Source organism: Cetorhinus maximus, chromosome 21 (assembly GCF_964194155.1).
Source record: "Cetorhinus maximus chromosome 21, sCetMax3.hap1.1, whole genome shotgun sequence".
Lineage (NCBI taxonomy): Eukaryota > Metazoa > Chordata > Chondrichthyes > Lamniformes > Cetorhinidae > Cetorhinus > Cetorhinus maximus.
In genome coordinates, this window is record NC_135899.1 from 20,410,252 (window position 1) to 20,482,083 (window position 71,832).

Sequence of the window (71,832 nt, forward strand, 5' to 3'; positions counted from 1 at the left end):
CTGTGGGAAGTGCATCAGGAATTGCAGAGAGAAAGCTCAGTCGGCTGCGTGTGAGGTGAGTAATGGACTTCTCCTACTCACTGCCTACGAGGGTGGGGGAAGCAGAGGTGATCAGTGAAAAGGAAATTGGGTGGGTGTTTGAGGGAAATAAACTTGCAGGGCTACAGGGGTAGAGTGTGGGTATGAGACTGACTGGATATCTCTACATGAACTCATTGGGCTAATGGCCTTCTCCTGTGCCTTCATGACTTACGATGATTCACTCTGGTTGTTTACTCTTAGAGCTCATCTGGAAGTTCTCTAGTATAACCCGTGTATTCTCTAGTTTCTATGAGGTGCAAACCCAGTGGCTGCACCGGGTAAGGTGGATTGCTACTGAGAATATGAAGAGGATATTTCAGATGCCCTCTTCAAATGGACACCCTCAAGAGGCTGTGGGCCATGATGGTCTCACCTAGACTGTACCATCTCAGCATCAGCGAGTAAAGGAAGGTATTGTTCAAAGTGCTATCAAGTGGGACCTACTCACCAATAACCTGCTCACCAGTGCTCAGGTTTGATTCTGCCAGGACTTGAACAGAGGCTCGAACAATCCCCATCCACCACCACTCTCCTCTGTCTGGCTGAACTTGTTCTCTCAGTGAACAATTTCTCCTTAAAATTGTCTTACTTCATCCAAATAAAAGGTGTGGCTATGGGTACCCGCATGGGCCCCAGTTATGCCTGTCTCTTTATGGGGTACATGGAACATTCCATGTTCCAGTCCTACTCAGGACCCCTCCCGCAACTCTTTCTCCGGTAGATTGATGATTGCTTCGGTGCTGCTTCATGCTCTCGTCTGGACCTGGAAAAATTTATTAATTTTACTTCCAATTTCCACCCCTCCATCATTTTCACATGGTCCATCACTGACACTTCCCTTCCTTGACCTCTCTGTCTTAATTTCTGGTGATAGACTGTCCACCAATATTCATTACAAGCCTACCAACTCCCACAGTGACCTCGACTACAGCTCCTCACACCCCGCTTCCTGTAAGGACTCCATCCCACTCTCTCAGTTCCTTCGCCTCCGTCGCATTTGTTCTGATGATGCCACTTTCCAAAACAGTGCTTCTGACATGTCTTCCTTCTTCATTAACCGAGATTTCCCACCCAGGGCGGTTGACAGGGCCCTCAAACGTGTCCGGCCTATCTCCCGCGTCTCTGCCCTCGCACCTTCCACTCCCTCCCAGAATCATGATAGGGTTCCCCCCTTGTCCTCACTTTTCACCCCATCAGCCTCCGCATTCAAAGGATCATCCTCCGCCATTTCTGCCAACTCCAGCATGATGCCACCACCAAACAGATCCTCCCTTCACCACCCTGTCAGCATTCGGTAGGGACCATTCCCTCCAGGACACCCTCGTCCACTTCTCCGTCACCCCCAACACCTCAACACCCTCCCACGGCACCTTCCCATGCAATCATAGATGGTGCAACACCTGCCCCTTTACTTGCCCCCTCATCACTGTCCAAGGGCCCAAACACTCCTTTCAAGTGAAGCAGCGTTTCACTTGCACCTCCCTCAATTTAGTCTACTGCATTCGCTGCTCCCAATGCGGTTTCCTCTACACTGGAGAGACTAAACGCAGACTGGGTGACCACTTTGCGGAAGAACTTCGGTCTGTCCACAAGCATGACCCAGACCTCCCTTTTGGTTGCCATTTCAACACTCCACCCTGCTCTCATGCCCACATGTCTGTCCTTGGCCTGCTGCATTGTTCCAGTGAAGCTCAACGCAAACTGGAGGAACAGCACCTCATCTTCCGATTAGGCACTTTACAGTCTTCCGGAATTAACATTGAGTTCAACAACTTCAGACCATGAACTCTCTCCTCCATCTTTATCCTTTTTGATCCCCCTTTCTTCTATATTCATTTTTAGTTTTTTCATTTTATTCTTTATATATATATTTTTCCACTTATTTTCATTATTATTTTAAAAATTTATTTCCATTTTTATTCATTGTTTTATCCCCAGCTTCAGCCTATTTCCCACCACTGTTCCCTCCCCCCACCCCACCCCCACTGGGGCCATCTGTCACTTTCCAGAGTGCTTACCCCCGCACGGCAATTATCACATGCTGCTTCCCACTCTTAATGTCACCATTAGCACCTCCTTTAGCCAGTGCCACCACTATTAATAACCCTTTGACCTTTTGTTTATGACACCTTTTGCAATCTCTCTTTTGCCTCCACCTATCACTGGCCTTCTATCCAGCTTCACTTGTTCCACCCCCTTTAAACAGTATATATTTCACTATATTTCTACTTCCCTTTAGTTCTGAAGGAGTCATACGGACTCGAAACGTTAACTCTGTCCTTCTCTCCACAGATGCTGTCAAACCTGCTGAGATTTTCCAGCATTTTCTATTTTTGTTTCAGACTTCCAGCATTCGCAGTATTTTGCCTTTATCTTAGTTACGCGTGCTGCCAGTTTCTGAGCAGGTCCCTGTGACAGTGATCCAATGCACTCTTCCTCACGCTGTTGCTGCTCTTTCTCAGCAGTGGCGAGGCCATTGCTCATCTTGCACTTGTTCTGAGAGGGAGCGAGATGGATATTTCTCCAGAGAGCCTGCAATGATGATGGCAATCCATGCGGCCCCTTTAGGAAGATGTGGCGTTTGGGAATGAGATTAGCTTTGAGGGGTTAGGGACTAGGAATGGGTGTGTAACTGTAACGAAGCTGGAATGGTCATGTACCTCTAGGCAATATGGTCCCTGCTCTGCTTCTCCTACCCCCTGTCCCAATAATGGCCAGCACTGCCTCCTCAAGGAGTGGGATGTTTCCTCAAGCTGGTCAGGTCCTGCTGCCGCCTGCTCTTATTGTGTATATTTTTTTTTGTATTCCTGTGTTATTTTGTCTTTAAAGAGAAAGAGTAGTGATTGTGAGTATTGACAAGTGGACTTGTAAACGTGTGTGTGCGTGTACGAGTTGCAGTTATTTTCCATAATGATACTCAATAACAAGTGTTTCTGTTCTGAAGGACAACTAGAGAACCGTTTAAGATAAATAGAAAAGCAGCTTGGGTACATATTAACCACACACAAGCAGATTTCCTGTCCTCCACATAACAGTGACCAACACAGTCCCCGATGCAGTGACCAAAGTAACTGGGTCAAAAATACAGAAGAGACAGTTAATCACAGACTAAACTGAAAAGTCAGAAACACTCACTACTTTTTGCATGAATCAAGTAACTAGTCCTTCGACATATAAACATACACATCTGAAGTTTCCATCTGGACTGAAGATGGGTGGTGGAATGAGAAGAGAAGTTACAGTGGCAGATTGGGAGAATTGTACCAAAACTATCCCCCACAGTGGATAAAATTGGATTTTAGTAAAGGAATGGGAAATAAGTAATCTAAGATAATTTACCATCTGTGTATAGTCTAGTGAAGGATTTTGACTTGAAACATTCTTTAGAAGTTATTCAGCCTTAACAGGCCAAATGGAATGACTGGGAAGGCCATTATTTAAAAGCTGAGATAATTCATTAGTGGAGCATTTAAAATATGAAAACCTGTGTAAGACAGCTTCTAATGGAGAACTTCAGTGGGGTCCTTCTAATCCTAGGGGCCTGGGGTCAGCTGTAGCTTTGAACTGCTGCGACTTTGCTGAGATCAGCTAATCCAGCAAAGACAGAAATAAACCGAAGACCACCCCATCCTGCATGGCTCAGGGTCACGCTGAGCTCTGACTGTCCGGGAATGGTTGTACTTTTAACCATTGGGTAGTCCTTTTACCACATGGGTGGTGCCTTGATATAGTTGGTGTTGCCTTTATGCCAATGAGCAGTTCCTTTTCCCCATTAAGCACTCAGGTGGTAATTTCTCTGATTGGGCAGTGCCTTTGCCCCTACTGGATGGCCAAGGAAGGCGTGTTCATGGTGTGGCCAAAAAGGTTGATTAGCAGCTTTGAAATCTCTCCACACACATCAACAGCAGGCAGCACAAGTGGGAGAGATTCCTGGTCAGCCATGTGATGGGAAGAAATTGGAACCTCTCCCATCACTATCCATAGGTCCAGGCTACAACATGTATGTAAAAGTCTATGTTGGGGGGGGCGGGGTTTGCTTTGTGTTCTGGGCTGGGGTGGATTCAGGATCTGCCTCCTTGGCCTGCCTGTGGTGGACATTGTGACACTGTGGGTCAGATCTGCTTTTGGGCAGATAACTCAAGGAGTACCCTAATAGTTCTGGTCTGGTTTTGGAATTTCTTTATGCACTTTTTCCAGTGCTTCTATATTTTCTTGTCAATATGGAGATCAGAACTGTGCACAGCACTCTAAACATGGAACAGGCATGGTTCCGCAAAGGTTTAACATAGCTTGTTTCGCTTTTGATTCTAGTGCTTGAGAAATGAACTTCAGTGTTTTATTTGCACATTTGATGGCTCTGTTAACCTGCATTGCCACTTTTAATGATCTGCATCTCAAAATCTCTTTGCTCCTCTACCCCATTTAGAATCCTACTTCCAAAGGAATACGTGTGATTTCTTTATTTCTGCTATGAAAATACAACATCTCAATTTATGTACACTGGAATTAATTTGCCATTTGACAGCCCATTCTGTAAGTTTCCTGATGACCTATAGTTGGCCACAGACTTTCCCCTGCATTAACTCTACTCCCAATTTGGCATCATCTGCACATTTGATATTGTACGTTAGTTTTCTGAGCCCAACTCATTTATGTAAATTGGGATCAGCAGCGGTCCCAGCACCAGTCACTGCAGAACGCAATGAGATTGCTTTTTTTGGTCAGGGTTTTAAGAGATACGAAATCAGGGACTGGTAAAGAGAGTTGAGATACAGGGCAGGCATGATCTAACTAAGTGATTGAACAGGCTCGATGTGTTGAATGACCTATTCATGCTCCTTTGTTCAAATGTTCTTATGTGTCGTCAGAGGTTACAGCTGAAGATCCGGAGACCTCAATGGCAATTCTACCCTCTGATACCAAGACCACAGTTTGAAAGTCAATTGCTAAAGGTGGCCATTAAGCTTTAAGGGCACCTGACAGTAAACAGGAAATGCTAGTCGATTTGGTGTAAGGTTGACCCACATATTAAAGCAAGGCTGATTTCTAAGTCAACGGCTTCATTTCAACTTTTGCCCTCGAACCTCATCAACTTCTCTGACAAAAGCTTTGAATCGAATTTACTGCTGATGTTTCCACACTGACAGTGGCTGAACAATCCTGCCAAGCAAACTCAACTGTCAACGGACAAAAAGTATCTGTAACCAAATGCCACTTAAAAGAAATGGGATTTCCAGGGTGTATGATTTTTGCTTTTAATCCCTTTGCTCTGATTGGTAAGTGTTGCTATAGTTAACATGTAAAATGTGTGTTTTAACATCTGTTTGGGTTGTAATAAAGCTGGAAGGATTATCTGAGAGAACACATCAGCATCAAATGTTCAGTGGAACCAATGTTTATGAAAATATAGCTACATGTTCAACAGTTGCAGTTCTGGCCAAATTAGAATTGTACTTATTTGATTTTTAACAGTTGTTGAGTTTGAGGAAAGGAAAACATAAACATAGGTCAGGAGGACAATTCTGATATTTATTTTAAAGAGGCTCATCTGGCTGAATAATCTCCTTCTGTTCTGTGTGACTCCAAAAGCAATCACCATTTGTAGAATCAACATTGGTCAGAATAATTTGTGTCTGCAGGATAGCCACTGGGTTCTACCATTATGTATTTGACCCTATTCCACATTCTCCCAATATCATGACTGTTTTCAGCAGTTGGTGTATAACTGTGATGAAAAGGTTTATAAATGTTGTGTGAGTTAGCCCTTCCACAAATCGTGAAATGTTACCGTGAAATGCTACTGGTGTGGGGAGTAGACCCCAGTGACAGTGAAGCTATGGGAGCAGAATGTTCCCAGCATTGTGCGTAATGGATCCAGGACCATCATGACGTGGTCATGCTAGGCACTGCGAATGTCCGTTTCAATTATATACAGTTATCTACCTCAGTTTTAACAAATTTTGTACTGATCGTTCAGGTGTTGTCACTTTTATATTCAAACAATTATTATCTTCACCTTTAAGCCGCTGTAACACTAGGAGTGACCCTGAATGGAACCGTTCATCAGTCTGTGCTCCTACCCGCCTCTTACACAATCTCAGACCCAAGCGGTTACCTTCGGATCAGATGGATGAAAGCTGGGACGAAAGCTGGGAGTAGAATTGTGGACTATAGATGCACATCGGAGAGAGGCAACACCCTCACTGAGCGCTGCCACTACCTACCTGTTCCTGACGACTACAAACGCAGGAGTGTCCTTTTCCCACAAAATGCTTCATTATTGCTGGAGGATTTACAGCTCAACGACAGCGGGACTTATGAATTGTCCATTAGTCACCCAAGGGGAACAGAGATGGCCAGGTTCATGTTAACAGTCCAGCCCGACACAGCCCGGGATGGAACGGGTAGGTACTTTTAAAAAAAAAAGAACATTTCCAGCAATAATGTAAAAGCAAAAAACTGCGGATGCTGGAAATCCAAAACAAAAATAAAAATACCTGGAAGAACTCAGCAGGTCTGGCAGCATCTGCGGAGAGGAACACAGTTAACGTTGAACTGTTGAAGAGTCATACGGACTCGAAACGTTAACTCTTTTCCTCTCCGCAGATGCTGCCAGACCTGCTGAGTTTTTCGAAGTATTTTTATTTTTGTTCCAGCAATAATTTGTTCACCAATGTTCACTTGACCTGGTGCCAGCTTCAGAAGTCTAGGGATGTTATTTGTTTTTAAACACAGCAGCGCTAAGATTGCTTCCTCTGACACAAAATGTTTCCATTGTTGAATTTTCTGTTCCAGCATTTGAAATGATCAACAACACCAGCTCACATTTATACAGCGCTTCAACACTGAAAGATGTCCCTAGAGGTTTTTAACAGAAGGAATTATCAGGCAGGATTTGACAGCGATTACCGAAGGTGATATTAGGACAGGTGACCAAAAGCTTGGTCAAAGAGAGAGGTTTTTGGGGGACTTGGAGGGGGACAGAGAGAGATATAGGGAGGTGAGAGGTTTAGGGAGGGGATTCTTAGACTTAGGGTCCAGCCAACTGAATGCGCCACTGTCAATGATGATGGAGAATCATTTCATTCTAACCCGCTGAGCTGGCTCGGCAACCCTCTTAAATCAAAATTATAGACCCATTTCTGCTCAGACCACTGGAATGAATTTACAATATTAACCTATTCCTCTGACCGGCCAGGACTTGAATCTCGTTTTTGACCGATTCATTTTAAAGTTAGAACTGAACTGGGAAGAGGTCGGTTCAAATCGGCAGTCAGGAAATGTTCATTTACGCAAAAACTGGGCTGGAATTTTCCTAAAGTCGGAGTCACGGAGGAAAATCTCTTAACATTTACCCCAGGGCAGGTCGAGTCTCCAGTGTGAGCAGTGGACGGATAAACTCGACACATCCATCTCACCTTCAAAATACAGGGACCGTGGGGATGCAACAAGCATTAGGCTACTCACATCGCCCAGTAGTTACTTAAATCTCGGCTTTGGCCTCAAAATGAATCACTAATTTGTCCATTTTGTAGAATTAAAACCATCTCTTATACTAATTACCACAGGACCTTTCAATCCTCAATGGGCGACAACTGACTGGATCTCCGCCACATTGTCCACTTAACCTCTTCTGCTTTTGAAGCCAGGGTCTGATGGAGTTCAGGCCGCATAAGGGATGACAAGTTCTATTTAGGTTCACGACATGAGACTTTAGATTCAGGATTATGATGCGTTGCCACTTCTCTTTATCAGGTTATAATTGTCCGGTGCCTTCAGAACTAAGGTTCAATCAAAATGATAGAATCCTCCAGCACACACAGAGGCCATTTCGACCCAAAGTGGCTTGGCCGGACCTTTGAAGTTTTATCCAATTAGTCCCACCTTTTCTTGGTAGCCCCACAATCTCTTCCTTTTCAGGTGTGTATCCAATTCCCTTTCGAAAGTTATTACTGGATATGTATTAGCCGCCCTGTCAAGCAGTACGTTCCAGATTAAAACGGGATTTGGGCTTTGCTGGGGGGGCCAGCATTAATGGACCGTCCCTAGTTGCCTTAAAATGTATTCTCCTAATTTCTCATCTGCTTCTTTAGCCAATTTCTAAACCTGTCTCCCTTGGTTAATGACCTTCCTACTCTACTTATTTATACTATCAAAACCCTCACTATTTTAGAACCCCTCGATTAAATCTCCTTCTAACCTTTCCTGCTCTGGGAATAATTCCAGCTTCTCTACTCTCCCCATATAACTGAAATCTCTAATCCTTGGTATAATTCTGGCAATTCTCCCCTGCACACTTTCCAAAGTCTTCATGCCCTTTCCACAGTGTGTCCAGAACTGGGTACAATATTGCAGCTGAAGCCTACACCCGTGATTTATAAAGTGTGAGCAATATTTCATTGTTTAAGGGACTGGCTCACCAATCAATGCTCTATCTCTCCATTTGAAGTAAAATATTGAAATGTGGAGCTTTGCTCTCCCAGCAGGGATGGCATGGCCAAGTATGAGATGCAGCTAAAACAATAAACAGAAGGCAGGTTGGAGCAATGGACAGGGATAAATTAACTAATGGGCTACAAGCCATTCAGGATTTTCCATGTAGTAATAGGGTAAGATTACTTCACTACTCACAGTAATAATAATTCGGTTGAGGAAGGAGAACATGCTTTAGGTTGTGGAAATATGAAATATAGAATCATAGAAAATCATAGAGAGGTGAAGGGTGCCATTTAGCCAGTAGTTGTCTTTCTGAATGAGCAATTCACCTCAGGCTATTCCTCCACCTTCTCCCCTTAGCCCTGCACATTCTCCTCTTTCAGGTAAGAATCCAATTCTCTCCTGAATGCCTCGTTTGAACCTGCCTCCACCACACCCTCAGGCAGTGAGTTCCGATCCCAACCACTCACTGCCTGAAATCGTTTTCTTTCCCCTCATGTCTTCATTACTTCTTTTGCCAATTACTTTAAATCTGTACCCTCTGGGTCTCAATACTTCCTGTCCTCAACAGGAAGTTTCTCCCTATTCTACTCTGTCCAGCACCCTCATGATTTTGAATACCTCCATCAAATCTCCTTTCAACCTTATTCTTCTCCAAGGAGAACAGTCCCAACATCTTCAATCTATCTGCAAGTCTGACATTCCTCATCCCTGGAATTTTTGCCAATCACTTGAATGTTTTCAGCACTCTCTCTAATGCCTTCACATTGTTCCTAAAGTGTGGTGCCCAGAACTGGACACAATACTCCAATACACATAGTTATCTTGCTTTTGTACTCTACGCTGCTATTGATAAAGCTGAGGATTCTGTACTCGTTATTAACAGCTCTAGCTGTCTGTCCTGCCATATTCAATGGTCTATGCATATATACGCCAAGGTCCCTCTGCTCCTGCACCCTCCCCCGGCCCGACTTAGAATTGTGATGAATTATATGACTGAATAAGTGCTAAGCATATATGTAATGGTTTCCATGACCAAATATGAATGTAGAGTTTATGTAGTATGTACAATGAAGAGAATGTATAAGTGAGAATTAAGCAATGCATTGTGTACATATAAGGTACTTTGATGGAGTCTAACTTCAGAATCACAGATTGTTACAGCACAGAAGGAGGCCATTTGGCCCAATGTGTCTGCACTGGCTCACTGAATGAGCAAACATCTTGTCACGCAATGGAGGGGAAACTTTTACTTCCTGGACATTGGACTTGTCTTGGGTGGAGACATTAAAGATCGTGATCAAGAGCTAGTAAAGGAATCAATTTTGTCCACCTTATATTTAGTTGTCGAAGTTAAAAGCCTGTGGAAGTCTGCAGTTTCCACACAGTCAGAAGTAGCCTACTTGCAGGGCAAGGTATAAAGCTATAGTAATTGGAAAATATGGAGATTTATATCTTTATTAACAATTGTAAATAATTAACTGGAAACCTTTAACTCGAGTCATAACAATGGATTAGGATGTATGAATCAACTCTAATAATAAGGAGCTGAAGTTCCAAATTTCACCAGATGAGAGCATCTTCACTTCCCAAATGAATGTACTGGAATAACAATTAATAGTGATGTTTGTTCCTACTATTTCCATGAAATGAATAAACCCATATTTGCTGCTTAGATACAGTCAAGAAATGAACATCAGCCAAAGTCTGAAATGACGGCCTTTTATTTTTATCTTCCTGTGCTTTTCTGTGAAAACTCAGTTTTCTCTTTCCTAGAGAATAGAGCCCCAGCCTGTTCAGACTTTCTTAATAGTTGCAGCCTGTTGGCTCTGATATCAACTTGGAGATCTTTCCGGCATTTCCACCAGAGCTTCTATATTTCTGCAATGTGGAGACCGAGACCACACTCCACAATACTCTAAATGTGAGCTAACCAATTGACACAGCATGCCTCAATTTGAATTCTATTCCACTAGAAATAAACCCACTGTGCCCTCCTCCCCCCACTTCCATTTTATGGCTTTGTTAACCTGCATTGCTACTTTTAATGATTAGTGAATCTTCCCTCCTCAATCCCTTTGCTCCTCTACCCATTTAGACTCTATGGAGTCTGTGACCTCCTTATTCCTCCACCCAAAATACAACACCTCACGCCTACGTTGGAATTATTTTGCCATTTACACTTCCATTCTGCAATTTTTTAATGTCTCCTAATATTTTGGCACGGTATTAAATCTGCCCCCTAATTTGGTGCATTCCACAAATTTTGATATTATACTTCAGGCTCCCAAGTCCAAATCAGTTAGATATAAATGGTGAATGGCAGTGGCCCCAGCATCGATTCCTGACAGACACGACTAGATTTTTGTGGAGAGAAAAACTCCAAAGTATTTCGCTTTTACCTCACGGCTAGACTTTTGTTCGGCCAGGATATTATTAAAGGATTTGGAACCCAGGCGAGTAAGTGGAGTCGAGATACTGACCAGTCATGATCTAATTAAATGGCAGGAGAGGTTCGAGGTGCTGAATGGCCTATTCATTATCCAATGTTCAGAAGTAGTTTTGCTTCATCTGAATTAACGGGGGACCCCGGAGGCAATTCTACCGCCTGATACAGAGACCACTGTTTGGAAAGCTATGGCCTAAGGCGACAATTAACTTTTAAAACCACTTTTTAGCAAGCAGGAAACAATATCATGATAAAAGCAAAAAACTTCGTATGCTGGAAATCCAAAACAAAAACAAAAATACCTGGAAAAACTTAGCAGGTCTGATTCCGGAGACGAACACAGTTAACGTTTCGAGTCCGTATGAATCTTCAACAGAACAATATCACGATGCTGTCTATTTGGCTCTGAGGTTGACCACAGATTAAAGCACGGTCGATTTGTAAATTAAGGGCTGGATTCTGGTGCTTTGCAATTGGACCACATCAGTTGTGCACACAGCAGATTTGAACAGTATCATTGTTAATTTTTCCATGTTGGCAGTGACTAAATAGTCCTTCTGATAAAACTCAACTGGAAACAGTTAAACAGAATCTGTAACAAGATGTCACTTAAAGGAAATGGGTCTTCAAGCATGGATAGTGTCCATCTTTACACTTTTAATCTCTTTGCTTTGATCAGTAAGTTTTGCCACAATTACGATTTAAAATCGACCTTCTAACATTCACCGGGATTGTGAAACAGTTCCCGTTGGAGCAATACATATTACAAATGTAGTACATTTGCTGATATCAGTTCGGTGGAATGATCGTTTCATAAAACTATGGTCTACACGTTCTTCAGTTGCCGTTTTTGACAAATGATCATTTTGCTCGATTTTGTTTCTTGGTATTGGAGATTGAAGAAAAATAAACACTTGCAGGGCAACAGCGAAAAAGATGGTGGTGAGTGGGCAATTCTGTAATCTCTTTCAAAGAGGCACGAGGGGTTAAATGATCTCTTTCTGTTGTGTCTGTTTCAAAATGAAACCGCAATTAGCCAAATCACAACTGGCCAGAATAATTCCAGCATGCATATGCTTGAACCTCTTTGACTTTCTCCCAACATAGAATCATGGAGGCCATTCAGCCTGTCATGTACATGCTGGCTCTCTGCAACAGCAATTCACCTACTCTCCCTCCCCGTCTTTTTCCTATGACCCTACAAATTTTTCCGTTTTTTAGATAATGATCCAATTCCCTTTTGAATGCCATCATTGGCTTCACCACACTCCCAGGCAGTGCATTGCAGATCCTCACCACTTGTTGCATCAAAGTTCTTTTGCCCATCACCTTAAACCTGTGTCCAATGGTCCTTGATCCTTCCATGATTGGGAACAGTTTCTCCCTATCTACTCTGTCCCCTCATGATATTGGACACCTCTGCTGTTTATAGGCCTCCTAACAGTAGTTGTACTTCCGGGCAGAGTGAAGCTCAGGAAATTAGAGGTGCATGTAACAAGAGTAATAGAGTAATGTGGGGACCTTAACCTCCAAATAGACAGGGCAAAGAAAATTTGCAGTAATAGTGTGCAAGGCTAGCCCATGGAATATGTACCAGATAGTTTTCTAGATCAGTATGTTGAGCATCCAGGGAACAGGCTATCTTGGATCTAGTATGTGCAATGATAAAGGAGAAATTAATAACCTTGTACTAAAGGAGCCTCTAGGGAAGAGTGACCATAATGTGATAGAATTTTATATTGAGTTTGAAATAATTTAATTAAACTTAAAACTGGAGTCTTACATCTAAAGGAAACAAATTGCCCAGATAGGAATAGCAAGCTGGCTAAGGTAGTTTGGGAAACTACATTAAATGATATGCTGGGAGATAAGTAATGGCTAGCATTTAAAGCTCTAATTCATAATTTCCAACAAATATACATTTGTTTAAGACACAAAAACCCTAGAGAAAAAAAAATGGTAAAACTGTGGCTGTCATGAAGAGTATGTGTTTGATCATTGGAAGAATCTTATAATGATTGGGAGGATTTTAGAATTCAGCAGATGAGGACCAAGGCATTGAGAAATAAAGGGCAAAGTTTTCTGCTTGGCGGGCGGGCCTAACCCAATCTCCGGCGGGTGGGGAGCTGATCCCCACCGGAGAAGTGGGCCCCGCCGCTATTTTACATGGGTGGGCCAATTAAGGCCCGCCCAGCATGACATCCGGTGGGAAGCACTATGTGCTCCCTGAGCGGGTCACGGAGGGGATTCCCCAAATGCGAGAGTGCACTCTTTCGTACTAAGTGCAGCTTCAGGGAGATCGCTTACACTTTGAAAAATATGAAAAATAGAAAAAAAAATCCCTAATATGTCCCCCTCATGTGACAATGGGATTAGGCAGGCAGGTCAGGTGTTTCTGACGTGTCGATGCAGATTCGATGGGCCGAAGGGCCTCTTCTGCACTGAGATGAGACATGTTCATAATTAACAAAATAACTTTCTTAAACTTTTTAAAACCCTACATGAAACCTCATCCCGCCAGTGGATGAGGTTTCATGCTTTTTTCTAGTTGCCGTCGGGGCTCCTGGCCGACCCACCAACCTTAAGGTTGGATGGGCAGGTCCTATAATTGGTTAACTGACCCTGTCAATGGCCTCAATTGGCCATTGACAGGTCGGCGGGCCCACAGCTGATTTTGCTGCGCCGCGGCCTTGCTGAAAATTTAAATGGGGCGCAGTGACGTCAGGGGTTCCGCCCGCCGTGATCCCGCGTCATTTTACGCGTCGGTGAGCAGGCCCTGCCCCCTGCTCGCCGACGGCAAAATTCTGCCCAAAGAGAAAATATAACATGAGAGTAGACTTGCAAAAGACATAAAAAAGATACATGCGTGCTAAACAGCAGAAGCAGCATGCGATAGACAGAGCTAAGCGATCCCACAGATGACAGATCAGATCAAAGCTCTGCAGTCCTGCCGCATCCAGTTTTGAAAGGTCGTGGGCGGTTAAACAACTAAATAGAGAAGGAGGTTCTAAAAATATCCCCATCCTCAGTGCTGGGGAGCCCAACACATCAGTGCAAATGAAAAGGTTGAAGCATTTGCAATCCTCTTCAGCCAGGAGTGCCCAATGGATCGTCCATCTCAGCCTGCTCTTGAGGTCTCCAATATCACAATCTTCAGCCAATTGATGCACTGCACGTGATATCAAGAAATTGCTGAAGGTACTGGATACTGCAAAGGCCAATGGTACCGGCAATCTCCCAGCTTTATGACTGGAGATTTGTCCTGCAGAGCAAGCCAGACCCCAAAACAAGATGTTCCACTACATCTACAACACTAGCACCTACTCAACAACATGGAAAATGGCCCTGTCCACAATATGCAAGACAAATCCAGTCCTGCCAATTACTGCCCCATCAATCTACTCTCAATCATCAGAAAAGTGACGGAAGGCATCATCGAAAGTACTTTCAAGTGGCACTTATTCAGCAATAGCCTGCTCACTGCTGTTCAGTTTGGGTTCTGACATGGACACACATCTCCAGAACTTATTATAGCCTTGGACTAAACATGGATAGGATAACTGAGTTCCAGAGGTTAGATGAGATTCAGAGTCACAGAATCACAGTGCAGAAGAGGCCCTTCGGCCCATCGAATCTGCATCGACACTTCAGAAACACCTGACCTGCCTGCCTAATCCCATTTACCAGCACTTGGCCCATAGCCTTGAATGTTATGACATGCCAAGTGCTCATCCAGGCACTTTTTAAAGGATGTGAGGCAACCTGCCTCCACCACCCTCCCAGGCAGTGCATTCCAGACCATCACCACCGTCTGGGTAAAAAAGGTTTTTCTCATATCCCCCCTAAACCTCCTGCCCCTCACCTTGAACTTATGTCCCCTCGTGACTAACCTTTCAACTAAGGGGAACATCTGCTCCCTATCCACCCTGTCAATGCCCCTCATAATCTTGTACACCTCGATCAGGTCACCCCTCAGTCTTCTCTGCTCCAACCAAAACAACCCAAGTCTATCCAACCTCTCTTCATAACTTAAATGTTTCATCCCAGGCAACATCCTGGTGAATCTCCTCTGCACCCCCTCCAGTGCAATCACATCCTTCCTATAGTGTGGTGACCAGAACTGCACACAGTACTCCAGCTGTGGCCTCAGCAAGGTTCTATACAATTCCAACATGACATCCCTACTTTTGTAATCTATGCCTTGATTGATAAAGGCAAGTGTCCCATATGCCTTTTTCACCACCCCACTAACATGCCCCTCTGCCTTCAGAGGTCAATGGACACACACGCCAAGGTCCCTTTGTTCCTCAGAACTTCCTAGTGTCATGCCGTTCATTGAATACTTCCTTGTCAAATTAATCCTTCCAATGCGTATCACCTCACACTTTTCAGGGTTAAATTCCATCTGCTACTTATCTGCCCATTTGACCATCCCGTCTATATCTTCCTGTAGCCCAAGACACTCAGCCTCACTGTTAACCACCTGGCCAATCTTTGTGTCATACACAAACTTACTAATCCTACCCCCCCACATAATCATCTATGTCATTTATATAAATGACAAATAATAGGGGGACCAAGCACAGATCCTTGTGGTATGCCACTGGACACTGGCTTCCAGTCACTAAAGCATCCTTCTGTCATCACCCTCTGTCTCCTACAACTAAGCCAATTTTGAATCCACCTTATCAAATTACCCTGTATCCCATGTGCATTTGCCTTCTTTATGAGTCTCCCATATGGGACCTTGTCAAAGGCTTTGCTGAAATCCAGATAAACTATATCAACTGCACTACCCTCATCTACACACCTGGTCACCTCCTCAAAAAATTCAATCAAATTTGTTAGGCATGACCTCCCTCTGACAAAGCCATGCTGACTATCCCTGATAAAACCTTGCCTCTCCAAGTGGAGATAGATACTCTCCTTCAGAACTTTCGCCAATAGTTTCCCTACCACTGATGTGAGACTCACTGGCTCATCTCTACAACCCTTCTTAAATAGCGGAGCCACATTAGCTGTTCTCCAGTCCTCTGGCACCTCCCCTGTGGCCAGAGAGGAATTAAAAATCTGGGTTAGAGCCCCTGCGATCTCCTCCTTTGCCTCCCTCAGCAGTCTGGGACACAAATCATCTGGACCTGGACATTTGTCCACTTTTAAGCCTGCCAACACCTCCAATACCTTGTCACTCCCTACATGAATTTGCTCAAGAACCTCGCAGGCTCTCTCCCCGAGTTCCATACCTTCATCGTCATTCTCTTGGGTGAAGACGGATGTGAAGTATTCATTCAGCACTCTAGCGATGTCCTCTGGCTCCACCCATAGATTGCCCCCTTGGTCCCTTATGGGCCCTACTCTTTCCCTGGTTATCCTCTTCCCATTGATATACTTATAGAATATCTTGGGATTTTCCACACTTTTCCCAGCCAGAGCTTTCTCACATCCCGTCTTTTCTCTCCTAATTGCTTTCTTAAGCTCCACCCTCCACTTTCTGTACTCCACTAATGCCTCTGCTGATTTGCTTCCCTTATACCTGCTAAAAGCCTCCCTTTTCCTTCTCATCGTAACCTGAATATCTCTGGTCATCCATGGTTCTCTGGGCTTGTTACTCCTTCCTATCACCCTAGAGGGAACATGTTGAGCCTGTACCCTCCCCAATTCCTTTTTGAACGCCCCCCACTGCTCTTCTGTAGATTTCCCCACAAGTAGCTGTTCTCAGTCTACCTTGGCCAAATCCTGCCATATTTTACTAAAACCCTTTCTCCCCCAATCCAAAACATTTTTTTTGCAATTTGTCGATTTCTTTGTCCATAACAAACTTAAATTGTACCGTGTTGTGGTCGCTATCACTAAAATGCTCGCTCACCACCACCTCAGCCACCTGTGCGGCTTCATTCCCCAGAATTAGTTCCAACACTGCGCCGTCCCTTGTTGGACCCTCTACACATTGACCTAGAAAGTTCTCCTATATGCATTTCAAGAAATCCACTCTATCCAAGCCCTTAACACTATGTCTATCCCAATTAATGTTGGGAAAGTTGAAATCACCTAATATAATTACCCCATTGTTATTGTTTTTACACACCTCCACAAATTGTGCACATATTTGCTCCTCAATTTCCCGCTGACTATCTGGGGGTCTATAATAAACACCTAACAATGTGGCTGCCCCTTTTTTATTCCTAAACTCTACCCACAAAGCTTCATTCGATGCCCCCTCCAAGATATCATCTCTCCTTACTGCAGTAACTGACTCCTTAACTAATAATGCAATACCTCCTCCTCTTTTACCCCCCTCCCCTGTCTCACCTGAAGATTCTATATCCCGGAATGTTGAGCTGCCAATCCTGCCCCTCCCTCAACCACATCTCAGTGATGGCTATTATATCACAATTCCACGTGTCACTCCTCACCCTTAACTCATTCGTTTTACCTGTAATACCCCTAGCATTAAAGTAGAGGCCATCCAGCCTTGCCTTACTCCCTGGAAACTTAATGCAGCTGTACTCCCTCTGACTTGATTGTTTTACTGTATTATGATGTGCCCCTATTCTGCTAACATTCTGCGTCCTTTCCCCCTGCTGAATTAGTTTAAACTCCCCCCAACAGCACTAGCAAACCCGCCCGCAAGGATGTTATTCCCGCTCTGGTTCAGATGTAGACCGTCCCGCTTGTACAAGTCCCACCTTCCCCAGAAACGGTCCCAGCGATCCAGGAATCTAAAACCCTCCCTCCTGCACCAACTCTTAAGGCACGTATTCATCTGCGTTATTCTCCTATTTCTGAGCTCGCTAGCACATGGCACTGGGAGTAATCCAGAGATTACAACCCGAGAGGTCTTGCTTTTTAGCCTACTGCCTAACTCCCTGAATTCTTGATGCAAGACCTCATCCCTCTTTCTACCTATGTCATTGGTACCAACATGTACCATGATCTCTGCCTTATCACCCTCCTCCTTCAGGATGCCCTGCAGCCATTCAGTGACATCCCGAACCCTGGCACCAGGGAGGCAAGATACCATCCTGGAATCACAGGCCACAGTAGCGCCTATCTGTTCCCCTGACTATAGAATCCCCTTTTACTATTGCTCTTTCTCCCTTTCACCCCTCCTGTACAGACAGGCTGCTTGTGGTGCCAGAAGCTTGGCTCTGTCCGCACTCCCTGGAGGAACCAGCCTCCAAAATGGAATTCCGATTTGCGAGCGGGACCCCAGAGGGCTCCTGAACAACCTGCCTGTTTCTCTTGGACTGCCTGGTGGTCACCCATTCCTTTCCTTCCTCAAGTCCCTTCATCTGCGGTGTGACCACCTCTCTCAATGTGCTATCCACGATGCTCTCAGACTCACTTTTGCTCCACAGTGTCCCCAGCCACTGTTCCAGCGCTGAAACCCGAGCTTCCAGGAGCTGCAGCTGGACACACTTCCTGCACAAATGCTGGTCCTGGGCACTGGAAATGTTTCCGGCTTCCCACATGGAGCACGAGGAGCACACCACAGCTTTGAGCGTTCCTTCCATGACTTATCCCTTAAATTTAAACCTTTTAAATCAATTACTCTAGGGCCTTCTTTCCTGATCCTTGTTACTGTAGAATATACAAACTGTAAACCACAAAAAGACCTTAAATAATAAGCGATTAAAGTAGTAAATACCTCACCCACTACTTACCAGTGATTCCTTTCCCTTGTAGCCTCTACTGCTGCAGCAGGGCAAGACCCACACTCTGAAGATTTAAGAAGTTGGATAGCCAGGAAAAAATGCAAAGAGCACCTCGTACCCTATGCACCTAATTCCCACTGTGCACCAAATTGCCAATACCCACTCTAGCTGTGCCTCACTCAGGATGAGCTCGCTCCCCTATTCGTGTGCAAGCACACTGTCTCAAGTGACACCAAGGGAGCATTTGGTCAAGTGTGACATCAAGGAGCCCTAGCAATTCTGAGATCAATGGGAATCAGGGGGAAATTCTTTATGGTTGGAGTCATACCTAGCACAGAGGAAGATGATTGGGATTGTTGGAGGTCAATTATCTCAATTGCAGGACATCACTGCAGGAGTTCCTCAGGGCAGTGTCCTAAACCCAACCATCTTCAGCTGCTTCATCAATGATCTTTGCTCCATCATAAGAACAGAAATGGAGCTGTTCGCTGATAATTGCATGGTGGCAGTACCATTTGTACCACACAAGTGCCAAGCAATGACCATCTCCAAAAAGAGAGAATCTAACCATTTCCCATTGACATTCAACAGCATTACCATCACTGTGATTGAGGCTGGAAATTCAAGTACCTCACCTCCTGTGTCCTCAAAGCCTGTCCACCATCCATAAGACACAAGTCAGGAGTGTAATAGAATACTCTCCACTTTCCTGGATGAGTGTAACTTCAATGATACTTAAGAAGGTTAACACCATCCAGTGTGAAGCAGCATGCTTGATCAGGACTCATCCAGCACAATGGCAGCAGCAGGTACCTTCTACCTTCCAAACCTATGAACTCTACCACGTAGAAGAACAAGGCAGACCCATGGGAACACCACCACCTATAGGTTCCCCTCCAAGCCATACACCATCTTGATTTGGACCTTAGAAGCCCCCTTCCTAACTGAACTGTGGGTGTACTTACACCAGATGGACTGCAGTAGTTCAAGAAGGCTGCTCACCATCGCATTCTCAAGGGCAATTAGGGATGGGCTCACGTCCCATGAAAAATTAGAAACACATTGTAGACATTCTGTTAGGTATTTAAATAGGAAGAGGTTAGTGAAAGTAAAATGAGCCCACTGGAAGCAGAGACAAGTGCAATTAGAATGGGGCATAAGGAAATGGCAGAGGTATTAATCAGATATTACATGTTTATCTTCACAAACTGGAAGACCCAAAAAAATTCCAGAATAATGGGGAATCAAGGGCCTAGGGAGAATAAGGAACTTAAAGAAATCACTAAAAGTACAGAAATATTCCTGGGGCAGAATTTTTGGCTCAGTGAGTGGGGGCGGGGCCTGCGCGCCGAGGTGTAAAATGACGCAGGTTGACGTCAGGCGTGTGTCCCGACGTCACCACGTGTCATTTAGATTTTCAGTTCGGCTTGGCTGTGCGCCCACCGAACTCTCAAAGGCCTGTTAAGGTCATTAATTAACTAATTAAGGCTATTGAGAAAGCTGCCCGTCCAACCTTAAGGTTGGTGGGCAGGCGAAGAGTCCAGGCGGCCTTCGCATTTTTCGTGGAACCTCATCCACGGGCGGGATGAGGTTTCATGAAGGGTTTATAAATTAAATAAATTTTTTCATTAACGTTCATTAACGTGTCCCAGCTCATGTGACACTGTCACATGAGGGGACATGTCTTAAATATTTTTTTCTCTTTATTAAAATTTTTAAAACTTAAAACTTATCTCGCTGAGGCAGCTCTGTGCCTCAGGAGATTTCTGCTCTCCCAACTCAGGGAACACCCGCACAGGGAGCGCTTCTGGGTGCCACGTAAAATGGCGCCATGGACCCGATTGGGGGGCGTCCACCCCCACACAATCCCCCGACGGGGGACGGGGGGCGGGGGGTGGGGGGGGGGGAAAGTTCTCTCCCTGATGAAATTAGTGGAACTAAATGGCAACAAACCCCCTGGCATGATATCCTGCAACCTATGGTTTTAGAAAGGGAGCTACAGAGATAATGGATGCATTGGTTTTGATCTTCCAGAATTCCTTAGCTTTTAGAACTGTTCCCAAGAATTGGAAGGCAACAAACACATTCCCAATATTTAAGAAAGGAGGATGAGACAAAACAGGGAATTGTAGGCCAGTTAGCCTAACATTAGTAGTCGGGAAAATGCTTGAATCTATTATTCGAGGCTTGATAATGGGCAGTTAGAAAATCAAAATATGATGAAGCAGGGTCAACATTATTTATGGAATGGAAATCACGTTTTACAAATTTGTTAGAGGTTTTTGAAGATATAATCACCAGGAAGGAGAAGTGCATTTGGATTTTCAACAAGTATTCAGTAAGGTATCACAGAAGAGGTTATTAATCAAAATTAAGACTCATGCGATTGGGGATTAGCATGGACTGAGGCTAGACAGAATACACAGAATAGACAGAAAACAGAGAGTAGGAATAAACAGGACACTTTCAGGTTGGATGACTGTAACTAGTGATATACTGCAAGGGTCAGCTATTTACAATCTATATGAATGACTTTGATGAGGGAACTAAGAGTAACACATCAAGTTTGATGATGATACAAAGTTAGTTGGGAAAGTAAGTGGTGAGGAAAACGCAAAGATACTGCAAAGGAATATCAACAGATGGAGACAGTAAGCAAAATATGGCAGATGGAACACAATGTGGTAAAGTGTGAAGCTGTCCACTTTGATAGGAAAAATAAAAAGGCCAAAAAATTAATGAATGAAGTGAGAGACTGGGAATATTTGGATTCAGAGAGAGCTGGGTGTCCTTGTACATGAACCACAGAAACTTAACACGTAGGTACGACAAGCAATTAGGAACACAAATGGTATGTTAAACTTTTATTACAAAAGGATTGAAGTATAAGGTTAAAAATGTTTTACTATAATTATACAAGGCATTGGTGAGGCCACACCTGGACTAGTGTGTGACGTTCTGGTCTCTTTACCTAAGGAAGCACATACTTACACTAAGGGAGTGCAGTGAAGGTTCACTATATTAGTTCTTGGATTAAGGGTTTGTCCTTTAAGGTGAGATGAGTATATTAGACTTATATTCCCTGGGATTTGCAAAGAATGAGAGGTGATTGAATTAAAACATACACAATTCTTAAATATAGATGCTGAGAAAATATTTCTCCAGGCTGGGGAACTGAGAGCACAAGGTCACAGTCTCAGGGTAAGGGGTTAGCCATTTAAGTCTGAGGTGAGGAGAAATTTCTTCACTCAAAGTGTTGTGAATCCTTGGAATTCTCGACCCCAGGGACTACAGATGTTCAAGACAGATTTTTGTGTAGGAATGGAATTAAGGGATACGGGGATAGTGCTGGAAAGTGGGGGCGAGACTGAAGATCGGTCATGATCTTGATGTATGGCAGAGCAAGTCCAAATTGCCAAATGTCCTACTCCAGCTCCTATTTCTTGCGTTTTTATGTAAAGGAATTCATTTTGTCCATCTGATATTTAACTCTCTAATTAACTGTCTAAAGCCTACAGAACTTTGCAGTCTCTGTGGAGCCAGAAGCAGCCTACATTCTGGGTCAGATAAAAAGCTACAGTAAACAGAAAAGGTCAAGATTCTCATCTTTATTAGCAATTGTGTAAATAATTTATTGGAAGCCTTTTATTCAGTCAGGACAGCAACCTAGGATGTAACTAGCAACCTAGTAATGTAAACATTAACAAAAACAGAATTACCTGGAAAAACTCAGCAGGTCTGGCAGCATCGGTGGAGAAGAAATCAGTTAACGTTTCGAGCCTTCACGGCCCTTCGGCAGAAACATTAATGTAGATGAACTTTCAAATGTCTCCATAAGAGCTCCTTCCATTCCCAAATGAATGCCTTGAAATGAAAATTACTAACAGCGAGTGTTCCTACTATTTCAATGTAATGACAAAACCTTTGCTTGTTGCACAGATACAGACAAGAAACGAACGCCAGGAGTTGAAGCCAAAGTTCGATATTTAAGCCTTGTTGTAATTGTGTTCTTCTTGTGTTTCACTGTGAAAACGCGAAGAGGTAAGTGTTAATGTTGTGAGACAGTTTCAGCTACCCTTAGCTATGCTGTCTCTGCATTTCTGATTACAATGTTAATTAAAAGGTGTTCCTCTGTGGATTATAGAAATCAATGAAGGATTTATTGCCCCTTTCCAAGAGAGCTCAGTTCAGCTATACGAAAACAGCATTTGAATTCTTTCTGGGTTCTTGTTGGTTTTAGCAATATCGCCCATTTTATTTCCAATCTTTTGTTGTCTTTTATCCGAAGTACTACGCAGCACGGGTGGGATTTGGGAATCCAAAGGGATGGGATGGAATGACTGCTTAACGCCCTGCCCAATATTTTCTCTGTTGTATTTAAGGGGATTAAACTCAGAAGAGACGTAAAACCAGCGTTGGACCAGATCCTGTCAGCTTCGCGCCGTGTGGCCCCGTTTAAAATTGTCCCATAAGAGATAGAAGTAACGCAACAGATAAACCCAAATATCCTGTGTTTCCAATGCAGATAAAAATGACAAAATATTGCATTATCCAGAATGGTTTTCTCATTAAACGGAAATTATAAATCCTTAAATAACCCTTAAAGAGCTCCCATTCTAGCGAACATCAACATTAGTTGCATGGCTTAAGCAAACACGACGTTTGCTGAACAGTAACTATCCTCATGGAATCATACCTTACAGATAAAGTCCCAGACTCCAGCATCACCATCCCTGGGTATGGCCTGTCCCACCGGCAGGACAGATCCAGCAGAGGTGGCGGCGCAGTGGTATACAGTCGGGAGTGAATTGCCCTGGGAGTCCTCAACATTGACTCCCATGAAGTCTCATGGCATCAGGTCAAACATGGGTAAGGAAACCTCCTGCTGATTACCACGTACCGTCCAACCTCAGCTAATGAATCAGTACTCCTCCATGTTGAACACCACTTGGAGGGAGAACTGAGGGTGGCAAGGGCGCAGAATGTAATCTGGGTGGGGGACTTCAATGTCCATCACCAAGAGTGGCTCTGTAGCACCACTATAGATCAAGCTGGCTGAGTCCTAAAGGACATAGCTGCTAGACTGGGTCTGCGTCAGGTGGTGAGGGAACCAACAATAGGCAAAAACATACTTGAGCTCATCCTCACCAACCTGCCTGCCTCAAATGCATCTGTCCATGACAGTATTGGTAGGAGTGTCATTGTGGAGACAAAGTCCCGTCTTTACATTGAGGATACCCTCCATCATGTTGTGTGACATTACCACTGTGCTAAATGGGCTGGATTTCGAACAGATCTAGCAACTCAAGACTGGGCATCCATGAGGCGCTGTGGGCCATCAGCAGCAGAACTGTACTCTACCTCAACCTGTAACCTCATGCCCCGGCATATCCCTCACTTTACCATTACCATCAAACCAGGGGATCAACACTGGTTCAATGAAGAGTGCAGGAGGTCATGCCAGGAGCAGCACCAGGCATACCTAAAAATGAGGTATCAATGTAGTGAAGCTACAACACAGGACTACTTGCGTGCCAAACAGCATAAGCAGCAAGTGATAGATAGAGCTAAGCAATCCCACAACCAACGGATTAGACCTAAGCTCTGCAGTCCTGCCACATCCAGTCGTGAATGGTGATGGGTGATTAAACAACTCACTGGAGGAGGAGGCTCCACAAGTAACCCCAACCTCAATGATAGAGGAGCCCAGCACCTCAGTGCAAAAGATAAGGCTGAAGCATTCGCAAGAATCTTCAGCCAGAAGTGCTGAGTGGATGATCCATCTAGGCCTCCTCCGAAAGTCTCCAGCATCACAGATGCCAGTCTTCAACAAATTTGATTCACTCCACGTGATATCAAGAAACGGCTGAAGGCACTGGATGCTGCAAAGGCTATGGGCCCTGACAATATTCCAGCAATAGTACTGAAGACTTGTGCTCCAGAACTTGCCACGCCCCTAGCCAAGCTGTTCCAGTACAGCTATGACACTGGCATCTACCCAGCTATGTGGAACAATTGCCCAGGTTGGTCCTGTACACAAAAAGCAGGACAACTTCAACTCGGCCAATTATGGCCCCATCATTCTACTCTTGGTCATCAGTAAAGTAATGGAAGGGGTCATCAACAGTGCTATCAAGCGGCACTTGCTTAGCAATAACCTGCTCACTGATGCCCAGTTTAGGTTCCGCCAGGGCCACTCAGCTCTTGACCTCATTACAGCCTTGGTTCAAACATGGACAAAAGAGCTGAACTCCCAAGGTGAGGTGAGAGTGACCGTCCTTGACATCAAGGCAGCATTTGACCAAGTGTGGCATCAAGGAGCCCTGGCAAGACTGGAGTCAATGGGAATCAGGGGCAAAACACTCCACTGGCTGAAGTCAGACCTAGAACAAAGGAAGGTGGTTGTGGTTGTTGGAGGTCAGTCATCTCAGCTCCAGGACATCACTGCAGGAGTTCCTCAGGGTAGTGTCCTCGGCCCGACCATCTTCAGCTGCTTCATCAATGACCTTCCTTCCATCATAAGGTCAGAACTGGGGATGTTCGCTGATGATTGCACAATGTTCAGCACCATTCGTGACTCCTCAGATACTGAAGAAGTCCATGTCCAAATATAGCAAGACCTGGACAATACCCAGGCTTGGGCTGATAAGTGGCAAGTAACATTTGTGCAACATAAGTGTCAGGCAATGACCACCTCCAACAAGAGAGAATCCAACCACCACCCCTTGATGTTCAATGGCATCACCACGGCTAAATCCCTCACTATCAACATCCTGGGGGTTACCATTGACCAGAAACTGAACTGGACTAGCCATATAAATACTGTGGCTGCAAGAGTAGGTCAGAGGTTAGTAATCCTGCGACGAGTAACTCACCTCTTGACTCCCCAAAGCCTGTCCACCATCTACTAGGCACAAATCAGGAGTGTGATGGAATACTCCCCACTTATCTGGATGAGAGCAGCTCCCACAACACTAAAGAAGCTTGACACTGTCCAGGACAAAGCAGCCCGCTTGATTGGCACCCGATCCACAAATATTCACTGCCTCCACCACCGACGCACGGTAGCAGCAGTCTGTACCATAGAATAGATGCACTGCAGGAACTCACCAAGGCTCCTTAGACAGCACCTTCCAAACCCACGGCCACTACCATCTAGAAGGACAAGGGCAGTAGATAGATGGGAACACCACCACCTGGAAGTTCCCCTCCAAGTCACTCACCACCCTGACTTGAAAACATATCGCCATTCCCACATTGTCGCTGGGTCAAAATCCTGGAACTCCCTCCCTAACAGCATTGTGGGTGTACCTACTCCAGATGGACTGCAGGGGTTCAAGAAGGCAGCTCACCCCCACCATCTCAAGGGCAGCTAGGTATGGGCAATAAATGCTTGTCCAGCCAGCGAAGCCCACATCCCGTGAATGAATAAAAAAAAAATTAAATTCTGAGATACTGATTGTGATCATGCAGAAGAGAAAATCCTACTTTATAACATAGTTAACATACAGGGCCACTGCTGAACCTGTGACATCCAATCAGCTAGATAAATAGTCTATAAAAATGAATAGGAATGTTTGATGTGCAACTTGACCTCCACATGATTTCAACTTTTTTAAAAAAGTGCTATTATTCTAACATGGGAGTGTTGATTTAAACTGTGTTTTCTGAGAACAACAATTGTTCAATCCCAAAGGAAAATAACAAGGGTTTTCTCCCTCAGGTTGTAAGAAAACTCAGAAACAAACACAAAAGGACAATGCTGCTCAGGATGGTCAGGTGAGTGGAATATTTTGTGGAAAGATTTACCTACTGGATAAAAATTGATTTTCAAATAAGATTTCCCAATCCTACAGCTTTTCCAAAATGGCTGAAGCACTGGCCCGAAAGGATTTCTACGCCCATGTAAGGATCTACTTAAATTATGGAGGAATTCAATGTTTTTCACGTGACTGCCAGGGCGTAAATAGCAACATTCACAAATATTTCACAGGTGAACACACAATATAGACAACAGTTGCTCTTATAAACATTGAGGCCACTGTCACTTGAATTTTGTTTTGGGCAGGAGCTCTTGCGGTCGATTTACATGTAACGTGTGACTCTGAATTCCCATGGTGAGCTTTTCTCGAAAAATCTAGTTACATTGCAAGGGGAACAAATGTTTAATCGCCATTTGCGCATAAGTTTCCTGCTGGGAACTGCTTTGCACCAATCTGAACTGAAACGTATTTTAATATCATCTTCAGGCTATGTTAACTAATGCCTCAATTAATGTCACGTAATCTTTCTGGCCAAACTGATCTTGCCTGTGCCAAACATTGTACAAAGTATACACGCGCTCATTCAATGCCCAACGATTGCATGATCACATCATCACATAAAGGAGTCGTGCTTTTGCATCAATGTCACCACAAAGAAGTTTTAAACCACACTCTATTATTGATAATTCACATCTTATTTTGAATAAGACTTTGGAGGTTAATCTTGCAGACAATCCTGTCATGATTTCCGTGGAATCTGCGAGATGGTGAATTGTGTGGAACCAGACTCCTCCAGTCTGAGCAGCGGATCACCAGCATCCTCACTCTCTGAGCCGTATGGGACGGAGATGTAAGGAAGATGCTTGAGGTTGGGTGGGAGGATTTTTCCTGTCGAATTGTTTTGGAGTCTGGGCTTGAGCTCAGGCTGCTCCCGTCAGGCATGGGCAAAGAGCGCACCCATATTCATTTTTATCACCGTCGTCTGGTCAGCCCCTTCAATCAAGGATGACGTCTGCCAGGCTCCATGAATTGTGTGTCCTCAGGTGACCCACCAGGGTCAATCCTGAAGCTACAGGTCTTTGGGCAGAGAGGATAAGAGTTGCTCTGGGGAACGGTGGTTTCTCAAGCCAGGGTCTGCTCTCTCTCCTGCTTTCCTAGCTTCCGTGCCACAGGGTTAATGCACCAGCTTCCAGCCATGTGGCAGCTTGTTTGATGAGGCGCTGACAGGGTTTAAGGCAAGTTCCTGCTTTCGTCAATGGTCCCCTTTTTAATGAGGCATTCAGAGTGTCCATAAAACATTCCCTCTGTGCTCCAGGGGATTGAGATCAGGTGCTTTCTTTTAAGTGTGAAGAGGATCTGCTTCCGAAGTCGATTATTTGCCATGAGGATGAGGTGCTCAGACCAGTGGAGCTGATTTCGCTTGACCAGGTTACAATCATGGAGGAGTTGGCTTCAGGGAGGATGCTGGGGTCTGCTTGCCTGTCCTCCCACTTGACTTTGAGCATCCTGTGGAGACACTGCTGCTGGTACCTGGGGGTGCCTTTGGTCAGTGGCCCAAGTTTCACTGCCATGTAGAAGGGTGGTGACAACAACAGCATTGTAGACCAAAGCCTTTGACTTCTTAAGGAGGTCTCTGTTGTTGAAGCCCCACCTCCTTACACTTCAGCAAAGACATTTTTCCGCACGGGTCAGAATATTGTTGTCAGGGTGCGGGGGCGGGTCCGATACGCCGATGCGTAAAATGACGCGAGGTGACGTCAGGCGTGCGTCCCGATGTCATCATGTGTCATTTCGATCTTTCGTTCGGCGGCTGCACACTGGAGTTGATTGCATGCTCGCCGAACTGTCAGTGGCCTATTAAGGCCATTAAAAAAGTAATTATGCTCATTAACAATGCTGCCCATCCAACCTTAAGGCTGGCGGACAGTGAAGACCCCAGACGGCCTTTGCGTTTTTCAGGAAACCTCATCCACGGGAGGGATGAGGTTTCCTGAAGGTTTTATAAAATCATGAAATAGAATTTGCAGAAATCACAAACATGTCCCAGCTCATGTGACACTGTCACATGAGGGGATATGTTTAAATAATTTTTAACTTTATTTTCGAAAAGGTTGTATTATTAACTTGATCTCCCTGAGGCAGCTCCGTGCCTCAGGGAGATTTCTGCGCTTTTTCATCACGCATGCGTGAGAGCGCAGGCCCCGACTCTTCCTCCTCCACCCCGCCCACACAGGTAGCGCTGAGCGCTACCGGCTGCACATTACGCTGGGTGGGCCTTAATCGGCTCACCCGTGTAAAATGGTGGCGTGCAGCCACAGATCAGCTTCATGCCCACCCTTGCCCACTCCCGAACAGCCCACCCACTGCCTGAAAAATTCAGACCATGGTTTCTGGCCCTCCAGGGGAACTACAGGCATGATTTTTGTCGCTTGATAAATCAGAGACAAGTGCCTGGAAAATACAGAGGGTCCTCCATGCCCTTTATTGATCATTGAAAGGCTTTTGACTCCATTAACTCTGAAGCCCTTTGGAAAGTCCTCCAGAGACTTGAATGTTCAGCGAATTTTGTTACTACTCTGCAACTCCTGCGTGGCAATAAGACAAACTTTACAGTGGACTGGAGGCTGAACCCTTTTGTATCTGAATAAGCATCAAGCAAGGCTGTGTGATTCTATCAACTCTCTTTGCTATCTACCTCAGCCCGGTGATGGAGCTGATTTGTGACCAACTTCCATGAGGGGGTCATGATTGAGTTTCAACTCGATGGGAAACTTTTCGATCTCAACAGACTGAGCACCAAGACTAAGGTGACCCTCCAGTATATCCACAACTTACAATATGCCCACAACGGTGCAACTGTGGCCCACATTGCAGGCGACGATCTGACCACCTTAAACCTCTTCAACTCCACATACAAAAGGGTTGGTGTCTCACACAATGTCATCAAGAGCAAAATCCTTCATCATCCTCCCCAGAGCAGTAGCTGCATCTCCAGCTTTTGTCATTAACGGGGAAACTTTAGAAGTCGTTGAACACTTCTCATATCTCAGCAGCTGCCTTTTTCAAAAGGTCAAAAGGAGGAAATCCACCAAGAATCAACTGTGTCAGTGCAGCCTTCATGTTTACATAATGTGGCTAAGAATTGCGATCATTACAGCTGAAAGGTAAGAGCTATCTAATTGGCATATGGTTCATTATTAGATTTTTCATTCATATTAAAATTTTTATCCTGCCTCATACATCTGAGAAATTCTTCTGACTGTGACGAACTATCTAAAAAAAACCTTTTATTTAAATTTCTGATCAATGCTTGCGGACAGATAATTTCTTAGCCCTTCCTGCCAGAGCATTAGGTGTCTAATTCTTCAATAGTTATGTGACCACATATGTTCCAGTTGCTATCGAGTGGAGGTTGTGTCAGATTTTAATCTTTATTCCTGTTTCTTGTTTACTCAACTGTTGGGCCTGATACGCAGTATACGGATACCAACTGGCTTCAAAACAAGAAAGTAGCTGAGAGGAAGCTGAGTGACCACTGAAGTGACTGATTATGCCTCATTACAGAATGTGAACATAAAAAAAATGCATCCTGTTTAAACAGGCCTCCACCTTACAACACAATTGTTGATAATGATCTCATCTTAAATCTCTCCCTTCCTCTTTCACTGCAATTTTCAATTCAGGAGAAAGGGACGAATCTTCAGGACAGTTCAAAGCTGGAAATACAGATTAAACTCTGGAACAACCTTCATTCAATGGCAAAAACAGAATTACCTGGAAAAACTCAGCAGGTCTGGCAGCATCGGTGGAGAAGAAAAGAGTTGACGTTTCGAGTCCACATGACCCTTCAACAGAACTGAGTGTAATTAGGAGAGGGGTGAAATATAAGCTGGTTTAAGGTGAGGGGCGGGGGGGAGATAACTTTTCACCCCTTGTTAATCAAGAATCTATCCAGCTCTGCCTTAAAAACATTCAAACCACCACCACCACCTTTTGAGGAAGAGAGTTCCATAGACTCACAACCCACTGAGAGTTGGGACAGGGGTTTCAAAAACGTACTCAAGTGGACACACCAGTATCCTGTGTTACAGGCAGTGGTTTACACACAAAATTTCCATGGTTGAATGTTTATATAGGCAGATTCAAGTTAGATGTTGAAATAAAAGTGTGACCAAGCATTGTGCCAATAGTAAGTGTGTGGCATATGAAATAATGTCAAGCAGACCCTTAGGACCAAGCTGATGGATTTAAAGGCCTGCGCTACAGCTATGAGGAAAAGAAGCTCAACAAATTTTATTCTTCGCTGTCTGTGGCGCATTATGGGCATATCATGGAGGACAAAAGGCAGAGCTCCCAAGTTTGTCAGTATTCATCTAACAGAGGTGGCTCCGTTGGCTTGGGCACATTCGGATGGAAGACAGTCGCATACCCAAGGACTTTCTGTGCAGTGAGGTTGGTGGAGCCAGACAACCGAAAGGATTCCCGAAGCTCTGCTCTAAGAACGCTTGCAAGCATGAGATGAAGGCCCTGAACATCAATTATCACACCTGGGAGTAACTCGCTGATGACACAGGAAAATGTGGGCTGGCATGCATCACCACGGTGACTAATGGCTATAGCGGCTTGGCAACAGTTGCTAGTGTTAAAATCAACAATCCACAATGATACTTGGCAGCTTTACGTGCGGAACCTGCCTCTCAAGGATTGGCCTCTTCAGCCCTCAGCAAAGGTGCGCCATATGAAGACACCCCATGTTTGCTGCATGTCCTTCACCTTTCGTAGATGGAAGGATGCCAACAAGAAAGAAAATATATGTATACATCTCAACGGTAACATCCACAGAACAACGCTAAAGTTTTGTATTTCCTATTGACAATGACACAAAGCTAAATATCCTAATCAGCATCTAAGTCCCCTGCTCTAAAAGAAACGCATCTAAAGTCTTGCACTATAAATGTTAAGTCAGTGAGTATTGAGGTGTTAGCTATGGCTCAGCAGGGAGCACTCTCACCTGTCAGTCAGGGATTATGCGTTCAAGGACATTCGGCTCGAAACGTTTACTCTGTTTCTCTCTCTGCCAGACCTGCTGAGTATTTCCAGCACTTTCTGTTTTTATTTCAGATTTCCAGCATCCCATAGTACCTTGCTTCTATTTAATGTTCTTCAATGTATTTTTGTTTGGTAACAGAAGTCAACAACAAGCGATCCTGCTGTGTTACGCAGTGAGATGAAGTTGGCTGAATCGACAGGAGCTATGGGAAGGAAGATGTATGCTACTGATGAGAATATTGAACATGGTCGGATTCAGATATTGAGGGACTGATCGTAAAATAATGATTGCGCTGTTTATATTGGACCATTCTGTGATAATGTACCAACTGATAATTTACATTAAAAGCATGAAAATTACAATGTTGGCTACAAGCATTGAACTATAACTGGTCGTCTAGCCCTAAATATAAAACCCAATCCTTTCTGATTAATTCCTCTATTTCGTAGATGTACATATTTCATAGCATACTTCAAATTTCTTGGCCTAAAAGGAAACTGTCACAAAGCATAGCTAAATGGGGGAAGTCTGGGCTGGAGTTTTTATAAGATTATGAAAGGTTTTGTTCGGACTGGTGAGAAAGATTGTGGGATTGTTTTTCAATTTGCTACCCAGGTGTAAAACTAGTGTGCAGATTGTCGTATGACCACATGTATTATATTCTCATTGAAGCAATAGAAATGAAAGTCAAGTGGTTTCTATCATGCCTGGGCATTGTTGAAAAGCTATCCTGACCTTATCTGGTTGCACAGCCATGATGTGAGGCCTTATCAACTTAGAGTAATCAATAAGTTTACTTACTGGTCCAGGCAGGAACCCTCACAGCATTTAAGAAGTATTTAGCTGAGCACTTGAAACACCATAGCATATAGGGTTATGGACCGAGTGCTGGAAAATGGGATTAGAATAGATAGGTGCTTGATGGCCGGCACGGACACGATAGGCCGAAGGGCCTGTTTCTGTGCTGTATAACTCTATGACTCTAAGTAGGGGTAAGGAGAGAGCTTAGGGGCAATTTCGCATGTAGGGGCTTGTTGGGTCATGGAGTGCTTTGCCACAGAGAATGGTTGTTGTAGAGATCACAGTATTTTTTAAATTTATTCTGTCATGGGATGTGGATGTCACAAGCAAGGAAGCATTTGTTGCCTGTCCTTAATTGCCCTTGAACTGAGTGGCTTGATAGGCCACTTCAGAGGGCAGTTAAGGGTCAGCCATATTGCTGTAGGCCACATCAGGTAAGGATGGCAGATTTCCTTCCCTAGAGGGCATTGGTGAACCAGATGGGTTTTTACTGTAGTTGACAATGGTTTCATGATCACTATCACTGAGACCAGCTTTTAATTCCGGGTTTTATTAATTTAATTTAAATTCCACCAATTGCCATAGTGGCATTTGAACCGAAGTTCCCAGAGCATTCACCCGGTCCCCTGGCTTACTAGCGTAGTGACATTGTCACTATGCCACCAAATTATCTTCTAATTAAACAAGCAGTTAAAGCAGAAGGAGCTATAGAGCTATGGGAATAGCATGGGGCAGTGGGATTATTTTTGGATCGCTCCAGCAAAAAGCTGGCATAGACAAGATGGGCAAAATGGGCTCCTTCGGTGCTGGACGCCTAAATGACTCTAAGGTATGAAATTGGGCATCTCAACTGGCAAAGCTTCCTGGTGAGATTTTCAACATAGGGCTCCCCTAATTCCTGTCCCCTTTCAGAGCTGGATAAGTCCTGCCAAATGCTGTGTTGTGTTCAAACCCTCCGAACTCCCCCGTATAGGGATTTCCTTGTCCTGTCCAATAATTATGACTCAACTAACACCACTGAAACAAATGACCTGGTCATTATCACATTGCTAACAACATAAGAATGTAAGAAATAGGATCAGGATAACACCATACAGTCCATCGAGCCTGCTCTGCCATTCAATACGATCATGGCTGATCTTTGGCTTCAACTCCACTTTCCCAACCACTCCTCATATCTCTTGATTCCCCGAGAAGCCAAAAATCTGTCTTTCCCAGCCGTAAACATATTTAATGATGGTGCATCCACAACCCTCTGTCATAGAGAACTCCAAAGATTCACAACCTCATGAGTGAAGAAATTTCTCCTCACCTTAGCCCTAAGTGATTGGCCCCTTATCCTGAGACCTTTCCCCCATGTTCTAGATTCCCTAGCCAGAGCAAACAACCTCTCAGTATCTACCCTGTTAAGCCCTTTCATAACCCTGAATGTTTCAATGAGATCTCCTTTCATTCTTCTAAACTCCAGAGAATATAGACCCATTTACTCAGGCTTTTGTCAGAGGACAATATTCTCATCCCAGGGACCAATTTAGTGAACATATGCTGTAATGCCTCCAGTGGAAGTATATCCTTCCTTAAACATGGAGACAAGAAGGGTACACAGTACTTTATGTACACCAAAGCCCTGTAAAATGGTCTCAAGATTTCTTCATTCCTGTACTCCAATTCCCTTGCAATAAAGGCCGACATTCCATTTATTTTCCTAATTGTTTGCTGTACCTGCATGCTAACCTTTTAGCCTGAATTTTTTGGATGGTGGGGTCTCGCTTCCAGACATCTGAAGAGTCAGTGGGGTACACGTCCCCGCCGACTCCGAGTGTCCCGCAACCATTTCATACTCGAATGAGCATCAATTGGCTGCAGGCGGGACTTCCACCCCTCACTCAGGAGGAAGTCCCACCTTAGAGAGCTGCCAGCCAATCAGATTGGCCAGCAGCTCTCTAGTCCCTGCGGTGACAGTGCTGCAGTGGACGGAAGAAGAAATGCAGGAGGGCACCTGAGATTAAGTCTGACTACCATTGGCCCAGGTAAGTTCAAGGGGTCCCTAGGGCAGGGAGGATAGTGAAGGCTTTGGAGGGCATTGAGGGGGTGATTGGGGTCCCGGGAGAGAGGCCAGGAGTGAGTGTTGGGGAGGGAGGTCTGGGGACCACCAGACTTTAATGGAGGGGTTGACTTCAGGAGGGGACTTCTCATGGAGGCACCTCCCTCCCCATTCCCAGCCAGGATCTAACTCCGTTTAATTTCAGCCTTCTCCCACGTGAGTTCAATCCTCCCGCCAGCCTAAAAATTGAGGCTGGAAGGCAAACGGCCCTCAAGTGTCCAAGCATTGGCCTTGCTTGCCCTAGCCATGTGTGGGGCCGGAGCAGGTGGGAACCTGGAGAGAATCCCATCTCTTCCCTGCCTAAAAACCCGCTGGTGGGGGAGTGTAAAATTCTGGCCTTTGTATTACTTGTACAAGTACACCCAAGTCTCTCTGAACAGCAACATTTACAATTTCACATCTTCTAAAAACATATTTTGTTTTCTGGTCACACGGTCAAAGTGAACAAGCTCACACTTCCCCATATTTTACACCATCTGTCACCTTGTTGCCAACTCACTTGACCTATCCCTTTGCAGTCTCTTTGTATCCTCCTCACAGCTTGCATTCGCAGCTAGATTTGTATCATCAACAACCTTAGATACATTTCTTTCTGTCTCTTTGTCTAAATCATTAATATAGATTGTAAATAGCTGAGGGCCCAGCACTGATCCTTGCAGCACTCCACTAGCCACAGGTTGCCAACTTGAAAATGCCCCACTTATCCCTATTCTCTCCTCCCTGCCAGTTAAACAATCCTCTATCCAGGCCAATATATCACTCTCAACTCCAAGATCCCTCATCTTGTGTGTCAACATTTTGTGTGACAGCTTGTCAAATGCTTTTTGGAAGTCCAAGTATACTACATCTATTGGTTCCCCTTTATCTACCCTACTAGTTAAATCCTCAATAAACTAATAAATTTATCAAGCAGGATCTCCCTTCTGTAAAACCATGTTGACTTGTTCTAATCATAACATGCATTTCTAAGTGCATTTTTAAGACTTGCTTAATAATAGATTCCAACACATTCCCTATGACAGATGCTGGGCTAACTGGCTTGTATGTTCCTGTTTCTCCCTCCTTTCTCAAATAACAGTGTTACATTTGCTAACTTCCAACCTGCTGGGTCTGTTCCAGAATTTAGCGAATTTCAAAAAATTATAGCCAGTGCATCTACTACCTCTGCAGCTATCTCTTTTAGAACCCCAGGATATAGGCCATCAGGTCTTTGCTATTTGTGAGGTTTTAGTCACTTCATTTTCTCCAGTGCTTTTCCTCTGCTGATATTAATTGCCTTAATTTCCTTGCTCTTAGTAGCTCCTCGGTTACTTTGCATTTCTGGAAGGCAACTTGTTTCTTCTACTGTGAAGACGGACACAAAATATTTGTTCAATGTCTCTTATATTTCCACATTTCTCATGCTAATTTCTCCTGTCTCTGCTTTGAAGGGGCCGTCATTTATTTTAGTTTTATATGCTTGTTAAAGCTCCTAATAATCTGTTTTATATTCCTGGCTAGTTTATCCTCATATTCTATTTTTTTCTCTTTTTATTAACTTTTTGGTGGGCCTTTGTTAGTTTCCAAAACACACCCAATTGTCAGACTTATTACTGTTCTTTGCAACATTATAAGCCTCTTTCTTTTAACTAATACAAACCTTAACCTCCTTGGTAAGCAATAGATGGGTCTTTCTCACTGAGTCTGTGTTTTTCAATGGGATGTATTTTCATTGAACATTTTGAAATGTTCCTTTAAATGTTTCCCACTGTTTATTTATCGTCATATCTTTAATTCTATTTTCTCAGTCCACCTTAGTCAGTTTTTTCCTCATTCCTATGTAATTGGCTTTGCTTAATTTTAAGATTCTTGTTTGTGATTGGAACACAGTAAGTTGTTATCAAAGCTAATGTGAAATTTAGTGCTATTATGATCACTATTTTCCAGTGGATCTTTTACTCTGACATTACTAATTAACCCTGCCACAATGCACAATATTAGAACTAAAATAGCTTTATCCCTTAATGGTTCCATAATGTATTGCTCCAAGAAACTGTCCTGAAAGAATTCTACAAATTAATTTTCCAGACCACCTTTTCCAATTTGATTGGTCCAGTTTAAATGAAGGTGAAACCTCCACCCCCATATCTGTTGCATTGCCTTTGTTACAAGCTCCAATAATTTCTTATTTAATGTTCTGTCCAAAGATATAACGACAGTTAGGGGCCTATAAATTACTCCCACCAGCTTTTTCTATTCTTGCTATTCCTAATCTCCACCCATAATGATTCAACATCCTGATTTTCTGAGCCAAGATCCTTTCTCACTAGCATCCTTGTGCTATCCTTTGTTATCAGGGATACACCTCCTCCTTTTTCCATTCTGCCTGTCTTTTTGAAATGTTGGGCTGGATTTACACGCCTACGCCAGTGGATTTGAAGATGAGGGAGCTTGTAAGATCCAGAGGTTTGCCCTCCGGCATTCTACTAGTCCTTCCCCAACCTACCTGAGATTTTATGGGGGCCGGTGGAGTTGTCAGGTGGCCCACCCACCCTTGGCCTTTCTGTGGCCCTTAACTAGCCAATTAATTACCAGTTAAGGGGCTCAGCTCACCCCCTCCTCCATTTTACCCTTGGCTAGTGGGGGGGAGGCCTATGCCACGTGGGAAGCCTGGCAGCTTCAGTTGCTTGGGCTGGTCGCAGGCTAGGGGGCAGGGGTCTTCCTTGGCAGGTCCCTTAGCCCCATAGGGACAACCACATGCCTTAGGCTCCCCTATCCTGACCCCACCAGCCGCTCTAACGCAGCCCTCCACCCACTTCAGCCCAGTCCCGACAACACCTTAAACTTACCCGGTCTGGGTCTTTTTTGCCTGGCTTCCTGTAGTCCCAGCAGTGGCCACCATTCCTCCCTGGCACTGCTGCAGCCAGAACATCCAATTAGCCAGCATTTCTCTGTGGTGGGGCTTCCATCTGGTGTCAGCTGTGGCTCAGTTCATAGCACCCTCGCTTTTGAATCAGAGGGTTGTGGGTTCATGTCCCACTCCTGGAAAACCAAGAACTGTGATTGTACTCGAAAAGAGTTGCAATCTGTGACTGTTGGTAACTCAAAAGAGTTTCCATCTGGTGTCAGCTGTGGCTCAGTTCATAGCACCCTCGCCTTTGAATCAGAGGGTTGTGGGTTCATGTCCCACTCCTGGAAAACCAAGAACTGTGATTGTACTCGAAAGAGTTGCAATCTGTGACTGTTGATAACTCGAAAAGAGTTTCCATCTGAGGTAGGGATGGAAGTCTTCCTTTCAGCAATGAACACTGCTCCATGTCTTAAATTGCTGCGATGCAGCCAGCAGTATCATGGGCGGGCTTCCCCTCCCGATGTTATAGCCAATGGGGACAGAAATCATGGCGCTCTGTAAAATCCAGCCCATTGTGTATCTTGGAATATTTATTTCCCAATCTTGGTCACCTAGTAACCCATGTCTCTGTAATGACGACTAGCTCTAAACCATATATCACAATTAATGCCACTAGTTCATCTATGTTTTTTCTGGTGCTCCATGCATTCAGATAAAGTGAGTTCAATATTAATTTTTTACTATTACTCCTTGCATGGTCCTCTCTGGAGTACTATTACTGTTAAAATCTCTTTCCCTTCCTGGCTCACTTGTCTTTACCCACAGTAATATACTTTTCTATTGCCTCTTTTTTATATTTTTGATTTCTAAATTGCCCTTCACCTGAACCCACCTACCTCTCTGTTAGTTTATAGCCATTTTCCCCTACTCTGACTATACTTGCTGGTGCACTCTTACATTTGTATACTCTGGCCCTTCCTGTCACACCCTGTTTACCATTTCCCGTATCGTGACTCTGCATCATTGCCTCGTCCCTTCTCTTTATCAATTCCCCCTTCAAATGATCTGAAGATTGGTGAAGGTGTTCAGCAGAGTCAACTACAAGATGCCCAGCCATGGTAAAACTGGAGGGAAAGGGCACACTTTGGGTGAGGGTCCCTCTCCTGGAGCCGGCCTCCAGTTCCCTGTCAGCCATATCCACCGGCTGCAGCGCAAGGGTCACTATGCCAAGCATGTTGGGGCCGGAGCACCCTGACTACCTGACCACTGAGGTCCTTGAGCTGGCCAGCAATGCGGCCCGGGACAACAAGATGCCCCGCCTCATCCTCCGCCACCTGCAGCTCCGCCATCCGCAATGACGAGGAGCTCAACAAGCGACTGGGAGGGGGGTTACCGGAGCCCAGGGCAGAGTCCTGCCCAACATCCAGGCTGTGCTGCTGCCCAAGAAAAGCGGGCACACCCAGCAAGGTTTAAGCCTGAAGGGGCGAGATCAGAAAAAGATGAAAACCCTCTCCACAGCCCTCGTTATACCGCTCACCAGGTCACTGGTCCCAGAGTGGTTCAGATGAAGACCATTCCAAGCTGTTTGCGGGATCTTGCTGTGTGCAAATTGATAGTCACTGTTGTAATATAGGAAACGTGGCAACAATTCAAAAGTAATCTATTGGCAATGAGGTGCTTTGGGATATCCTGGGATCATGAAAAGTGCTATATAAATGCAGCCCCTTTTTTTGTTTATTCTACCTCCATCCAGCTGTCTATAGTACCCCTTAATTCACAGAGGGAAATTGGTTCAGGCTATTAGTGTAAAACTGACTGATAATGACTTGGCCGCCAATTTTGAAACATGCCCAATGTTCTTTACCACTGATTTCAGTCGAATAGGAAATCTGCAAAGCAGTGAAATATGCTGGGGTACAAAACGCACTGAGGTCCAGTTCACTCAGTTTCACCTGACTGTCATGGACCAATTTCGCCCTATTCCCTCAAGCAGCTGAAAGTTACATTGCATCAATTGAAATCAACAAGATAAACTGGATCTTCTGTGGCTTTGCCCACTAAAGGCAGGTCAAAGTTAATTTCCCCCAGGAGTGCAGTATTCACATACAAGGCAACTTTTTATGACCTCCATCCAGTGGTATAAGTGTGAAACTGCAGGTATGACCATGGGGCAAGTAAAATCTGTGAAGATGGTACCCGGAGGCATGACCACCGGCCCGAGTAGGGATTGTGCGGCATTGCACACATAAGTCACAGTATGTGAGGTGGTGCCTTGCAACAAGGAAGGGAATATTTTTGAGGGGTTTGGGGCAGAGGAACATGGGTCAGGGGGTCTGTGGAGGAACTCATAGGTGAGCTCCGGTCTGTTTTCATCTCTCTCTTCATCCTCAACCTCCTCATCATGATTGTAGCTAACTCAGAGGTGTTTAAATCTGGTTCCCCCCTTCTATTTTCTAATCATCTTCCTCCTCCTCTGACGCTATTTGTGTGGTGGACCTGCAGGAAAGAGCATAAAGTTTGGGAATTATCTCTTGGTGTTAGGAAGACTGGAGGAGGGGTGGGAAGTTTGTGCTGTGCCTGCATCACTTTGGGTGCAGGGTAATCTTGCATTGCGATCCAGATTTCAGAGTCTATCTATTCTTAAAGGCAGTCTGTCTCTCATAAAGGGAAGTGCTCTGAATCACAAGTACACTTCTGATGAATACAATTACTACAATTGCAAATGAGGGAAGTGGACATCAGGGCAGAGTAATGGTCCCTCTAAGCTGTGTGGTCATTTGGTCACACTGCGAAGATACCATACACTTAAATGAAGCGTCTATCTCTGTACTTCTCTTTTCTTCTTTAAGACGGTCCATCAAACCGACCTCTTTAGCCGAGTTTCTTACCTGGCCTAGTGTCCTTTTTTTGATAACGCCTCTTTAAAGTGCCTTGGGAAATTTTACAACATTAATGGCGCTATAGGCATCCATGCTGTTGTCTAGAATTCAATGTAGAGGCACGTGTAGGTGCAGCACAGTGGTTAAAGCTGACCAAATGCTCATGCAGCCGAATTAAGCAGGTGGTGGACCGTCCAGTCTGTTGTGCTAGACACCACTCAATAGAGAACTGCATGGTACCAGTATGTGGCACCCTTATAGAGCCATGCGAGACTCCAGATTTCAGGGGGAAAAGATGGACCTGCAAGAACTATCAAAAAAACCCCCCAGGCTACTGTGGGAACAAGGCCCCCGCAGCGAGCGGACTCTCACCTTGCATTGACTCTGAAAACCCTCCTGTTCAGACCAGCGCAACAACTCACGAGTGGTCACATTCAGAAATACTAACCCACCAACAGGCACCGCTGGCTCCTCTGGGCTGCGACAACTGTTGAGGCTGGATCTGACAAACCGAAAGCACTTGCTTCCATTCTGTGAGCCGCAAGTTGCTTCCTGTAGCGGGAATGGGGTAATTTTAATTTCACTCTCTGGACTGAAAATCCATCGGTTGGCTGTAATGCTGCTTTGACACGGGGACGCATGAATCAGCTTAAAATTGTCTCTCAAGACCCAGGATAGCCTCAGAATGAGTTCAGGTTTTAGTGCTGCAAAGTTTGTGTACAAATGAGCAGAGGCTGAGCCAGCCCCTGTTTACAGATGAAGAGACTAATTCAGTCTTACCCCCCACCCCCTGTTTATAGGCGAACAGACTCACTCAGCCCCAACCCCCTGTTTATAGGTGAACAGAGACTCAGCTCCATCCCCCCTGTTTACAGGTGAACAGACTCACTCAGCCCCAACCCCCTGTTTATTGGTGAACAGAGACTCAGTTCCATCCCCCTCTTTACGGGTAAACAGAGACTCAGTTCCAACCCCCTGTTTACAGGTGAACAGAGACTCAGCTCCAACCCCCTGTTTACAGGTGAACAGAGACTCAGCTCCATCCCCCCTGTTTACAGGTGAACAGACTCACTCAGCCCCAACCCCCTGTTTACAGGTGAACAGACTCACTCAGCCCCAACCCCCTGTTTATAGGTGAACAGAGACTCAGCTCCATCCCCCCTGTTTACAGGTGAACAGACTCACTCAGCCCCAACTCCCTGTTTATAGATGAACAGAGACTCAGCTCCATCCCCCTGTTTACAGGTGAACAGAGACTCAGTTCCAACCCCCTGTTTACAGGTGAACAGAGACTCAGTTCCAACCCCCTGTTTACAGGTGAACAGAGACTCAGCTCCATCCCCCTGTTTACAGGTGAACAGAGACTCAGTTCCAACCCCCTGTTTACGGGTGAACAGAGACTCAGTTCCATCCCCCTGTTTACAGGTGAACAGAGACTCAGCTCCATCCCCCCTGTTTACAGGTGAACAGAGACCAGAGACTCAGCTCCATCCCCCTGTTTACAGGTGAACAGAGACTCAGTTCCACGCTCCCCCTCCCTCCTGTTTAGATTGACGCATACAAAATAAGGACAGGTTGACAAAGGAAAACTGTTGCCATTACGTAGGTGAGGGTACAGGGTCTAGGGGGCACAGACTTCAGGTTTTGGGCAAGGGATAGGTAGATTGGGAAGGCTGGGGGGTGGGGCTGTGTGGAAGAATTTTTTTTAATGCAGCCAGAGGGGATGAGGCTGCCCACCAGGATGGTGGAAGCAGAGGCGAAAGAAAATTGGATGGACGCTTGAGGGAAATAAACTTGCAGAGTTACAGGAATCGAGGGGGTGTGGGTGTGGGAGGGCAATGGGAGTGGATTCCTGCCCAGAGAGATGGGCTGACTGGTCTCCTTGGCTGCGGAGTTCTGACTCTGAGCTGAAACGCTAACTCTCTCCGCGAGATGTTGTGAAAGAGACTGAGTCTGATCAGAGTTTTTCCGGGTTTGATGCAGGTTCGCTCATTCCGCCCCCGTGTTCACAGAGCAGGAAGAGTCAGGCTGCACCTGGGGCGCATTGAGAGCGGGGCGGAGGGTGTTTGTTTTGTTTGTGGTAGAGTCGCTGCTGGAGGGATTGAACCTGAACCAGACTCCCGGGTCTGAAGAGTCTGACAGGCGGATCCAGGCGGATTCCTGGCCGGTGGTTGAAAGTTTGAATTGCGGATGGGTCGCCCGTCGCCTCCCCTGTTGCTGCTCGGCCTGTTCCTGCTGCGGCCGCTCCATGCGGAAGGTGAGGGACTGAGTGGGGAAACAGAGGGATTCCCGCAGGGTCTGGGAAAGGGGATGGGGAATGGGAGCGGGGGTTGGTCACATTCCCCCCCCCCCCACCCCCAACCCCACCAGGGGGATATCAGAGTAACTGAGAAGCGGGATCTCTCGGGCAAGTTCAGGGCTGGAAGTTATTGTTGCAGAGATTTCATTCCTTCACGTCTGCAAACCATGGCCGGGATTTTTAGGATGGTTGGTTTTCCCCTCCTGCTATCCGAGGAGTTGGACCAGAACATATCCTGCTGATCCTGCCCCACAGTCATTTCATGCTCCAACTCTGCCATTATCACATTCTGCCTTCTTACCTTTGCCGCTATCAGCACCTTCTTTAGCCCTTGCCACTACCCTTTGTCATTTTGTCAATGGCACCTTGGTCAATCTCTCCTTTGCCCCCACCTATCGCTGGCCTTCTATCCAGCTTCACCTGCTGCTCTCCCCCCTCCTAAACAGTATAAATTTCATCACATTACTACTTCTCTTTAGCTCTGAAGAAGGGTCATATGGACTCCAAACTTCCACTCTGTTTCTCTCTCCACAGATGCTGTCAGGTCTCCTGAGTTTTTCCAGCATTTTCTGTTTTTCCCCCCCAACACGCCTTAACTGGCTGGAGGCGGGGTTGCTGCCCCTTCACTGGCTGAGGAAGTCCCACCTCAGAGACCTGCTGGCCAATCCGATTGGCTCACATCTCCCTCGTCCCTGCAAGGGGTTGCAGTGGACAAGCCCCCAGGGTCAAGCATACATAGGAAATAGGAGCAGGAATAGGCCAGTTGACCCCTCGAGCCTGCTCCACCATTCAGCACGATCATTGCTGATCTGTTTGTGTTTCGAATCCCACAGATAACCTCAGGTAATCTTTGATTCCCTTGCCTTACAAGAATCTACCCACCTCCACCTTAAAAATATTATGACCTCACCTCTGGGAGAAAAACTTTCTCCTCATCTCTGTCTTAAAAGGGCGACCCCTAATTTTAAAGCAGTGTCCCCAGCTCTTGACTCATCCACAAGAGGAAACATCCTTTTCTACATCCACCTTGTCGAGACCATTCAGGATCTTGTATACTTCAATCAAATCACCCCTCACTCTTCTAAACTCCAGTGGAAACAAGCCCAGTCTGTCCAACCTTTCCTCATAAGACAACCCACTCATTCCAGGTATCAGTCTAGTAAACCTCTTCTGAACCCGCATCCAACGCATTTACATCCTTCCTTAAATAAGGAGACCAAAACTGCTCACAGTATTTGAGATGTGGCCTCACCAATGTCCTGTATAACTGAAGTATAACATCATTAATTTCATGTTCAATTCCTTTCGCAATAAAGGAAAGCGTTCCATTACCCTTCTTCACTACTTGCTGCACCTGAACAGCTCGCTGCATTTATTGACACCGCCCCGGCACGATGGGGCCATGAAATTCCACCCTCAGTCCCAGGAGTCCAGCACCCAGGTAGATTTTCAGGGTCTCAGGCGGCTTGGGGAGGTGAGGTCCGGGGTGGGGTGGTGGTGGCCAGAGAGGGGATGGAGGTGTTGGTGGAGAAGGCAGGGGGGCACCTGCAGGGGCCAGACCTTTTGCGGGGGTGGGGGGTGCTGGTGGGTGGAGCGAGCCAATGTTAAAGGGAGGGTGCTAATGGAAGTGCCCCCAATAATTAGCCACTTAGGGCCCTCAATTGGGGCGAGGGCAGGCAGGGCTGGCCTAGGCCTTGACACCATCCAGGTGTAAAATTATGGTGAGGTCGGGATTCCAGTGGGAAGGCCACACAGGAAATTTTATGGTTAACCCCCTCCCCCCCATCTACAAATCCATCAGGGGGGGCAGCAAGTAAGTTTCTGCCTGACGTTACCTTCATCGTGAAAAGAAATATCATGTCCCAGTCTCCATATGGGTCAGTGTCGGCTCCCGTCTGATCATTCTCACCCCTCTCCACCACTCCCTCTGGGTTCTTTCTCCCTCCCCTCCAATACCCTACCTGACTCCACTCTGCCGTGGCCAACCTCTCCTCCTACCCCCCTCCACGCCCCATCCCCAGATTCCCTCCCCTGTAGGGCATTAATGAACCGAATGAGTTTTTACGAAAATCCAGCAGTTTCATGATCATCATTATTGAGACTAGTTTTTAATTCCAGGTTTACTTATTAATTGAATTTAAATTCCACCAGCTGCTAGAATGAGACTTGAACTTGTGTTGCCAAAGCATTAGTGGCCCGTGGGTTATTAATCCTTTCTGCCCCCCACCCCCTGCCCCCCAGCCATTCTGCACCCCTGTCCTTTCTACCCCTTCTGTGCCCCTGCCCTTTCTGCCACCCCTCACTTTCCACCCCCAGATCCTTCCTCCCCCGCAGCCCCTTCTCCTCTCCCCCTTCATCACTCCCACACCCCCATGCTACTTCCATTCTCCTATTCTTCCTTCCCTACAACCAGCACCCCCACCCCCGATAAGAGCTGGATGAAATAAGAGCAGACGTAGAACCTACTGTCCCTTGAGTCTTCTCTGTCACCCAACAAGTTCATGGTTGATCTTCTGCCCGAGCTCCAATTTCTCGTCTGCTCTCCATTCCTTTATTGCCTTGAAAATCTGTCTATCCCAACCTTAAATGTACGTAACAATGGTTCATCCACAACCCTCTGGGGTATCAAATTTTAAAGATTCGCTTTGAGTGAAGAAACGTCTCCTCATCTCAGCCCTAAATGATCGGCCCCTTATCCTGAGGCTGTGCCCCCACTTTCCAGATTCCCCGGCCAGAGAATAGAACTTCTATGTTTAGTCTATCAAGCCCCTTCAGAATCTTATATATTTCAATGAGATCATCTCCCATTCTTCTGAATTCCTGAGAATATAGGCTCGATTTACTCAGCCTCTAGCTTTTTTTTTAAGAAATAGGAACAGGACTAGGACATTTGGCCCCCAATCGTAGGAAAACCCTTTCATCCTGGGAATCAATCCTGAGAACCTTCATCGTACTGCCTCCAAAGCGAGTGTATCCTTCCTTAGGTATGGACACCAAAACTGCATATGTTAGTCCAAATGTGCTCTCAACAAAAATAATAATAATACTTCCTTATTCTTGTATTCCAACTCCCTTGCAGCTTGTGGTTTGCTTCCCCAGTTGCATGCAACACCAGCATACTAGCTTCCTGTGACCGATATCAGGTTAATTGGCCTGTCGTTCCCTGCTTTCTCTCTCTCTCTCTCTCCTTTCTTGAGCTACAGCGTTACATTTGCTAACTTGAGTGTGGCTGTAAAAAGAGACATGCTGTTAAAGCTTATTAACTTGCACTTATGAGGACATATACAAGAATACCAAATTTCAAGTGGTTGTTTTCCAGTACAGAGCTTTTCCAGGGGCAGAGTTTTATGGCTACGTCATGGCATGGGTGGGGCTGTAAAATGTGGCAAGTCATTCAAAAGTCTGTTGGCTTCAGCAGGACCAGAAATTCCCACTGGTGGAAGGGGCCATAAAATTCCACCCGTGTGAATTACTGAAAAAAGGGATATGTTTTTGTTGAAGCTTTTTGTTTTGCACTCATCAGGACAATTCGCAAGAATACCAATGTCAGGGAAACCAACAAATTTACACTGAGTGAGAAGAGAGTGCTGATTGGTTGGCAAGTGGACTCTGGTAGAGGCATTGCCATGGTGGATGCACCAGTTGATGGTGACTTATATAGTTAACTGCCAAGCATTGTTTGAAATTTAAACCAGGCAGCATGACTCTGATTGGTCAAGGCATTGCCCTGGGGGATGAACTAACTGTCACTTATTATGCTTAGCTGAAACAGGCACAATGTGTGTAGCTGTTCTTTCTGTCTGCAAAGAACAGGGCCCCATGTGTTAACATATGTAGCTTCCAGTACATGCAGATGTGCCACACAGCGAGCCTGATGGACAATCTTAAATTGGTTGTCAGTGCATTTCTTAGCACACTGAGGATTATTTAGCGAATATGGTCCAAGCACGGAATCACATCTAATGTTGGACATTGTGTTTTGAGTTTTGCAAGCTCGGGTTGCACCTTGCCCATTGCAAAAATCAGAAGGGACGTGCTGTTTGATATGATCCAGATAGGATGCTGCCGTCAAGCCAAAAAGACGCTCTGCCTATCACTCGAATGTGTAATGCGGTATATGAATTTCAGTGCCAGTCTTTGGGACATACGGCCTACATACCTGGCATCAGACTGGCACTGAAATCCATATACCGCATTACACATTCGAGTGATAGGCAGAGCGTCTTTTTGGCTTGACGGCAGCATCCTGTTAGTGGTGATTGTCACTTGTGTTGTTTTGACAAAAAAGTCTCTTTTTTCAGCAATACTCAAATTTCAAATGGAACAAAAGTTTATACTCAATGGTGCTGATTGGTTGCCAAGTGGGCTCTGACTGGTCAGGGTGTTGCCATGGAGAAAGCAACAGGGGATGTTTATCCTCCAAGCTTTTGTTTAAATTCAAACAAGGCAAATTGACCCTGATTGGTCGAGGCATTGCCATGGAGAATGCACTGGGAACAATTATCCCCCAAACTTTTGTTTAATTGAACAAGGCTCAATGCCTGGACAAATTCCTTTTGCCTGCAGAGGACCGGGCTCCATTGTGAATATATGTAGCTTCCAGCAAGTGTAAGTGAGTCACATTGTGTGCCCAGAGATTACAACTACTGTTAAAGGGCCTATAAACTACTCCCACAAGCATTTTCTGAACCTTTTATGTTCCTAATTTCTGCCCATAATGATTCTACTTCATGGCCCCCTAAACCACAATGCTTTCTTACTGTTGTCCTTATACCATTATTTATCATTATTATCAAGGCTCCTTTTCCATTCTGTCTGTCTTTTGAAATGTTGTGTACCTTGGAATATTTATTTCTCACCCTTGGTCACTTTATAATCATGTCTCTGTAATGGAGATTAGGTCAAATCCATTTATCTCTATTTGTGCTGCTGGTTTATTGTGCTGCTATTTTATTACTCATGCCTCGTATATTCAGATAAGGAAGCTTGAATTTTTTGTCACCAATATTCTTTGCATGGACCTTACTCGCTGATGCGCTATTCTGTTAAACTTTCCGTCCTTTTCTGTCAAGGTCAGCTCGTCTTTACTCAGATTGCTACACTGTTTTATTGCCTTGACTTTTCTCTTTAGCTTTCTACATTTCCTGTCACCCTACCCCTCCTGCACCTTTTAGTTTAAAGTCCTATCTGCAGCCTCAGTTATACAGTTCTCCAGGATGCTGGCCCCAGCCCGGTTTAAGTGGAGCTCATCCCAATGGAAGAACTCCCTCTCTGCCCAGCACAGGTGCCAGTGTCTCTGAATCCTGCCTGATGCGAAGTCACACCCTCCTGCCCCTGACCACTGACCAAAGTCCTATTTAATCATATGGGTGTGACTGCTTGGACACTAAGAGTCCAAGTAACTCTCCCTCTCTATGATGCCTGACAATTTATGCAGCAACTTTGGGCTGCAGACGCTTATCGCAGATGTGGTTGTTCTGAATCCCACATGCTGCAGGTACAGAATGTTCCCATTATTGCCCCAGCTCCTGCATCCCCTCTCCCCCAGTTCCCCCTACCCCCTTCCATGGCCCTAATCCCTGCCCTCCCCTTTGATCTTCCCCCCATTTCCCACTCCCTTCTTCCTGGGCTCTTTCCCCCCCTCACTCTGGGGTTTTTTTCTCCCTTCTTCCTTCTGGGCATTTTCTTTCGCCCCCTTTAAGCCTGAGCTCTTTCTGACTCACTACTTCGCTTTGGGATCCTTCTCTCCCCCCCCACCCCCCCACCCCCAAACCACCTTTACTTGAGTCTCTTTCTCCCCCGCCCCATCTCCCCTTTCCTCTGGGCTCTTTCTCTCCCCGTCCTACCTAGCTTCCCCCACCATCCCTCTGGCCCCTCTTTACCCTCAGCAAACCCTCCCCCAACTTCACCTCGTCTCCTCTTTCTCCCGATGGAGTGCTGCACTGCCAGAGATGCTTTCAGATCAGATGTTAAGCCCTCTTAGGTGGATGTAAAAGATCTCATGTCAGTAGAAGTGTGGGAGGGGGGGTTAGTCCATCGTGTCATGACTAGTATTTATCCCACTTATTCATCACAAAAACAGATCACCTGGTCATTGTCACATTGCTGTTTATGGAAACTTGCTGTGCACAAATACAACAGTGACCACATTTCAAAAAAGGGTTTCATTGGCTGTAAAAGGTGGTTGGGTGCTCCGAGGTGGTGAAAAACACTTACATAAATGAGAATCTGCCTCTCATTCCCTCTAGATATCTGCTGGCATAATGTGTACAATTTTCCTTCATAATCGCTGCTGAATTTCACTGTTTCACTGTCACACTTTAAAGGAATAAACTGGTTGTTTTATGTTAATCAGCTGGAAGAAAAGAAATGTTTGCTGCCATTGGTTCATCGGTTTTACTGGATCCTGAACATGAAGCTAATCTCAGCAACAGTGAAATTATCTGGAGTTTCACTGGCAGCAATGGGAGCCTTGTGACCATCTTGGATTACGTACCAAACCACCTAATGGAGGAGCCAAATAACCATTTCAAATCTCGCTTACATTTCAATTCATCGACTGGGTCACTGATATTAAATCATTTAAATCCTAGTGACCAAGGAGTTTATACCATCATTGTAGATGATAAATTGATAAGGATTACAGATTTGAGTCTTATTGGTAAGTGATTTCAATACTTTCATTATTTTGAAATACATTTGATGTACATTTCAGCTCGTGTACTGTTTACTATTTGCGAACTCTGTCGTAGAATAAGAATAGGAATAGGCCATTCAGCCCCTCAAACCTATTCTGCCATTCTATCAAGGGAGTGATTCCAGAGCGTGGGGCATTGGTGGCTGAAATCTCAGCCGCCAATGATGGAATGTGTAAGAGGCCAGAGTGGGAGGAATGATTTTAGTGGAAGGAGCTGGGATGGAGGAAGAGTTTTGAAGAATTGGGGGAGTTTACAGAGATACAGAGTCAAAAAAATGATGAGATTTCCACATGAGGCAAGAATTTTAAATTTAAGGCATTGATGGACAGGAGCCAATGCAGACCAGCGAGGACAGGGGTGTTGGGACTGGGACATGGTACAGGACAGGATGCAGGCAGCAGAGGCATAGATGAGCTGAAGGATGGAGGATGGGAGGCAGCCAGGAGAGCATTGGAATAGTGGAGTCTGGGGGCGAGACGGGTGATGGGTGAGATTCTCAGCAGCAGCTGGATTGAAGTAGAGGCAGAGTCAGGTGCTGTTGGAGGTAGACAGCCTTTGTGATCGGATTTAGGTGTCAGGAAATTCAGTTTAGGATTGAAGTATTATGATGTATCTGATGCAGCTCCAACAACACTCAAGAAGCTTGACACCATCCAGGACAAAGCAGCCCCGCTTGATTGGCACCCCATCCGCAAACATTCGTTCCCTCTGCCACCAACGCACAGTGACAGCAGTGTGTACCATCTACAAGATGCACTGCAGGAACTCCCCAACCCTCCTGAAACAGCACCTTCCAAACCAATGCCCTCTATCTTCTAGAAGGACAAGGGCAGAGAATACATGGAAACACCACCACGTGGAAGTTCCCCTCCAAGCCGCTCACCATCCTGACTTGGAACCATATCGCTGTTTCTTCACTGTCGCTGGGCCAAAATCCTGGAACTCCCTCCCTAACAGCACTGTGGGTGTACCTACAGCACATGGAAAGCAGAGGTTCAAGGAGGCAGCTAAGCACCGCCTTCTCAAGGGCAACTGGGGATTGGCAATAAATGCTGGCCTAGCCAGCGACACCCACATCTCGGGAATGAATACAAGAAAAAAACCCTGTGAAGGACAGAGCTCCCGTTAATTAACTACACTAACATAATGTGTAGCAATGATATCCTCACATTCAGACCTGCTTATCTGACCATTGTTTCTCTTCCACAGAGCCACTGGCAGAACCTTTGATCAATGTTACCTTTGTGGATACCACCATTGAACTAACCTGTAAAGTGTCTGTGGGGAAAGCGAGTTCCATTCTGTGGAGGAAAGATGCTGAAGTGATAATGAATGGTCAACATTATCAGTTGGTGCGAAACAACAGCAAGTTGATTATTTCTGAAGCCAGCAAATCAGACTGTGGAATCTATACTTGCACCATGGAGAACCCTGTTAGCAAGAAAAACTATTCATATTCTCTTACTATTTACGGTGAGTCATGCCTGTCAGTCAATTCCATTGATTAGTTAAAATCTATATTCCACTGATGTGCCTCACACTTAGTCTCTTCAAAGATGTTAACATAGGAATAACATATATTTTTCATGGCAGGAAGGAGGAGTAGAATAGAAAACTGTAGACTGGTAGTGTGCAATTTCCTGATGCACTTGACAGGGTAGATGTTGAGAAGATGTTTCCACTAGTGGAGGAATCTCAAACTAGGGGACACAGTTACAGAATAAGGGGGCACTCATTTAAAACTGAGATGTGAAGGAATTTCTTCCCTCAGAGGGTAGTGAATGTCTGGAATTCTCTACCTCAGAGAGTTGTGGAGGCTCGATCACTGAACGTATTTAATGAGGACGGAGATAGATTTTTGAAATATCAGCGAGTTGATGTCTATGAGGAACTGGCACACAAAAGAGGAGTTGAGGCCTGGGGCAGATTAGCCGTGATCTTATTGAATGGCGGGGCAGGCATGAGGGGCTGAATGGCCGACTGGTGCTCTTTTTTCTCATGTTCTTATGTACCTTCCCAGCATTTACTGAGAGCGTCAAAGTGGAAAATCACGGTTTAAGTCTGCATTCTCCTGAAGAGTGCAGCCAGTTTACCCGATGTGGGAAACGGAACACTGCATTCTGATTCACTCATGGAGTCGAGGTTGAGGCAGAACAGAGAGTACTTTACACTGGCATCTAAGCACATGGTATTTCACCTTGAAGGGGTGAGGGTGTCTGGTAGGAAGTTTCCATTTCCAACTTGCAAGATCCTTGATAACGACACTTTCAGGCAAAGATGAACCTGTTTGCAATTTGTTTACTGCTTTCAAAGTAGCATAAGTTTGAAATAAATTGTCTATTTCAGGTGCTGCCCTGCTGCATCACTACACAAAGATATTATCCATCACTGCGCTGATCACTGCTGCTGCTGCCTTGGCTTGTAAAATAATTTCATCCTGGTATCGGGCCATAATAATAAGTAAGAAAAATGTATTATTTGTGCAACTTTATTGTTGAAAATTTTAAGCTGTTATGGTTTAATATTAGAGACTCTGTGAAACATTTAAATGTGACACTGATGTCATTTTAAATTCTGGTTCTTTGTATGGCGTGATTAATTTGAATGTGAGAATATTAGTTGCTGGGGTAATGTTGATATGAAACAAAAGCAGAAAAGGCTGGAAAAACTCAGCAGGTCTAGCAGCATCTGGGGAGAGGGAAACAGATTTAACGTTTTGAGTCCGTATGACCCTCCTTCATGAACTTGCTTATTGTTCCAGGTCTTCCGTTTCTTCAACTTGAGCTACGAGCATTGCAGTTTCTCTTTCTTATCGGTGCGTTTGTGTGTTGGATATGGGGTGAAGGTACTGCATGTGTTCCTGTTTCTTTACTCCTAGTTGGTAATTGTATTTCTACAATGCAGTACTTCTGACGAATTAAATTCCAGTTTAGTCCATTACTGGGTGGAGAACTCGAATGAGTTCTAATTTGGGACCCTCAAATTGTGAATTTAAGTTCGATAAATTTGCCAATCTGAGCGGCTGGCATTGAAAAATTTACACTTTATTGTAAAACCGAACCAGCTCACTAAGGTTGGGAATTTACTCGGAGCTGCCCTCATTGATTCCCATAACTTCACCACAGCTCCGAAGATGTTGGAATCAGCTGTAATGAGTATTGCCCATCTGCCCTCAGTCTTCTGACAACAGCAATCCCTGCAAAACGTATGTGTAACTGATTGGTCTGGCTGCATCAGCTCTCTTTGGCCTATTGTCCCCAAGCATCACACCATCCTGATCTTTGTAAGCTAAGGTAATGTTTCTGCACACTTTGCCAGCCTGGCCACGTGCTTCTTGTTAGCCCTTCATTAAATTGTGTCAGCAGCTTCTTGTAACCCCTCTGCATTTATGTTCAAACTCAGGCTGTGTAACTTGGATTTCTCAGACATTACACCTGTTAAATGTGACGAAGCCATGGTAGCCCCATGTCATCGGCTCCTCATGACCTTCAGAGTTTGCAAACTCAGCCCATGTTAATGTGCAGCATACAGTTGTCCATCAACTTTGACAACTTGTCTATATCTCTCAGCGGCATGCTGAGATCCTCACTATTGGTCCCATGCTCAGGAATTCTTGTGACTGTACTCCTCGCTCCCTCCACCTGGGAGACACATTAGCCTCATTCCACAGAGAATCGGTACAAACTTCAATCTTCACGATTCCCTTTATCTGGCCAGTCGCACATCAGTAAACCACCGACTGGTTGAGGATGCGTTCCCTTTAACAAGGCCGAATTGGCTTCGTGTCCAGTGATTTGAGGGAGGAGTTGGCCAGGCAAGGTGCCATTCATTGTGAACCCTGAGAAGGAGAGGTCGGGCAGGGTGCTTGTTCCTGGTTACATAATCCAGAAGCCTGGACCAATTACCTGAGGACATGAGTTCAAATCCCAATATGACAATTGAATTTGAATTCAATAAAGTAGAAATGAAAAGCTTGTTTCAGTAACGGTGACCATGAAACTATTAAATTGTTATAAAAAGCTATCTGGCTCACTAATGTCCTTAAGGGAATGAAACCTGCTACCTTTGAACAGACTGCTCTATATGTGGCTGCAGACCCAAACAATGTGGTCGGCTCCCCTGTGAAACTACCTAGCAAGCCGCTCAGTTGTCAGGAAGGTGGCCCCACCACCACCTTCTCAAGGGCAATTAAGGATCAGCAATAAATACTGGCCTCGCCAACATCCCAAGAACGAGTAACAAAAAATGTTGGTCATTCTACCTGATCGACAGCACCTTGTGCACTGTTTGAAATTTCCTGATTTTAACCATGAACAAAGAGGTTGGTGACCGAGCTCCCTCCTGTTCCTCAGTGATGTTGCTTGCCAGTTATGTGGTATGAATGTTGCCCATCACTTGTCAACCCCAGACTAGATGTTATCTAGGCTCAGTAACAACTGCTTGTATTTATATGGCACCTTCAACAGAGTAAGATGTCCCAAGGCACTTCATAGGGTTACCAAACAAAATATGACACCAAAGAGAGAGATTCTAAGGAGCATCCAGGAGGAGGTAGGGAAGTGGAGAAATCAGGGAGGAATTCCAGAGCTTAGAGCCTAGGCAGTGGAAGTAGCATGGCTACTAGTGGTGGAGGGATTAAATCAGAGATGCCTAGAAGACCAGAATTGGAGAAGCGCAGAGATCTTGGAGGAATATAGGACTGGGATAGTTAACAGAGATAGGCAAGGGCGAGACTACAATATCATTGCATTCTCCACAGCTCACAAAATATGGATTGGCCAAAAAAGGCAGCCAGTAAAACACTTCAGCATTAATAAGATGAAAAATCATCGCATAGCTGGACACTACCTAGACTAAGCTCTGGTGAAAGGTCGTTGACCTGAAATATTAACACCAATGCTCTCAGCAAGTCAGGTCACGTATGTAGAGAGAGGAAAACAAACATTTTCTGTTTTTATTAGTCTAGACTAACCTCTATTAACCTAAATATTTGTTTTTTAAAAATTAAAAACCTCTATAAGTGGGCAGAAAGTGAAAAATAGCATTAGCTTACCAAGACCTGTTTTGTACAGTAAATTATCAATGAAGTGGTTAAAAGATTTCCTTTAGACATTTTTGAGGAAAAATAACAGATTTCTTAACTCTTAATATGTGCAATAGTTTTATGTAAAGTTTTTCAGAGTTGTTGTGAGATTATCCAGTGCTGTTCTATACTACAGCAGTAAATCTGTCACTTATAATCCCTCGAGCTTTGTGACTGAGTTTGCCTGACCTTTGTTTAAAATTATATGGGGCATAACTTCAATGGGGTAAACATTGGGCTGAATTTTCCGTTCGTCAGGCGGGCGGGCCTGACCCAATCACAGGAGGGCGCGGAGCTGATCGCGGAAAGTGATCGGGGCCGCGCCGCCATTTTACGTGGGTGAGCCAATTAAAGCTATGCGTTCCCTGTGCGGGCGGTGGGGGGGAGTCCCTAAAATCGAGAGTGCGCTCTTTCGTGTAACAGAAACGCACGAAAGAGCGCACTCATCTCCCTGAGGCTAAGTGCAGCCTCAGGGAGATCGCCTCGAGTTTTAAAAATATTAAAAATAGAGAAGAGAAAAATCCCTTACATGTCCCCTCATGTGACAATGTCACATGAGTTGGGACATGTTCATAATTTCAATAACAACTTTATTACAATTTTTAAAACCCTATGTGAAACTTCATCCGGCCGCTGGATGAGGTTTCATGTTTTTTCTAGTTGCCGCTGGGGCTTCTGGCCGACCCACCAACCTTAAGGTTGGACGGGCAGGTCCTTTAATTGGTTAATTGACCCTGTCAATGGCCTCAATTGGCACCCTACATCATTTTATGCATCGGCAAGTGGGCCCCACCCCCTGCTCGCTGATGGTAAAACCCTGCCCATTAAGTTTTGTTTCCAAAAGTACATAATTTATTAAAAACTGGGAAGTAGAAGGCAATGCTACCATCTATTGGCCCCATGCCTGTATGATGTTATCAGCTACTGAGACTCTTCTGAAGTTCACAAGATGGCTGGTCAATGTTCTGTCCTCCATAGTACAAATTTCAGGTCTGTCTGTGATATTCTGCCAATGCAGCAGCATGCTGATACCAACCAATAACACTTGGGAAAAGATTAATGGAGTTCAGCATAACCTCATTCAGCTTCCTCCTTGATAAAGAGAGATAAGAACAGACCGTCCTAACCAGTCAACAGGATAGAAAGATGTTTTCTGTGCCCAGTGCTGTTAGCATTAGCAGAGTTATAGTACTTGTACTATAAATTACCGCCCATTGGGGACTGTTAGCTCTGTATGGTCTGAAATCGGGAATGCTGGCATGGTGTGTAGTCCAATTCTACTTCTCTACATTGTCTGTATACTAGTGAACATTGCCCATTGGGTCCTCTGAGGAAATAATTTACTGTAGTTAAAGTCAGGACCAACCTAGAAACAGACCATTTGGCCCAAATGGTCTATGTTAGCACTTATATGCTTCACATGAACCTCTTCTCAACCCTCTTCAACTTATCCAATTTCCACCTCCTTCTATTCCTTTCTCCCTCATATGTTTTGCTGGAGCTGAATCTACACTATTCCCCTCAAGCACTCTATGTGGTAGAGAATCTACATTCTAATCTCTGTGTAAAAAAAAAAAGTTTCACCTGAATCCTTATTGGATTTATTCATGATTATCTTATATTTATGATCCCAGTTTTTGTCTCCCCACAAGTGGAAATATTGTCATTGTGTCTGCCTTATCAAAGATCCCAGCCTGTCCTGACAGTTATCACCTTTCAGTTCCGGTATAATTCTTATGAATCTCTTTTGCTCCTTCACAAGTGCTTCTATCAAATGTGGTCTACCCAAAATGCAGTACAAATTTAGTGTAACTTCTCAGAGTTTCCATTCCTCTGGAAATGGACCCAGTGCACTTTTTAAAGGACTTATTTGTCATGCGTTTTAATGACTTGTGTATCTGTACCCCTGGCTCCCCTTGCTCCTCCATCCCATTTAAGCTTTTATATTCCAAGCAGAATGTAACCTCCTTATTCTTCCTGCCAAAACTAAGCAGCTTTCCAACCATTCTGTTACTTGTTCCGTGACTCCGCGTGCTTTGACCTTAATCAGGAGCCTTATCAAAGGCCTTTTAGAAATGGGAATATACCTTCTGCATTATCCTTGATGGTGCCTTAAACGCCACCATGAACAGTCATTTGCTGCTGCACATTCTTGTGGTCTCATTATGAAAGGCACAGTGGCGAATTAAATAGCAAAGGCATTTATTTTCTAATCTATGAATGTTTATAATTGTGTTCACTTTTTTGTTCTTTCAATAGGAGCTTCTGAAATGACAGTGTGCACGTTGGTGTTTTTGTGTCTCCTGCTGATAGTTCTCTTATTTTCGTCTTGTCATATGAAGGCCTGTGACACAAGGTTAAATAAGATTTGGATTGTCAAACGTAAGTTCAGACACAAGTTTTATACGAACACGACACTATCAAAACCCTCATGGTTAATGTGGAGGGTGGGGGGGGTGGGGGTGGGAGGGGATGTGTGGAGGTTAGTGAGATTTGGATTCTGTAGTGGGGAGCGAGTTGAGAGGGCGACGAGGCAGCCTGCTCATGCACTGGCTCGGATTTGGATCTGCTGAGCCCCAGTAAGTCTTGGAAGGTGGGCAGAGGAAAGTCCAGGAGGACCCTGAGTGTGGGCTGGCTGACTGCCTGGTCTTTTATTAAAAGAAGCTGGAAGGAAATTGCATAACGCCTGCTCCATCCCATTATTTTGCATATTTCACAGAAAGGTCCCGAAACAGGTGCTGGATCCTTCACTTCAGATTTAAGTTGATCCACCGCTGATTGCAGGCATTTGCCAGGGAAGCCTAAAAGCGGAGAGGACCAATAGGAAAGTGGCCATGCGACCAGAAGTGGATTAGGAGCAGATCCAGGTGCCCAGAAACTGGCATATACTGCAATGTTTTCATGACCAAGAAGCAGACAACGCACACGTATTTCTACCACAGTGTTTCCAAATACCTTCTGCTGAATGTGGCCCACATCATGTGTTAGAATATCCGATTTGCTTTGAATCATTAGTCAGGACAACCTGTAGTTTTCTGACTGGAGCATCAGTCTGCTGCTGTCAAATTTCATTCCTGGGTGAAAATCACTGCTTCCAGTCTTCAATAAAGCCATGACCCATCACATGCCCAGGAGTGGAGGCACAGGTCAGGAATGAGTGATGGGTAGAGTTTCTCCATTGCTCTCTCCAGATGATGAGGCCATCACCAGCAGAGGCATGATGGGTCGAATGGCCTCTGTCTACATTGTAGTTGTTGTGAAATAAATAATGACCGAAGTATACAGAAATGAAAGAACCCAAAATGGTGACATAAGCCACTTTTTTATTTCACCACCTGAGTGACCAGGAACAAACTAAGAGCAAGGGCTGACAGAAATAACATGAGGTTTTTCGAGTTCTTCCCTGCTTTTGCAATTTTAAATGGAGTTACCTTGAGAGGACCGAGAACCAGCACTGCAGGAGATTGCGACTGTCTGGAGCACGGTTTGTGAATCTCATGGGGTGTATTTTAGATCCCAGCAGAACTAGGCTGAAAATGTTGTGCACTCTAAATTGTATAAAAAGACTTGCATTTTCATAGCACTTCCCACAACCTCAAGCAGTTCACAGCCAACAAATTACCCCCGAAGCCTCGTTACTGTTGTAGTGTAGGAAGCAGCAGCTAGATTGAGCACAGCAAGCTCCCACAAGCACCAATGAAATAAATGACCAGGTAATTGTGTTTGGTGTTTGAAGGATTAATGATGACCAGGACACCAGGAGACCTCCTGGTCCTTCTTTTAGCATAGTGCCATGGGACCTTTTATATCTAGCTGATGGAGAGTAAGGGACCTCAGTTTAACGTCTCATTCAAAACACAGCGCCGCTGACATTGACACACTCCCTCAGCACTGCACTGAAACGCTAGCCTAGATTATATGCTCACGTTTCTGTAGCGGGTTTGATCCCACAACCTTCTGACCCTGAGGCAAGATTGGTCCCAGCTGAGCCATGGCTGACACCTGCACATGCTCAAGAACCCAGGAGCAGGAGAAATAGGAGCTGGAGAGGACCATTTGGCCTCTCAATCCTGCTCCGCCTTTCAAGTCTGATCGTGGCTGCTCCCCATATCCCTTGATTCCCTGAGAGAAATCTGCCCAGCATACAGGAACACAGCCACAGTGGAGGAAGATAATGGGGCAAATGTTTCTGCCCCTGGGGCTATTGGATCGCCTGGTCACAGCAAATACAGGGCAATCAGACAGAGAGGCGCACATGGCCATAATAGTGGCCACTTGATTTTCTATTCGTTGACTGCAAATGGATGGGCTATCTGGCAGACTGCTAGAGAGGTGCGGTTCTCCGCTCCCGATTGTCCTGCGTTCACTGGATCCAGGTAATCCAATAATCCTAAACTCAGGAACAGTAAAATCATCCCTGTACTTTTCTCGATCAGTTGCATTTCCCAAGGTACAGCAGGAGGCAGACGGACCAGGATGTATGTCGTGCGTTGTGTGTGTGTGTGATATTTGTGCACTCTGTGACTCTGTTTTATTTGTTGCCAGCTTGTCATCTGATCCTAATGGTTGCAGTAAGTCCATTGGGTGGAATCATTGTGGTGGGTCTGTCAGTGTACCTGATTACAGAAACAGTGAAACGAGCTGGTGAGTGTTCAATCATAAAATTGTCGCCAACAAACTAATTCTAGAAGTAACATCCCGTCAGGAATAGTCTGATCAGGAGAGCTAACTATGCAGTCATTTTTGCCTAGGTTTACATTGGAAAGTATTGAATTATTGAACTTTACATTGCAGAAGACCATTTGGCCCATTGTGTCTGTGCCAGCTTTTGCTAGACCAGTCCAATTCTAATCCCACTGCTCGGACCTCGCCTCAATGCCCTTTGCTTCAAATATTTATTCACTTTTTTCCTCGAATGACGTAATGGTTCTCAGCTCAACAATTCCCTGTAGTAAAGTATTTTATGCTTCAAAAACTCTTGTGTAAAGAAATCACTCCTAAACAATCTCTTTACCCATGACAGTCTGGAAGTGATGACACAATTTACAGAGCAGAAACAGACCATATGGGCCAGCAGTCCATGCTGGTGTTTATCCTCGACTCAACCCTCCTCCCCATCCTTCCTCATCTAAATCTTATTGGCAATACCCTCTGTTTCCTTCTCCACTAGCTTCCTCTGAAATGCATCTATACGATTCACTTCAATGGCTGCTCATGGTAGCACATTCTACATTCTGCCTGCGGGTAAAGAAGGTTTTTTTGAGGTCCTTATTTGATTTCTTGGTGGCTATCTCATATTGATGGCCTCTAGTCCCTTTCCCACAAAGGGAAGTACTTCTTATGTGTTTCGTCTATCAGAATCTAGCACCACTTTTAATACCTCTATGAGGTAACCTGTCCAATAATTCCTTTCCGAGGGAAAAAGAGATCAACAATACTGACTTCCCAAATGAAATTTGGATGGATCTGGAGCTCGAGATTTCAACTCCTGCATTTCAGACTATTGGATTATTTGGGTTCAGTGAATATAGGAAGTTGAGAGCAGCAAGATCAGAGAATGGATGCATCAGTCTGAGAGCTAGTGTCCACCACAGGAAGTGGGGGAAGTTCTGTTGATTCTGGGCCACTGTTGGTGGTCAGGCCAGTGGTTGGACACCCAGGATCAAGCTGGCACTCCACCATTTTAGGCCATGGCTGATGTATGGTGTGGAGGACATTGAGTAGGGGAAATATTTGAATGTAGTTCCATTCTCCAAACAAAAAGAGGAAGAACTTGTTTAAAACACTTGTAGCTTGTGTTGTTTTCCCAGACTAGGATGCAATCTTATGGGATTGGCAGGTATGATGTGGTGGGCATTACGGAGACATGGCTGCAAGAGGATCAGGACTGGGAGCTAAATCCAAGGATATGCATCCTATTGAAAAGATAGGCAGGTTGGCAGAGGGAGTGGGGTTGCTTTGTTAGTAAAAAATGAAATTAAATCGATAGCAAGAAATGATGTAGGGTCAGATGATGTAGAATCTGTGTGGGTAGAGTTGAGGAACCGCAAAGGTAAAAAAACCATAATGGGAGTTATGTACTGGCCTCCGAACAGTAGTCAGGATGTGGGGCACAAGATACACCAGGAGATAGAAAAGGTGTGTAAGAAAGGCAAGGTTACAGTGATCATGGGGGATTTCAATATGCAGGTAGACTGGGAAAATCAGGTTGGTAGTGGATCCCAAGAAAAGGAATTTGTGGAATGTCTGCGAGTTTGCTTTTTGGAGCAGTTTGTGGTGGAGCCCACTAGGGAACAGGCAATTCTAGATTTAGTGATGTGTAATGAGGCAGATTTGATAAGGGAGCTTAAGGTGAAGGAACCCTTATGAGGAAGTGACCATAATATGATAGAATTTACCCTGCCATTTGAGAGGAAAAAGCTGGAATCAGATGTAACGGTATTACAGTTGAATAAAGGCAACTACAGAGGCATGAGGGAGGAGCTGGCCAGAATTGACTGGGAGATGAGCCTAGCAGGAAAGACAGTGGAACAGCAATGGCAGGAGTTTCTGGGAGTAATTTGGGAGACACAGCAAAAATTCATCCCTAGGAAGAAGAAGACTACTAAAGGGAGGACGAGGCAACCATGGCTGACAAGGGAAGTCAGGGACAGCATAAAAGCTAAAGAGAAAGCATACAATGTGGCGAAGAGCAGTGGGAAACCAGGGGATTGACAAGCCTACAAAGACCAACAGAGGACAACTAAAAAAGAAATAAGGAGGGAGAAGATTAAATATGAGGGTAAACTAGCCAGTAATATAAAAGAAGATTGCAAGAGTTTTTTTTAGATATATAAAGGGTAAGAGAGAGGCAAAAGTGGACATTGGGCCGCTGGAAATGACGCTGGAGAAGTAGTAGTGGGGAACAAAGAAATGGCGGAGGAACTGAATAGGTACTTTGAGTCAGTCTTCACTGTGGAAGACACGAGTGACATCCCCAAAGTTCAAGAGAGTCGGGGAGCAGAGGTGAGTATGGTGGCCATTACCAAGGAGAAGGTGTTAGGAAAACTGAAAGGTCTGAAGGTGGATAAATCACCTGGACCAGATGGATTACACCCCAGAGTTCTGAAGGAGATAGCTGAAGAGATAGTGGAGGCGTTAGTGGTGATCTTTCAGGAATCACTGGAGTCAGGGAGGGTCCCAGAGGACTGGAAAATCGCTAATGTAACCCTCCTGTTTAAGAAGGGAGTGAGGCAAAAGACGGGAAATTACAGGCCGATTAGCCTGATCTCGGTTGTTGGTAAGATTTTAGAGTCCATTATTAAGGATGAGATTTCAGAATACTTGGAAGTGCAAGGTAAAATCGGGCAAAGTCAGCATGGTTTCATCAAGGGGAGGTCATGCCTGACAAATCTGTTAGAATTCTTTGAGGAGGTAACGAATAGGTTAGACAAAGGAGAGCCAATGGATGTTATCTACTTGGACTTCCAGAAGGCCTTTGACAAGGTGCTGCACAGGAGGCTGCTCAGTAAAATAAGAGCCCATGATGTTAGAGGCAAGGTACTAGCATGGATAGAAGATTGGCTGTCTGGCAGGAGGCAGAGAGTGGGCATAAGGGGGTCCTTCTCAGGATGGCAGCCAGTGACTAGTGGAGTTCTGCAGGGGTCAGTGTTGGGACCACAATTTTTCACTTTATACATTAATGATCTAAGTGAAGGAACTGAGGGCATCCTGGCTAAGTTTGCAGATGATACAAAGATAGGTGGAGGGACAGGTAGTATTGAGGAGGCGGGGAGGCTGCAGGAGGATTTGGACAGGTTAGGAGAATGGGCAAAGAAGTGGCAGATGGAGTATAACGTGGGGAAGTGTGAGGTCATGAACTTTGGTAGGAAGAATAGAAGCATAGACTATTTTCTAAATAGGGAGAGAATTCAGAAATCTGGAGTGCAAAGGGACTTGGGAGTCCTAGTCCAGGATTCTCTTAAGGTTAACTTGCAGGTTGAGTCGGTAGTTAGGAAGGCAAATGCAATGTTGGCATTTATTTCGAGAGGACTAGGATATAAAAGCAGGGATGTGCTGCTGAGGCTTTATAAGGCTCTGGTCAGACCACATTTAGAATATTGTAAGCAATTTTGGGTCCCGTATCTCAGGAAGGATGTGCTGGCCCTGGAGAGGGTCCAGAGGAGGTTCATGAGAATGATCCCAGGAATGAAAGGCTTAACATATGATGAACGTTTGAGGACTCTGGGTCTACACTCGATGGAGTTTAGAAGGATGAGGGGGGATCTGATTGAAACTTACAGAATACTGAAAGGCCTGGATAGAGTGGACGTGGGGAAGATGTTTCCATTAGTAGGAGAGACTAGGACCCGAGGGCACAGCCTCAGAGTAAAGGGAAGACCTTTTAGAACAGAGATGAGGAGAAACTTCTTTAGCCAGAGAGTGGTGAATCTATGGAATTCATTGCCACAGAAGGCTGTGGAGGCCAGGTCATTGAGTGTATTTAAGACGGAGATAGATAGGTTCTTGATTGGTAAGGGGATCAAAGGTTACGGAGAGAAGGCGGGAGAATGGAGTTGAGAAACTTATCAGCCATGATTGAATGGTGGAGGAGACTCGATGGGCTGAATGGCCTAATTCCTGTTCCTAGGTCTTATGGTCTTATGGTCTAATCTATCAGAATTACTCTGTCATAGACTCACAGACATTTACAGCACAGAAGGAGGCTATTCGGCCCATCGTGTCCACGCCAGTCAACAAAGATCTGACTACACTAATCCCATTTTCCAGCGCTTGGCCCATAGCCCTGGAGGCTATGGCAATGCAAGTGAATATCTAAATATTTCTTAAATATTATGAGAGTTTCTAACTCAACCACCCTTTCAGACAGTGAGTTCCAGACTCCCACCACCCTCTGGGTGAAAATATTTCTCCTCAACTCCCCTCTTAGCCTTCTACCTCTTACCTTAAATCTATGCCCCCTGGTTATTGACCCCTCTACTAATGGAAAAAGTGCCTTCCTATCCACCCTATCTATGTCTCACATAATCTTATGTACCTCTATCACGTCCCCTCTCAACCTTCGTTGCTCAAAGGAAAACAACCCCAGCCTATCCAATCTTTCCTCATAGCTCAGAACCTCCAGTCCAGGCAGCATCTTGGTAAATCTCCTCTTCACCCTCTCCAGTGCAATCACATCCTATCTATAATGCGGATTCCAGAAATGCATGCAGTACCAGTTGTGACCTAACCGTGTTTTATACAGTTCCAGCATAACCTCCCTGCTCTTGTATTCTATGCCTCGGCTAATTAAGGCAAATATCCCATAAGCCTTCCTAGCCACCTTATCTACCTTCATGGATCTGTGGATATGCACACCAAGGTCCCTCTGATCTTCAGTACTTTCCATGGTCCTACCATTCATAGTGTACCCTTGCCTCGTTAGCCCTCCCCAAGTGCATTACCTCACACTTCTTTAAAAATTCATTCATGGGATGTGGGCTTCTCTGGCTGGGCCAGGATTTATTGTCCATTCCTAGCTGCCCTTGAGAAGGTGGTGGTGAGCTGCCTTCTTGAACCACTGCAGTCCCCGTAGTGGTTACTCCTACCGATACTGTCATGGACAGATGCATCTGCGGCAGGCAGGGTGGTGAGGATGAGGTGAAGTATGTTTTTCCCTCTTGTTGGTTCCCTCACCGGGTTAAATTTCTATTTTGAATTTCTATTTTTGATGCTGTGAGTTTTGGATGATGCATTCTATTCAAATATAGGGTAATAGTTATCAAACTTTTAATTGTGGTTACTTCAATTAATTAAATGTAGTATGTAAATTCCTACAATGATGTAAATTGAGCACCTTAGCTTGTCTGATCAGGAGTGCCTGGATTGTAAGTGCTTCACGGAATCCAGTGTAAAGATAATTATTTTATTCACTCCACAATCCCCCACCCCCACGTGATTAAAATAGCAGAAGATGGAATACTCTACAAACACGACACAGAATTTTTGTTTCAGTCCAGAGTATTGAAACTTGGTTCACAAAGTCTCAATGGAAATTTCAAGAATGCGCTGTCCATCAATTCAAATGAATGGGCAGAAAATTTGGCAGCATCTGCCTGGATTTACAAAGGGCCTTCCCAGTGAGCGACTCTTTTGTGCTTGGACATTCTGAATGGTTAAGTGTATCAGCAGCTATCATTTACAAAGTTATATCACAGTCGCTGGGAGTCAAAGACATATTAATTAAAGCAGATGTTCCTTCTATGCTACTGCTCACAGTACACAGTCAGATGATGTGGTTTTTTTTACAAGGACAGTGTATACAATTACACTGTGGAGCTAAGGTTTTTAGATCATGCCATCTTCATTGCTGTCAAATAAAGGCCTGGTGTGTTCATACACAAGCCAAACAAGAAAGTCCGGATAATCTGACTCTGGCACATTTGCTCCCTGGACAGCCTCCTCCATACAACAACAGCCTATATTTATATAGCGCTTTAGCGTAGTAAACATCTCAAGGCACTTCACAGAGACACTGCTCCTGGTGCTGCTTGTAGCTGCTCCTACCAGGAGATCTGGTGTCATGATATGTCACATTCATCTGTCTTGTGCCACCCTTACACACCGACTTTAGTTCACCCGCAACAGCTCCATGATGTCCAGCGTCCGACTACACCTAGATCAACCTTTACCTGCTGCATTCCACTTTGCTGTCTAGAAGAGACATTGTGAAACAAAATAGGACATGGAGCCACGTAAGGAGTTATTGGATGATCCAAAGCTTGGTCAAAGATGCAGGCTTTAAGGAGTGTCATAAAGGAGGAAAGAGAGGCAAAGAGATTTAGGGAATAAATTCCAGAGATTAGGGCCTTGGCAGCTGAAGGAACCGTCAACAATAGCGGAGCAACTAAAATGGGGGATAAGTGCCTTTATATTGTGTTTGTTTTGGAAGCGTGAAAGAAACATGTGAAGCGTGATGAGCAAGAAATGCCTCCTGATAGCTGGAGTTTTCAGTGTTTCTTGTTGTCTTGGAAGTGAACATTGGGAAATTCTGCAACGGTGCCCATTATTTTCAGATAATTAAAATCAACGATTGGAAATCAGGAGCAGGAAATGCATGACTTCATGATGCATGCTTCCAGCTATGCCTAGAGCACTAAAGGACAATGTCCTGGCCAGTCATTTTATTAAAATAAAGGAGATGTCTATCATACCAACTGTGCTGGAGATAATAACCCAAGCAGCAGAATTTGGGACCCAAGGATTTCTAATGCTGGTGATACAACCAGGAGACCTCTAATAATATTTCAGTTAATCTGTATAATTTTAATAACTGCAGTTCATGTATTTACATGATGACATCTATTGCAGGTGAAGGATGTGAGCCAGCAGCCAATCGACAAAGAAATATAATTCCTACAGTGGGGTTGCTGTTAGTTCCCTTTGTTATACCCTTTGCACTTCACATCATATGTAAGTAACGTTAATACAGTTAGAGGTTGTTTCCAAGTGATTGTAATGGATACAAGATGCTTGGTTTTCATGGAGTTGGGAAGACTCATTGGAACTTTAAAAATGGCAGGTGGGACCTGGATGTGGAAGCTCCGCCCCATTTCCAACAGGTCCAATTTTAGTGGTTGGGGAAATGGGGCAGGGCATGATTTACACAGCAGCGAAACCTAAACTCAGCAAAGCCATTTGAACTCAGTGCGGAATTCACTTTTGGCTGTTGTAAGGGCCTTAATCCGCAATGTGGGAGTGACAAAAAAGTATAAACACTCTTCAGGACAGATAATGTTTGTATAACTATCATGATCTGAAGTATTTTTTAAATCTTCCACTCTTTAAACTGTAAGCTGCAGCTGTTAGTGACTGTTAAAAATGACCTCTGTTGAATTAATTTGACTAACAGGCCAATTGGTGTAGCATCTCATCATGCAGTATTTTTCACATTCCTTAAGGGCTATTATTATATCATTATGACTTTAGAAAGTTACAATTATCTCAGCAGGGGGTCGGGGGGTGGGTGCGGTCTGAGTTCATGGTTTGATTAACAGCTTAAAGAGTCTATTAATGTATTAGCTATGTTTGATATGGGGTATGAATAGAAGTGTATTTGATTTTGTAAGAGATTAATGACTTGATATTTAGAAGATCTGAATGGCTTCATGAATGGGAGTTTTTTCACTATCAAGTATGTAGAGTGAAAGCTCTCTTAGATTTCTAGAAATGTATTTTATTTCATCTCCACATAGTTCCTAAGGTCTGCCCATGGTGCATACTAGGTGTTGGCACAGAGTTGGCATGGTGGGTATGAGGGGCCATGGGGGCGAATGAAAGCATGAGTTGACATCGAGTTGGCATGATGTGAGGAGCCAGTAGCGTGGGTGGGGGCATGAGTTAGCATTGAGTTGGCACTGAGGCCCGTGCAGGGGGCATGGGAGTGTGTGGAAAGGGTGAGAGGATGTGTGGGGTGAGAGCAAATGGGCCTAACTGCTTTTATTACAACTGGGATGAAGTCCCACAGAACTGAGACAGGCCTAACCAGCCCACCTTGGCACTCACCCATGGTCACTAGGATGTGCTCTTTGAGTGTAATACTCCCGTGAAATGGATTTGTTTGCCACTTTAGCAGAGTCATTAAAATAAGCTGGTCAATAATATAATGGGCAAGGGAATTTCATATGAGCTGCTAAACCTTGGTAGGTTGCATGGTAAAATTTGATGGAGAAAGTGCTTTGGGAAAGGTATTACTGTCTAATATTCGAATCATATATTTAGTGAAGCCCTTGCTCAGCTCATCTTTCATTCAATATAATACGTTGTATGTTCACATCAACAGATAGAAAATTGAATAAACGAACAGCTGGAACGCCACTTACAGCCCCCAGTGTAAAAGATCCTGATGGACTTTATCATTCTGTAAGTACTTGGACCAAATACAAGTGACAGATTAGCCTTTGCTCTCAAGTTTTCTGTAAATGGACATTCCTGTAGTTGTCACACATTTTTGTCGTCAGAAATGGAGGATTTTGTTTCATTCTGCTGTTCAAGAGTAATTACTGTGGAGAATGAGGGATTCCTGTGTCTACTGAGCAAAGTGCTTGTTTGCCACTATTCTTACTGCAATTGGAGGTGTTTGATTGCAGTGATACACAGATAAAGGGGATTATTTCTCCTAAATTATGTTCTGCTGAACATTTAATAGGGAAATGAAACATTAATTAATATTTAGTGTTTAACACCAGAAAGTTGAAATTTATGGTCTGAAAATTGCAGTAAATGACCTATTGGAAAGAACCTAAACTTTAGAAAGTAGAGAAAGATATGTGTTTAGTAATGATCTAATTTGATGTACAAAACACTATGTATTGCTGCATGACCCATTGTAAGCATATTTATTAGACCTTGACAGGATATTTCTGTTTAAAACGCAAGAACTCAACTGAAAGCATAATTTTAAAAAGAGGCAAATCAAATTCAGGCTACTGATTGTTTATTCATTTTTGTACATTTAATAAAAATTAACTTTTCTTTAGCTGTTTGAAGACATTTCAATTCACATTTTTATCTTTCTTTTTGTAGGAGCTGAAGGAACCCTATTAAAAACCACAGTTACTGATGAAGAACAAATTTAAATTCAGGAGCACAGCTATAATGGAAGAATTGGCTTAAATTGAAGGAACTCTGTTACCAGTGAATAACTATCTCAAGTTCAGAGTTTGAATACCTAGAAACTATGAGCACCCAGCTTATTATTTTTAGCCCTTTAATTTTAAAGGGTGGAATTCTTTTTAAAAATTCAATCATGGGATGAAGGCTTCGTTGGCTGGGCCAGCATTTATTGCCCAACCGTAGTTGCCCGTGAGAAGGTGGTGGTGAGCTGCCTTCTTGAACCGCTGCATTCCGTGTGGGGTATGTAGATCCACAGTGCTGTTAGGAAGGGAGTTCCAGGATTTTGACCCAGCGACAGTGAAGAAACAGCCAATATGTTTCCAAGTCGGGATGGTGAGTGACTTGGAGGGGAATGTCCAGGTGGTGGTGTTCCCATGTATCTGCTACCCCTGTCCTTCTAGATGGCAGTAGTCGTGGGTTTGGAAGGTGCTGTCTAAGGAGCCTTGGTGAATTCCTGCAATAATAGGATTGTGCAGTTTCCCTTGTGTGTTTTTGTCAAGTACACAAACACAAGCTCACACCCTCACTCTAATAGTGTTCTGCTGAATATAACAGTCTCAGGTTTATGATGATTGCTTTATGGAAGCAATGGCCAGAATTTTCTGGCTGACGTGCGGATGGCGTAGCCCGCACATCAGCGTGTAAAATGACGCGCGCTGACGTTAGCGCACGCCATCGTGATACTTCGGTGGGCGGGCGCGCTCAGTTTGCCCGCCATGAATTGAAGGGCTTGTTAAGGCCCGTAACGTGCCAATTGTGTACGATTTTGAGCGGCCCATGCGAACTTCGGGTCGGCGCACGGGCCCAATGGGAAGGCAGGTAGGATATTTAAGAAAACTTTTGCAATGTCGGGATATTTGGACTCAGAAGGTTGTTCCTGTTTTACACGAAGTTTTAATTGCCGAAAGTGTTTAAAAGTTGCCTGTGTGATTGTCTGCTACTGGTGCAAGGAGACTTCGTTGTAGTATTCCACTATGGTTTAACCACTTAACCCTTTGTTACCCTGTAGATGTATTTTATCTACAGGATAACAAAGGGTTAAGTGGTTAAACCATAGTGGAATACTACAACGAAGTCTCCTTGCACCAGTAGCAGACAAACCTGCGCTGTCAGCTATTGTGAAGGAAGAAAAACAAGTATCACAAACAAACTACCAAGAGTCCTTGAAACAAAGTTAGGATGTCTATTATCAGCACATGAGACAGGGCCTAATCATTCTATCTGTTGTCTGTCTAGATGACTAGTCGCCAGATGGGCTACTCAAGGTTTTGTGTAACTAATCAAGGTTTTTGCGTAATTATAAACTAAGACAGAACAATTGTATGCATACCAAAGATAAAATTTCAATGTTATTAATTACTAAGGGTCAAGCAGCTTTTGTAATTTGCATGACCTCTGTTACGCACGCTTTTACTATAACTATGTGTGTACTCTGATGCTTCCTCAGAGTGCCGGCTAGCTCCGTTGTATGCTGCTGGGCTCTCTGTGATATCATGATTCAATAAAGACTTCCAAGACAAACCTCCTGGGTCTGAGTGTTCACTCCGTTTTCCGCGACAGTGATTGCTAGCAGTTCACATCGATTTCCAAGAGCTTTTTGTGTACTTTGAAACCAGCTGCAGACAGTAATCTTTCTCGGGCCTGCGGCTTTCTGGAGGCCTCCATTTAGCCTGGGTACGGGTTCTGACCTCTCCACTGGAGGCAGCTCCCCTGAGGAGGAAGGGAGGGATAGAATAAGGAGGAGGCCAGGACTGGACAATCAGCCTCCAGGGGAGCCACCTTTGGGAGGCCAGGCGCAGGCACAAGGGGCGCAGGGCCAAGAAGTTGTCCTGGGTGGAAGGGGCCACAGAAGATGCCCATCTGGCGACTAGTCATCTAGACAGACAACAGATAGCATGACTAGGCCCTGACTCATGTGCTGATAACAGACATCCTAACTTTGTTTCAAGGACTCTTGGTAGTTTGTTTGTGATACTTGTTTTTCTTCCTTCACAATAGCTGACAGTGCAGGTTTGTCTGCCAGGGCGTACAGGCGGCGAAGCAGCTACCTCAATATGACTGAGGTGCAGTGCTGAAGGAGGCTCCGACTCTCAAGGGGGACAGTGGACAATATCAGTCAGATGATAGGCCCTGAGATCTCCCCTAACTGTGTGGGTGGACACCCCATGCCAGCGGCTCTGAAGCTCACAGTTGCCCTCCACTTCTATGCCTCTGGCTCCTTCCAGGGCTCGGTGGGTGATCTTTGCGGTGTCTCCCAATCAGCTGTCCACACTTGTATCAAGCAGGTTCAGATGGGTATCCACCTTCATCCACTTCCGCTGTGACCAGGCAAGTCAGACACAGCGAGCCAGAGGCTTCGCGGCCATTGTTGGCTTCGCCAGCGTCTAGGGTGCAATAGACTGCACGCATGTGGCCATCAAGGCGCCAGCAGGTGAGGCCGGTGCCTTCGCCAACAGGAAGGGTTTCCACTCCATGAAAATGCAGATAGTGTGTGACCACAGGATGCAGATTCTACAAGTCTGTGCAAGGTACCCAGGCAGCTCCCACAACGCCTACATCCTCAGACACCAGGTGCCGGGGCTCTTCAGTGCTCCGGCTCGGCTGCATGGTTGGCTGCTGGGTGACAAGGGCTATCCCCACAGAAGGTGGCTTATGACGCCAGTATGCCATCCAAGAACAGAAGCTGAGCAGCGGTACAATAGGTGCCACAGCACCACAAGGGCTGTGGTGGAGAGAGCCATCGGTCTTCTCAAGATGCGCTTCCATTGCCTGGACCGCTCAGGGGGCGCACTCCAGTACCCCCCAGATTGCATCTCTCTGATAGTGGTAGTCTGCTGCACCCTGCACAATCTTGCATTAGAAAGGGGAGGATGCAGTTGACGATGAAGACCTTGATGCCCTGGATGAGGCTGCACATGCTGAATCCAGTAGTGCCTCAGAGGATGAGGAAGCACAGGGTGATGATGAGGGGCAGCACGACGACCCGCTACTACACCAAGGAGGCAGGGACACCCGGGACAATTTAATCCAACAAACCTTCAGCTAGCGCCACACACTTGGATCAGCAGGACCAGCATTGCCTGGCGCTTCCACACGTGGCATTTAGGTGCGACATCTTCCACCTGTTCAACTGCAAATAAGGGCTTAGTACAGAAACATCAATGTCCACTCAAACACTCATGATAAATATGTAAAAAAGAAAAATGCACCACAAACAAAACACCCTCAGCCATGGTTACAAAGGTGGACTTTATTTTGTCCAAAACAAAAACACACAGCACTTATTAGTGATCACAAAAATATGGGTCCCTATTCTAGGGCCAACACAAAACCATCAGTGACAAACCCGTGGAGTGCCTAAGGTGCCTTATGCTTACGTTTTCGGGTGCTACGTCTAGGTGCCGCCCCATCGCTCCGAGTGGCTTGAAAGACAGCCTGCTGACTCTGGTGTCCTATTGGGCTCGATGACCTTTGCGGGTGTCCTCTGGCCCATGGAGCCTGTGATGGGAGGGAGTTGCCAGTTCCAGAACTGGCACCTCCCCAGTTGTCGCAGCCTCAACAGAAGAAACGTCTGGCAGAGGGGCGGAGGAGCTGCTGCCCTCATCCAGAGTGCCCTGAGAGGAGCTCGCAGCGATGACAGGCAGCTGCTGTGCCAATGTAAGGTCTCTTTCGACCTCCCTGCTCACCGCAGATGCATGGGCACCGAGTGCCGATGCTTGGTGTCCACAACATCTCCCATATTGGGAATGACCACCCGTGGCCAGTACCGCTGTGAGGGCTTTAAGGTCAGCGTGTATCCCAATTATTAAATGTTCCATTCGATTGAAGCCCCTCTCTATGAGAATCGCCAATCTCTCATTGGAGGAAGCCTGAAGCACTACCTTGAGGGCCAAACCTTCACGTGCACTCTGCCTGGACTCCTCCGTCGCAGAGACCAACTGAAGCATTCCCTCATGCAACCCTGCCAGATGCAAATGCACTTCCTGCCGCCTGTCCTGCAGCTGCTGCAATGGGGATAACTCCAGAGGCACGTCATCAGTGCTGGACTCAG

General features: G+C 45.0%; 2 protein-coding genes across 5 annotated transcripts; both read left to right on the forward strand.

The window, feature by feature from the left end:
• Positions 1-4,894: 4,894 nt before the first annotated feature.
• Positions 4,895-31,794, forward strand: LOC144695355 (uncharacterized). Of its 2 annotated transcripts, XM_078566252.1 has the most exons (5): positions 4,895-5,357; positions 6,105-6,485; positions 22,561-22,662; positions 26,345-26,400; positions 31,573-31,794. In XM_078566252.1, the coding sequence occupies exons 1-5, from the start codon at positions 5,306-5,308 to the stop codon at positions 31,705-31,707; spliced, it is 726 nt and encodes a 241-aa protein (XP_078422378.1). In that variant the 5' UTR covers positions 4,895-5,305; the 3' UTR covers positions 31,708-31,794. The 2 variants fall into 2 exon arrangements, with proteins under 2 accessions (XP_078422378.1, XP_078422379.1); XM_078566253.1 differs by lacking the exons at positions 4,895-5,357; positions 6,105-6,485 and adding an exon at positions 11,568-11,644 and having other exon boundaries at positions 31,573-31,757.
• A 10,092-nt stretch (positions 31,795-41,886) lies between these two features.
• LOC144695356 (hepatic and glial cell adhesion molecule-like) lies at positions 41,887-69,299 on the forward strand. 3 transcript variants are annotated; one of them, XM_078566255.1, is made up of 10 exons: positions 41,887-42,305; positions 48,703-49,008; positions 50,255-50,518; positions 51,392-51,505; positions 51,807-51,890; positions 56,388-56,510; positions 58,674-58,772; positions 65,478-65,579; positions 66,949-67,028; positions 67,692-69,299. In XM_078566255.1, exons 1-10 carry the CDS (start codon positions 42,239-42,241, stop codon positions 67,710-67,712), a joined length of 1,260 nt encoding a protein of 419 aa, XP_078422381.1. In that variant the 5' UTR covers positions 41,887-42,238; the 3' UTR covers positions 67,713-69,299. The 3 variants fall into 3 exon arrangements, with proteins under 3 accessions (XP_078422381.1, XP_078422380.1, XP_078422382.1); XM_078566254.1 differs by having other exon boundaries at positions 66,949-67,032; positions 67,695-68,567; XM_078566256.1 differs by lacking the exon at positions 65,478-65,579 and having other exon boundaries at positions 66,949-67,032; positions 67,695-68,567.
• The last annotated feature ends 2,533 nt before the right edge of the window (positions 69,300-71,832 follow it).

Coding starts and splice junctions, on each gene's coding strand:
- LOC144695355 (XM_078566252.1), top strand. CDS start 5,306: ATGGGATTTCCAGGGTGTATGATTTTTGCTTTTAATCCCTTTGCTCTG. Junction 6,486..22,560: donor CACAGCCCGGGATGGAACGG/GTAGGTACTTTT, acceptor CTTGTTGCACAG/ATACAGACAAGAAACGAACG. Junction 26,401..31,572: donor ATGCTGCTCAGGATGGTCAG/GTGAGTGGAATA, acceptor GTTTGGTAACAG/AAGTCAACAACAAGCGATCC.
- LOC144695356 (XM_078566254.1), top strand. CDS start 42,239: ATGGGTCGCCCGTCGCCTCCCCTGTTGCTGCTCGGCCTGTTCCTGCTG. Junction 51,891..56,387: donor GTGTTGGATATGGGGTGAAG/GTACTGCATGTG, acceptor TTCTTTCAATAG/GAGCTTCTGAAATGACAGTG. Junction 65,580..66,948: donor CTTTGCACTTCACATCATAT/GTAAGTAACGTT, acceptor TCACATCAACAG/ATAGAAAATTGAATAAACGA.